The sequence below is a fragment of the Theropithecus gelada genome, chromosome 17 (assembly GCF_003255815.1).
Source record: "Theropithecus gelada isolate Dixy chromosome 17, Tgel_1.0, whole genome shotgun sequence".
Taxonomy (NCBI): Eukaryota; Metazoa; Chordata; class Mammalia; order Primates; family Cercopithecidae; genus Theropithecus; species Theropithecus gelada.
In genome coordinates, this window is record NC_037685.1 from 67584218 (window position 1) to 67656306 (window position 72089).

General features: G+C 38.7%; 2 protein-coding genes across 5 annotated transcripts in view; both read right to left on the bottom strand.

Moving 5' to 3' along the window:
• Window positions 1–6038: 6038 nt before the first annotated feature.
• Window positions 6039–52498, bottom strand: SOHLH2 (spermatogenesis and oogenesis specific basic helix-loop-helix 2). Of its 2 annotated transcripts, XM_025364333.1 has the most exons (11): window positions 52368–52498; window positions 39758–39972; window positions 31652–31713; window positions 31467–31571; window positions 29624–29723; window positions 27770–27880; window positions 12646–12793; window positions 12399–12490; window positions 11610–11728; window positions 8355–8611; window positions 6039–6880 (listed from the first exon to the last, which is right to left on the bottom strand). In XM_025364333.1, exons 1-11 carry the CDS (start codon window positions 52413–52415, stop codon window positions 6860–6862), a joined length of 1278 nt encoding a protein of 425 aa, XP_025220118.1. In that variant the 5' UTR covers window positions 52416–52498; the 3' UTR covers window positions 6039–6859. The 2 variants fall into 2 exon arrangements, with proteins under 2 accessions (XP_025220118.1, XP_025220119.1); XM_025364334.1 differs by lacking the exons at window positions 6039–6880; window positions 8355–8611; window positions 11610–11728; window positions 12399–12490; window positions 12646–12793 and adding an exon at window positions 19889–21085.
• A 16226-nt stretch (window positions 52499–68724) lies between these two features.
• CCDC169 (coiled-coil domain containing 169) overlaps window positions 68725–72089 on the bottom strand; it is a 63199-nt gene continuing 59834 nt past the window's right edge. For all 3 annotated transcript variants that reach the window (XM_025364338.1, XM_025364336.1, XM_025364335.1), the window contains one exon: window positions 68725–69231. In XM_025364338.1, coding sequence (XP_025220123.1) covers window positions 69132–69231 — 100 coding nt within the window. In that variant the 3' untranslated portion in view covers window positions 68725–69131. The remainder of the gene's footprint in view (window positions 69232–72089) is intronic.

Below are 72089 nucleotides of genomic sequence, written 5' to 3' on the forward strand. Positions count from 1 at the left end.
TCATGAAGACTTTGTAACTCCCTGGAAATGGTTCTCTTTGAAAATACTGATGCATGTTATATTCTTCCTTAAAGTGCTCACACATCCTCTCCCTGTCTCGTGCCCTTTCTCTCTGTGCAAGTACCATATCCCCTGGTATATGATTGATGCATTCAGCAAATTGGTCATTAGTAAGAATTCACTCCAAGTCATTAAAATAAAGTATGTGCTTTAAGTTATTTGTTGTCTGGAATGGTTGTAGGAATGGGATTCTCAATGGCTAACAGTGCTGGACGGATGGGGTCTTGCTGGAGTTATTGGTTTACCTGTTCTCTCTGTAGCCTTGTATGATCACATTTTTCTTTTCCATAAAGGAGAAAGAATATTCCCACAGTCATACCCCCTCCATACCCACCATTCTGAGTATGCCACTCACTAACTGCTACATCTACTTTTACCCCCCGCCCACTCCCCACACCTTACCCTCACATCTCATCCCTCTACCTACTTTGACATCAACAATTTTTTAACCACACAGGTGGAGCCCTGCATCCACTGATCCACTTTCCAGGGCCCATCACCCTCCTCACTTGTAAAGCCAAGATCCCCAGGGTCTTCCTGATCACGACTCCCTTGCATACTTATTCAACTTCCTAGCCCTTATCTTCTCTGTCAAACGTGCTTGGTGAAACCCCAGTTAAATCTCTGCTTATCCAACAGCAGCAGCCAGACAGTCAAATCTGCCTGGAGAAAATCCCAGCAGCCCCTCAGAACCAAAACCTCTCCTTGTTTAGGATGCTACAGAGCCAGGAAGAGTGGTATGAAGTGACAGTAAGAACCATGATTTTTCTTCCTCTGTGCAGATTGTGTATTAGGGAGTAGACAGGCTGCAGGAAGGGAAGGTGGCAAGATAAGAAGAGCAGCTACCATTGGGCAAGGGTCTACCACATGCCAGGAAGTTTTATAAACATGATCTTGAATCCTCAGACCCTGAATAAGTAAATAAATTTCATTACTCCCATTTTACAGAAGAGGAAACAAGTGCAAAAAGGCAAATAATTTACCCAAATATATGCAGCTAATGGGTAGTGAGCTAGGCTCTATTCACAGCATTCTGACTTCTAGTCTCGTGCTTTCTCCACGACACTCAGCTGTCTCTTCTGGGTGAGGTAATCAGTGCCCCGGCCTAAGCAGTGGGCAAGTAGTGTCTGGTCTTGCATCAGGCACTGAGGGTGTAGAAGCAGAGCTCTATTCATTACAGAGGCAAGGGCCTGAGATTTGTGAAGAGCAGTTGTAGGGACATGCTGCGGGAGGCCTGGACTGGGCATAGGAGGAGTAGAATCACCAATGACTTTGTCTTGCCTTTGTTCAAGTGGGAGCAGAATATCCAAGTGTAGACAGTGAAAAATAATTTTCAGCTGGAAACCTGCCATGACTGGCTTGGCTTTGCCAATGGGATCTGATTAGTATTCTTGAGCTTTCATTAGCATTTGAAGGAAATACCCAAATGACACAAAGCTGGTTCTAGCAGCTGAGATTTAACATTTTAACCCAATTTCTCTAATGCAGTTAACCTGTGATAAAATGCTGGTTAAGCGCCTTCTTTTCAAAAACCATTTTGAGCCTCAACAAGCAAACCATTTATACAAGCACCTTTGCACTCACCTCTGCCAAGCCAGGTCGGCGGACGTGCCTCCTTGTGTGAATTACATCATTTGCTGCTGGGGTAGAGAACTGGGAGTACTTTTCCCAGCCTTGGCTGGACCGGAGCCAAGGTTAAGTGCAAATCCCTTAACATGATCTCCCTGTAACTGCCTCTTGTGCTGACACAAGCCTGCCCTGGGGGGCAGTACTTTAGTGCATCCTTTGTTACAGGTTTTCCATTTTAGGGAGAATTGATAGTGAGACTAAGTATAAACACATCCTCTGCCAGTCAAATGCTGCGGCTAGGGTTTTTGAAAAGGATCTGGGAAGTCTGGTGGCCAGCAATAATATTTATATTGAAACTCACAGCTCTTGCTTCACAGGGTGAGGGCAATGATGGTCAAGAAAGGAATTCCCTTCCCCATATACGATGCTTCTCACATGACTCAAGAAAGCAAGGAAATATTACTTTGAGCTCAGAGTAAATCTTGTACTAGTTTCTCAGTTGCATAAGATTAAGAACCCAAGACAATGTGTTCATATTCAAATTTTTCCAAATACTATTTTCTACTTCTAAAGGAAAAAAAAAAAAAAAGGTAGCTCAATTGGTATTTTGTCTTTCTCCCTTTCTTTTAACTCTCTCAAAGGCTTAGGGGCATTTTCATCCAGTTCCTGACTCTCTAACCCTATAAAAAAGTAGAACTTCCTATTGTACTGAAAAAAAGAAAAAGCCTATAATGTTTCCTTTAGAAAGATACTTAACAACTTTATTTTACCAGTTAAATTTGACATGGTTCAATTATAATTCTCCATTCAATTATAAAAATCAGTGTTCCAACCCCATTGGCCTTCTTTCTGATTATGGTAAATAAAATCTAAAAATATTAAAGAAACAAGTAACTACCCCAGTGATGTGAGTGCTGTAAGTTTTTCACCCCTTCCTTAATGTTCTATAAACAAGAGTCAGCAGCATTAGAATACCACAACATGAGAGAACCATTTTTAGCCTAAAGCAGTAGGGAAAGTATTCAGTGAGTTTATTCTTGTTTTTGTGTGCCTATCCTAATATACACACAACTATAGGAAAGATTTTCTACTTTTCAAAAGTTTCCAGTTCAAAATTGAGTCTTATTTCAGGACCATGTGGAAAATAATCTACAGGATGCAGACAATATTGAGATCTGTTATTGAGGGTTTAAAATAACATGGAGTCCTAAGCAGAGAATTTTTAAACATTTGGCTATTATTTTGAAGGACAAAAAGAAATAGCTTGATGCAGATTGAAAGGAGGAAAAATTCAGTGTTTTATGAAATGCACCACTCCCAACACCCTTACATAGCCTTGATACTACCTGGGTAAGAAATAAGCAGAAAGGAATATCTATTTGCAAAGACTACTTGGGATACATGTTCTTCTTAGAACAATCTGTGCATTTTAGAAGTCTATTTCCCTGAAGTTTCTTCCAGTGGCACTTAAGCCCTCTTATTTTATAATCTTATGTATAGAAACCTTTGCTTTGAGCATAAATTAATATTTTTACAAGCATGATGAGTAAAATTCAACCGCATACAAGATGTGTAATATAATCGTGTGTTTGTATGTGTATCTTGTTTTCAAAAAGAACATCATTCTAGGGTGTTAAAAAAAAAAAAAAAAACCTTTTACAATACGAAGATCAGAGGTTTCTCCATTTTCCATAGGAGTGTCAGGTTTCCATGGTGATGAAAACAGCTCCTGATACCGGATTGATCAAGGTGATCTGTGGGCTTCCTGCTTCCTACTTCCATATAACAGGGAGATGCACAGAAGAAAAGGGGAAACCAGCGGCATGTGCGATAGGTGGGTAGAAAAATACCAGGAAGTTCAGGTTCAGGTCTTAAGATTTTGTTACATCAATGCCATTCAGAGAAATGACAGATCCTTTCCAAGGTTGTTTTCTGTTTGTTTGTTTGTTTTGTTTTCAAAAGTGACATTCTGTTTTTAACAATACCTTTAGAGTAACTTCACAAAATATGAAAGCTTTGATAAAAATTCAGAATCTTCATGCAGTTTCCACTGCCATCTAGATAAACCAAATGAGTGAAACCCCACATCACTTTTCTGGTTTTCACTCCTTGCGAATACCTACTCAAAATTCACGGGGTTCACTCCCGCCTTTGAGTTTCCCAGCTGTACTACCTATTCATCCTTCTAACTTACCAAAGCAGTTTCGGGAACCCATCCCAGCAAACCCTTTCTTAATCACTGTGGGAGTAATGAATGAGTCTCTCCATCACTGCCTATTGAGGAGGGCGGTGCTCCTTGTGCTCCACTCCAGCCCTTAACATGCACTTGATCAGGGTGCTGTAAGTTAACAGGGGCTCTCACACCTGGCTGTGCATCAGAATCATCCTAATCATCCTATGCAGAGTATTGGGACTCATTCCAGAGCTATGGAATCAGAATCTCTGGGAGAAAGTCCGAGAATGTACAGTTTTAATCAACCTATGAGTGCTTCTGAGGCCCTGCCAGGTTTGGAAGTCAATGACATATGGTTTTAGTTTGTATCTATTCTGTCCCCTATGGGTATCTGTGTCTCTTTATGTGAATTGGATGTGTTTAAGAGGAATAATCAAATACTAGCAAACACATTTTGTAGTGTTTAAATGCAGATTCCCAAGCACCAGGGAGTAAGGCTTACCAAATCTGACCCTGTGGGGATATGGCCTGGGAATCTGCATTTTAACAAACCTCTCCATCCTCCCTTCCCGAAATGATTTCCTTGTATAGAGAATCACTACCGCTTTTGGAACCAAACTGGAACACCTACTGGGACCGGGCACACCACTTCAATGAATGAGGCAGGCTGGGTGGGGAGGGACCAAAGGGAAGCTGATGCCCCATGGAAAGGGGGAGGCACTGCTCTGCCTCAGCAGTTCATTACTATTTTTCCAGACTAGAAATAGAGCCAGTATTGTCTATGTTTCGAATTTTTCAGAAGCTACAAGTTCAGAGCAATTTAGTTTCTTAACATTCAAAAAACAGCCAATAAACAAACAGCTGCCACCGACAACTTGTGCCCTCTGCCTTTGAGGGTTTTACCCATGTACCTTGAATCTCCGGTGATTTGCAATGCCTTGTGTCATCAGGAGCCTGGTCGAGTGACCTCTTAAAATGAATCATATAGTATGATAGAACTGTAGCGTCACAAGTTCCTACTGGGTCATCCAGGCCACTCCCACCATTTAATGTTTAATCCCCCCACTTTGGCATTCCCCTCCAGTGCTGACACCCCAAACCATGTCTCTCATCTAGATCTATTGCCTGTGCTGCAATATCTGAATGTATTTTGGCTACTTCAACTCGGATATCATTTAAATACCTCAAATGCAACATGTCCCCATATAAAATTGTCATGTTCTAGTGCCATGACTCCAAGGGTTCTTCTCCTTGCATTGTCTCAATGAACATCAATCCTGCCTCGCTAGCTGCTGAAGCCAGAAGCGTCGGTGGCATCCTTAATTCTTTGCCCTTTATCACAGCCCCTATATCAGATCATCTACTATCTTTCATTCATTCTGCTGTTACCAGCATGAAACCTACAAGCTGTCACCTTTTCTAGGCAAGCTCTTTGCATCTTCTTCATTGTGAAAATAACACTGCAACTGTCTGTTTCATAACCAGCCAACTTGATTTTACAAGGAAAATCCTGCTCTGTTTCTACAAGGTGAAACCCAACTAACCTTTCTTCCTTGGCTAAGAGTTGAGCTCACTTGGAAGAGAATAATTTATTAAAAATGAAATTCTCGTATTAGAAATGAATTTGGACACTTGCATGAAGTCCAGGATCATGGGACCCAGCCTCGGAAAGCAGAGAGCTCTAACGATCGATCTGGTAGCCTCCTCTTTATGCTGAAAGGAAAAGGGGACTGAGAGAGCAGCAAGTAGAGAGATGGCTCTAGGGGTCACACTTTTTAGGTCCTCTGTTGAAGAATTCCCAGTCACAGGCTTCTCTCATAGCCCACATGGAGATATAAAGAAACCCTGGTGCAAACCAAAAGTGCCAGCAACGATTAAGACCAGCTGGGAACACAGGCAGCAGTCCCAGTGTCCAAAATACCTCAACAGGTTCTCTTCTAATGTCAAAGCAATTATTTCTAAAGGAAAGAGAATGAAGAATCAAGCACCTGTTTTTAATAATAAGAATAAAACCTTAGTTGGAAACTTCTTGTTCCTTTTTAAAGTATGTCAAACATCTACAGATTCCATCATTTTGGTAGCCTCAAAGAAAAGCTGTACGGTTTGACATGAGAATTAGGCTATGCCTACAGTAATTTTTAAGCTTCTCAAAACTCTAGGAAATTAAATTCCCTACATAATACTACTAAAATAGAGAACAGATATTTATTAAACAAAATAAAAATGGATTACAATGTTCAGGGTGAAAACTGAGTATTTTATTTAATAATAAAATTTACGTATAAGAACAATTCAGTGAAATATAAAACAAACCTTTTTTCCCCCTTAGTTTCAACTGTCCTTTCTAATACCCATAGGGAGGAAGAGATGAAAAACAAAAGACCTGCTAGTCTGTAACTAAAGGTCCAGAAAGAAATATTTACCTATTAGCCATCGTTTCACTCAATGGATTGTGAAATGCAAAAGCACACATCAATTTATTCATTAGTAGTCAAGTAGGGAGGTAAACCCCTCTTTCAGCATCTCTCTGCGTATCTTAGTTTGGATGGTGAATGAAGAAGGAAACACTCTAAAATGTCAAATAAGGAAAAGACACCACCTAGAAATGAGTGACAGTAATTCACAGGGATACTAAAAATAAGAATCAAGTTGCAATATCTGTACTCACTGACACGAGGTATCAACACACCTTCCTAATCTTATCATTTTATCGTGTCTACATGGATCTTCCTTATAGCATGCTTTTTTCATCAATTGTGGAATATTTTTTGAGAAGAAAGAGTGTAGGTCACCGAGGCCATTTGTTCTCGTAGCTCTCTGGCTGGCGGGGATCCAAGTGTGTATGAAGATGAGTGACAGTGTGCGGCCAGCTTTTTCGCTGCTGGTCTTTCTATCTGCAGAAGCTTTGAGTGCATTTATCAGAAGCCAAACCTTGCCAACTCTTTTGATATTAGGTCTTTGGGTGGAGCTTTCAAAATCATTCTTTGTTCCACTTTTCCTAGATTGTCAAACTGCGCCCAGTAGGTGGTTGAGAGTGTGAATTTCAAACATGTGCTTTTAATATGCCCAAAATTGTTGCTGCAAAGAAGGGGGAAAAATCCACATTAATTGAATCCTCGCCCATTCTTACTCATAATGTCATGATTGTATTTTCTATATCATAAAACAATCTGAAATGATTTGCAAAACTATGTGAAATCCTCAGGTGAATAAGCTTACAGGTTTTAAAATATGTATTCTTATTAAAAGGAATTATTTTCTCACAACAATTCAACAAAACCCACACAGAGTAAGTACAGGCCAACAATTAAAAAATAATAATATTGTAATCTTTTCTTTCATTTACCCTAGCCTTCCTATTGGAATACTAATGATCATTAGCAACATTATGATATCTGTAGACACTACATATTTTAACATTTCTTCGCAATTCTCTTTAGAATATTTTTCTTACAAATATCTTTTGGAAGGTCACTATTATTCCCATTTTATAGATATCATATGGAGATTTTAACAGTATCTACCTTCAAAGGATCACTTCAGGGATTCTCATAAGATCATGCGCATTAAGTACATAGAGTAGTTGGCACTATTATTGAGTGCTCAAAACATGTTGGCTACTGTTAATATGCAAAAGTATTAGCAACTATATTAAAGTTAACAGAAGTCCCTTTTAAGTAGGCCAACCTAGTTTGAGTCTTCCTCTAGCACTAGACAGCTCTTCCAAACAATGCAGGTATGACTGTTTCTTATGCTGGTCCATCTGCCAGGACTGCTCTTGTCTCCTCACTTCCGATTCCTCACCCCTCTACCTGGCTAATTCTTAGCAGCTAGAGATTGGCATAGATGGCATTTCTCCAGGGGCGAGCAGTCGCTAACCTCGCCCACATCTAGCTGATATATACAGTGGGGCACTCCTCCTACCTGCTTCAACCATATTGTAATTTCTGCTTCTTTGTCTGCATCCCCTTAACACTAAAGCTGCATGAGGGCAGGGATCGTGTCTACCTTTGTATGCCACATTCTTAGCACAATGACAAGCTCAGTGTCAGAATATAGTGGGTGCTCAGTAAATATCTGCTGTATGAAGACACCTGGTATCTGAAACCAGCCTGGCTGGCGACTGAAAGAAAGCTTTTTGATGAGTGTGAGTGATGCTGCCCACCTGAGAGATAAGCAGCAGTTAGTGATGGGACCAGCTGAGGATGAGGGTGGTAAGGTGGGATGTGCCACTGCGGAAGCTCTGAGTAGAAGCAGGCGGGCAGAGGGGAATCAGTGCTAGGGGAGATCAGATTCCACCTGTCACTGTCAAACTAGCACAGTCCCATCCAGCTTCAGTGGTTCTGGATATTAGACACCTGCCCTGCAGCATGGGGAGCGAGAGCACGGGTCGACTGCATCTCCTTTTCACCCAGCAGGTTAGAGAGACTCAGAATCAAGCCCTTAGGTCCCAGTCTTCCAACCAGAGTCGCAACAACAAAATGGGGGTCGGGGGTTTCTGCTGGCTGGAGTGAAAGGGTCCAATCTGATCCATGGACCCCTGAAAACTTACCAGACAGTTGGGATGTGTAGTGCACGTCTGGCCCAACGCAGAAGTGCAGTGCTGAGGGAGAAGCTTTGAGACCGGGGACACGGCTGAAGGTAAATGGATTGAAATGTTCTGATTTGTTACGGCAGTTTCATCGTAGGAAGGGGTGACTTTAGAATAATATCTGACAGTATGCAAGGAATTCAGAGAGAGCGCTGCACTGGGAATGTGAGTTTTATATGGATCACCAATAGCATTCTCTGAGGTGGAGCTTGACGGAACTTTAATGAGAAAGAAAACAAATATGGGTCAGTATCCACAATTCTGTAATTCGGAACGACTGTTATTTGACATAAACTGCCCGCTGTTTCATTTCCTCGCATTACAAATCTGTGCTACCGCTACACCCGAATGCTGATGGAAAAACAAAGTGAACTTTCTAATTGTGACATTTAGAGCAATACACACACTATAAATTAGCGTTCATGTGTCATTAAAAGACAGATGTTAGAGAAGCGGAAGATCCCTGTGCCTTTTGATGTATGTGAATGTGCATGTCAATCAAAACGGAATCTGTCTGAAGCAAGGAAGAAGGTTGGAAAGAACAACTCCATTCAGCAGAATGGTTAATATCATCATACAGCTATATTCTACATGGTAACTAGAAGAAAAAATTCAATATATAATATTAACAATGTAACCTCAAATAATACCATGAATGTTTATTTTCTACTGGACATCAATAACATTGAAAGTAAAGTAATATAATGGCACGTCTACTTTAAATACAAATGTATCTGAAATGTTTGTGGAAAAATAATTTAAGCAAATATATACAGAGATTTATGAAAAAGGACAGAAAAAGGCAAGCTGATAAGGTTAAAACATGTATGTATTACAGATCGGGCTCAGCACAGAAACCTTGAGACTTCGGGTGGTCATTTAACTTCTCTAGCCTTCAATTTCCTGATGCGGGTGGTGAAAGTGAAATTTGGAAGACTTAACTGATTGAACTTCTCCGATCCTCTTTCCAAAACAACTTGGCAACATGCATTAAGAGCTATACATACATTCACGTTCTCTGTTCTCTCACTCACCCATCACACTCTTCCAGGAACCCATTATACTCTTCTAGGAATCTAGTCCAAGGAAAAGTCCAAAATATAGAAACCCTCATATATGGGAAAATATTTCCTATCACATGACATAAAAAATCACTCTCCCCTCAAACTGCAAATGCTAAATGTAGCGATTGGAAAATGGCTAAGAAAATTACTCTATAAATCACTTGATAAATAATTAAAACCATTAAAATGGTGATGAGTGATGTATAACAACAAATATACGTATGTATGACACAAAGTTAAGTAAAAAAATTCAGGAAACAAAATGGATGTCCAATGATTACTACCATAGAAAAATATACCTGGAAGAAGACTCGAAGGAAATACGTCAAAAAATGAACACAGTGATTATCTTAGCCAGGTGAGTAAAGGATCGGCACTGGTTTTCAAACACAAAAATGTATTTACATCAAATAAAAATGGGAGTTTTGACTCCTTCACCTTCAAGGCCTCCTAGGGTTTGAACATGCCACAGATCTATGGTCCTAGCATATCTCTGGCTTCCCAAGATCAGTCTCCTTAGGGGAGGTAGTGCCTCGAAATGCTGGGGCACAGAAAGGCCTGAACTCGCTGCCACAAAATGTTTCAGAGTGTCTGCAGGACATAAATAGTATTGTATGTACAAAAAAGTAACATTGACAGGCATATGCCTGTGGCCTGACCTCTATCTGATTTAATCTAGGCTGATGTAATCATTCCATATCACATTCAGCCACCGCTACTTTAAGTAGATTAACCATGGCTTATGGCAACTTTTTTTTTTTTTTCCCTCTTATCCTCTCTTCTCTTCTCTAAGTCAGGAGAAAAGTCTAAATTGACTAAAATAACACCCTGAAGCTTCTTTGGTGATATGAAGAATCAGGGCTAGGTTCTATTTGGGGGCCCCTTCTCTTTTGACTTTAGACACCATCCTGAGTACCCTTCATTTGTTCCCATGGCTTCCGCCACATCCCCGTCCACATCCCCATCTACGCACGGTGCCTCTACTGCAGCACTTACAAGACTGTCTGGGCCATATTTTCTTTTGTGACCCTTTCCACCACTAGGTTGTGAGCTTCATAAAAACAAGAACTGCCTTTCATTCATCTCTGTGTCCCCATCTTTGAGGCAGGGACATTTAAGCTGAGAACTAGGGATGGACTTGGTGCTGCCCAGGGCAGGTGAGGGAGGAAGGACATTCCTGGTACATTGGTGAGAGCAGAGCCTGTTGGAGGAAGTCGGAAGTGTCATCTAGGACTGAGAGGCTGAGGAGACAGGCAGTCCTGTCATCTAGCATCTAACATTTAGGTCAAGAGGTCCGTACCTTCCTGGTTTCTAGATGGAGAGTAACTTCACCTTCAGGAATACTGAACGTCATAAACTGCGAGCTGTGTTCTTTTCCTCTATCTTTTTCCACCTTGTTATTTCAGGTACACGGGCATGACTAGGTTTATATAGCACATATAACAAAAATGACTCCCAGTGGGAAAGCATTTGTTCCACAATGAATATTCATATAAGGAGATTTCTTGAGCCCCTCCTGTGTGTTGGTCATTGTTCTAGGTACTAGAAATACAGTAATGTATCAAACCGGCCAGAAAATTCCCTGCCTTCATGGAGGTGACATTCTAATGGAAGAAGATAGGCAACAAACAAAACACAGGAGTAAAGAACAGCAGGAGGCAGTGAGTGCTACCAAGACAAATACAGCAGAGAAAGTGGGTGAGGAGTGCCTTGCGTCATGTTTATGGTAGGGAGGAATGTGCAGTTTTATCCGGGTGGCTGAGAAGATCTCTTTGAGAGGTGACATGCAAGCAAAGGCATGAAGGAAGCAAATAAATATGTTAAATGCTCAGGACACAGTCAGTCCTGAAATAATATGAACACTTCACCTCCCCTGAGATTCTATTTATATTATAAACAAAGTCACCAGTGTGCTTATCATCTATCAACAAAATGAGCTTTCTGGTAATTACAGTCAATTTTGAGCCCAGTTTCTGACATAACACTGTTTAAATACCTGTAGCCACCTTGTGTACCTGAGGCTGACAACACCTGAAGGACTCGTCAGCTCTCCTGGATTCCCTGGTTATGGTGGTGAATGCACAGGAGCCTGGGGGTTTGCAGGGCAGTGCAGGTCCCCCTGTAAGTGGCACAGATGTTAGGTGAAGCTCACCTCTCACGGCTTCATCCAAGGAGCCCTCTGCGTCAGGAGCGGAGCACCCATTCCAGCACGTGTTAGTCAGGAATTGGAGCCCTCTCTCAGGGGAGTAAGTGCTCGTCACACTATCTTCCCTTGAAAGGACAGAAAAAATTCTTTGCATATTTTTCAAGGAAAACGATGTGAACATTGCTGAGTTCAACTGCCCTTTTATCATTCAAGTTCTAAAAACACTGATAAAGCCTCCACTGTGGATTATTTACATATGAACACAGACACAAGACCCACGATGATTTCTGAGGATGTGCAGGAATGATGTGTTTTTCTCCACACTTTCTCTCTGTTTACATATTCTCATCAACCTACGGAAGGAACTAATCAATTGGGAAGTCACATTTGGCACTAGCGACCTGCTTTAAGCACCACTAGTTGAACCAGGGCTGGACAGCTCCAGGGCCCGAGACCTCTCCGGGATGGAGGAACACCAGAAGCCATCGCGTCCCTGCTGGACCGCCACCATCCCTACACTCACAAGGGAGAAAGCCCCAATTTTAAGGATCTCAGAAATAACAAAAGGAGAAGCAAGGGTGAGTCACATGATGAAAAAACCATGGACCTGAGAATATTACCTGTGTTTATCACTGCAACGAAATGATACACATTGGCAATTAGAGAAGTTCACTGACCCTTAATATGCCCCTGCGCTTTCACTGTGGATGGGATCAGTTTTTGTCTACGTGTTTAGCATCGACATGGGAGGAAAACAGCTAGCAGACTTCAGATTCGCAAGAGCCCTCATCATACCGCTGTGCCATGACAGTGCCTGGGACAGAGAGCTGGATGGGTGTCTGTTGTTTCTTACAAAACCTCCTGTTGCTCTGAAGTGCTTCTGTAATCTAAAAAATACAGAAATATATTTAGGTAGATACTGACATTTCTACATACAAACAAAGACACATACTTTCCAATGATAAAAAATTCAAAGAAGTAAAATTGTAGTATTAAAGCGTTGTCTATAAGGATAAAATTCAAAGCTCTGGGAGTCAAATACCTGGGCCATAATGGCTGGAGAGATTTTCTCCCGGATATATTTCACATAATCAACTGTTGCCTCAAGAACTGAAGCCGCGTCATTCTTTCTCCCCTTTACATACGGCAAGAGAGTACGCAGTTGCTCGCAGCAGTATTTGATTCTTTCTCTGGACACAGAATTGCAATACATAAAGAATAATTAGTCTCATTTTCTTCCTTGTACCCAAAGACAAACCACCCTTCCTCCTGGGTATGTTTGTAAAAGAACCACCCCTCCCTACGCAGTCTCCATTTCAGAGAAAGGCGGTGTCCCTACAAGCCAGCAGCCCTCACAGCCCCTGAAATCCCAGCTTCCTGGGGTACCCACACATACCACTGCACAAAGAACCACTGCCCAAGTGCAGTGTGTGTGCTGACGGCAGCCCCAGCTCTCTCACCTCAGGCCTGCCGCAGAGCGCTGGATGCCCAGTTACTGAGGGGGGCACCCTTCCCACCCCCTGCTGCCTACGGAAACGTGCGGACCACTCTGCCCTCCCAGCAGAGAACTGTACACGATATAAAAATCCTTTTGCGATTCACACTAGAAGCCTAGAAGGCAAAGAGCAGTCAGGACCTTCATGTCACTGGGACCTAGACCACGTTTCCAACAGCAGATCAGCTAGCATCTTGTATCACATGACTTCGTGGCCTGAGCAATAAGAAAATCAGAAGGCTGCTTCCTTTACATGAGGTAGGTACAGACAGAATGAGTAGACCAAGATGCAGGTATCAGAAAGAAACTAACCTGTCTTTCGCAGCTCTGAAGGGGGATGGGAAATGTAGATCTAACTGACTTAAGCCCTTGGTGGTTTCATTTATCCATGTGTTCATTTAATAAACATTTTTAAGTCCCTGTTTTGTGCTGAATACTACCTTGACATCTACAGGGTTGAATGGTGGTTCTGCTATTACTAACTGGAACCTTAGGCAAGTTACTAAACCTCTGTAAACATCAGAATGGCAGAGCAATTATATTTAAAAACCTAGTTTGACATATGGCCAATGAGTAACTCAAATGGCGTTCTCACTGAGCTCTGAGGAACTCTGGGGTGTCTGCGCAGGCGTCTTAGGGACTATTCTGGGAAGGGAAGGCTAGAAGAGTCAACAATTTGACAATGTGTCTGAAGGGCTTTGAAACTTCTCACACCCTTTGACATGATACTTCCACTTACAAGGATCCATCCTAAGGAGTGAATCTAAAACACAGAGCACAGTGTGTATGCACAGAAACCCATCAGAGCAATATATTAGAAAAATATGGAAAACAATACTTAATATAGGAGGATGTCTTAAGTAAGCTACAGTACATTAGTTCAGTAGAATATCACCTGGCAGTGGAAGTGATATGTTACAAAGCTTATTGGGGAAAAGTAGGACACAAAACAGCATATAAAATATAATCCTAGCCACTAAACAAAGTAAAAATGAAGCCTAGGAAAAAAGACTGAAGACAAAAACATCCAGTACGGTTATTTCTGGATGGCTGGATGACGGATCTTTTTATTCCCTTTATTTTCTATATCTTCCAAATATTTTTGCCAGGCATATGTCACATTCATAATTGAAACTATTAAAATGCTATTAAAATTTTTCCAACATTAGAAAAATGTTCAAACATACAGAAAATTTGAAAGAATTATACAGTGAACACCTATACACTCACCACTTAAGAGTCTACAGTTAACATTTACTGTACAGGTTGAGTATCTCTCCACATAACGCCTGGGGAAGTGTTTAAGATTTCAGACTTTTTTTGGATTTTGGAATATTTGCATATATATAATAAGACAGCTTGGGGATGGGACCCAAGGTTTAAGACAAAACTGATTTATGTTTTATAATATATATATAGCCTGAAGGTAACTTTATACAATATTTGTACCTGAAACAAAGTTTGTACACACTGAACCATCAGAAAGAAAAGGTGTCACTATCTCATGTCACTGCTGAAAAAGTTTGATTTTGGAGCATTTCAGATTTCAGCTTTTCAGATTAGAGATGGTCAACCAGTATCTGCTTTATTATGTATGTGTCATCCCACTGTTCATACATCAACATATTTACATATGTTAAAGCAAGGTAAGTTGTAGACATAAGCATACTACACTCCTAAATGTATCAGTAGCTACAGCTCAAATTACTTTATTTTCAGGTAAACGCTACATAAAACAAAAATGCACAATGAGTCCCATTCTATGAGTTTCGACAAATACATAACAATTGTATGTATTTGAAATACATATGTAATGACAATCCTAATCACACATGAAAATCCATTATCACAACCCCAGGAAGTCCCTTATGTTTCTTCCCAGTCGATACCATCCCCTAACCCCATAAAGCAACTACAATTCTGATATTTTTTTCCATATCACATCACTTTTGCCTTTCTTCAAAAAGCATATAAATAAAATCTTACAGCATGTATTCTTTGTAAAGCTTCTTTCATTCAGTTTTAATGTTTCCGGAATTTATCTATGGGGCTAACCGTATCAGCAGTTTGTTCCTTTTCACTGAGCAACAGTATTCCATAATATGTAAATATGCCACAGCTTACTTATTCATTCTCTTATTGATGAATACTTGAGCTGTTACCAGTTTTGGGTTATTACAAATAAGGCTGCTAGAACATTCTAGATGTCTTTTTGTGAATGCATGGTTTTATTTCTCTTGGGTAATATGTAGGAATAGAAAAGATGGGCCATTTTATAAGTTTATAAAAACTGGCAGAACTTCTACCACACCAAAGTAGTACCATTTTACACTTCCACCATCAGTGTATCAGACCTCTTGTTCCAAATCTTTGATGGTATTTAATATTGTCAGTTTTCATTTTAGCATTTTGGCCTATCCATTATGCTTTAATCTGCATTTCCCTGACAGCTAATGACGTTGAGCACTTTTTCCTGTGCCTTCTGGGCACTTGTATAGCTTCCTTTGTGAAGTATCTGTGCAGACATTTTACCTACATTTTAACTGAATTGCAGGTCTTTTTAGTTTTTAGTTTTGTTAGTTCTTTAGAATATCTTGGATACCAGGATTTGTCAGATATCTGTTTGGTAAATATTTTCTCCCAGTCTGCAGTTTTCATATTTATTTTCTTAAAACTTTTTGATAGCAAAAGTTTTAAATTTTGATAAATCTAATTTATTTACTCTCTCTCTGTCATGGTTATTGCTTTCTATGTCCTGGCTAAAGAACATCTGTGTACTCTCAGCTCATGAAGCCATTCTCCTATTTTCTTGTAGAACTGTAATGTCCAATACAGTAGTCAATAGACGTGAGACTATTTAAACATAATAAATATAAATTAATATTACATATATTAAAAATTCATTTCCTAAGTTGCAATAGTCACATTTCGAATACTCAATAACCACATGTTGCTAGTGGCTACTGCATTAGATGATGAAGATATAATTTTTAACACAGCAGAAGATTCTACTGAATAGTGTCATCCTAGAAGTTCTAATTTTAGCTTTATAGTACAGCTCTGACTATGCTCTATCTTGAATTAGTTTATTATATGCTGTGAGGTAAGGGGTCAAGGTTGATTCTCTTTCTAGACTGATATCTAGCTGTTCCAGCATCATTTATTAAAAATACTTTTGTGTCCCAAAATATTTGCTTTGGTGCTTTTGTTGAAAATCAAATGACTATAAATATATGGATCCAGTGCTGGGCTATTGTGTTCCATTGATCTATTTGTTAACTTTTATGCCAGTTACCTACTGGTGATTGTAGCTTTATGGTAAGTCTTGAAGTCAAGATAGTTTAAGTTATTCTACTTTATTGTAATTTTGCAAAATTGCTTTGGATATTCTAAGTCCTTTTCATACATTGTAAAATCTTCTTGTCAACTTTTATGGAAAAAAACTTTCTGGGATTATGATTTGGATTCAAATAATGTTTCAATTTGGTGAGAACTGACATCTTAACAATGGTGAGTCTTTCATCATTATGGTATAATGCACAACTTAGTTTTTATTTAACTTTTCATAGTAACATTTTGAATGATCAATGTACAGATCATTTGGGGTTTTTTTGTGGTTGTTATTGCGTATTTTTTCCTAAGTATCCTAAAGCTATTTTATTCTACTTTAAATGTCATATTTATATTTTCACTTTATAATTACTTGCTGTTAATATATAAAATACCATTGGTTTTTGTACCTTATCTTCTGCAACCCTGTCATAGTCATTCTTTGGTTCTAGTAACTGTTTTGTAAATGATTTAGGGCTTTGACTTTATACCCAATCACGCCATCTACATATAGTAAGCCAGTTTTCCTTCTTCCTTTCTAATGTGTATGTCTATTTCTTTATCTTGCCTAATTGCAATGGCTAGGATTATTTATTTGATGAGGAACAGAAATGGTAAGAACAGGCACCCTTAGTTTGTTCCTGATCTTTTTAAGGAACAGTCAACATGTTATCACTAAGTAGAATGTTAGTTATACGCTTTTTATAGATGCCTTTTAACAAATTGAGGAAGTTGTCTTCCACATCTATTTGCTGAAAGATTTTTTAAAATGATAATGGTATATTGAACGTTGTCAAATATTTTTTCAGAATTTGTTAATCACATGGTTTTTCTCCTTTATTCTGTTAATGTGGTGAATTTCATTGGTTGATTTTTTATGTTTTGTTTCTGAGACAGAGTCTCACCCTGTCACCCAGGCTGGAGTGCAGTGGCACCATCTCAGCTCATGGCAACCTCTGCCTACGGGTTCAAGTGATTCTCATGCCTCAGCCTCAAGAGTAGCTGAGATTACAGTGTGTGCCACCAAACCTGGCTAATTTTTTTATTTTTTTAGTACAGACGAGGTTTTGCCATGTTGGCCTGGCTGGTCTTGAACTCCTGGCCTCAGGTGATCCATCTGCCTTGGCCTCCCAAAATGCTGGAATTACAGGTATGAGCCACCATGCCCAGCCCCATTGGTTGACTTCTGAATGTCACATCAGTCTTGCTTTTCTAGGATAAACCTGATGTGGTCATATTATATCTTTATATATTTCTTGATTCAATTTGCTAAAATTACGTTAAGTGTTTTTATTTTTGAGTTCATGAGGGATACTGTTCTGTAATTTTCTTTATAAATAATGTCTTTGTCAGGCTTAGGGTTATGTTGTTCCCATGAAAGGGGTTAGGAAGTATTCCCTCCCCCCATTTCTGTAAGAACATGTTTAAGATTGGTATTACTTCTTTAAATGCTTGCTGAAATTCACTGGTAAAACCACCGGAGTGTTTTCTCTTTCGTAAGGTTTTGATAGCAAGTTCAATTTTGTTAAATATAGAGCTATTCCGGCTTTCTGCTTCATCTGGTATCAGTTTTGATAAACTGTGATTTTCAAGAATTTATCCAGTATATCTAAGTTGTTGAATTTACTGGCCTAAAATTGTTCAAAGTATACTCTTTTGTATTTAAATATTTAGAGTAGCTATCATGATTATCCCTCTTTCTTTCATGATTGTGATATATTGTGTCTGTCTCTCTCCCAGCCTCCTCCCCCTTCACCGTCCCACTTATTTGGGTTTACTTTGTTTTACTTTGGCTTGCTTCCTAAGATGGAACCTTATATTACTGATTTTTAGGCCTTTTGCCTTATCTAATATAAGAATTTAAAGTCACAGTGTTTTCCCTAAACTTTGTTGTAGTTTATTTAAAAACTTTGATATATTGCATTCTCTTTTTTTAAATTGGAAGTTCCATGATACATGTGCAGTACATGCAGGTTTGTTACATAGCTAAAAGTGTGCCATGGTGGTTTGCTGATATATTCTGTTCTCAATAGATTCACTTTGAAATATTTTCTAATTTTTCTTGTGATTTTTTTTTTTTGTTTTACTCATGGATTACTTAGAATTTTTTTTTTTTTTTTTTAATTTCCATTCAAGATTCCCCTTTAAATCTTATTCTTACCGATTTCTAACTTAATTTCCTTGTGGTCAGGGAACACATCTTTTTAATTCAACTCTTTTGAATGTATTGAATGTATTGAGGCTTCTTACATTACACCCGGTATACAGTCAGTCTAAGTGACTGTACCATGTGCCACTGAGAAGGAGTCTCCTGCTGCAGCTGTTGGGAGTGTTGCTCTATAAATATTCATGAGATCGAGGTGGTGAGCAGTGTTCACATCTTCTAGAGCTTACTGATTTTTTGGTGTCTAGTTGCATAAATTGCTGAGAGAGGAGTGTTAAATCTTCAGCAATCATTTTTAAATTATCTATTTGCCCACTTAATTCTGTAAATTTCTGATCCAAATATTTTGAAGTTCTTATCACATGCTATTTGTGATTTTAATATCATTCTGAGAAGTTGACACTTCTATCATTATAAATTGCCCCTCTTTACCTCAGGTAATACTGTTTGTCTTCAAGTCTACTTTATTTAGTATTAAAACAGCCTATTTGATTTTCTTATACTTCCTGTTTCCACAATGGATATATTTCTATTAATTTATTTTTTTATATTTAAAGCTTCTCTGTTACAGACAGTGGATAGCTAGGTATTGGCTTTTGTTTGTTTTTATCTATTCTGAAAACTTCTGCCTATAAGTTGGATATAACTGGATAAAGGTCTACCATACCTTTTTTCCCCCTGTAGTCTCTTTTGCTTTTTTATTCTTCTGTTCCTCCTTTCCTTCCTTCTTTTTAAAATATTTTTAAAATTCCAATTTTAATTTACCTTTTGGCTTCACAGCAAGGCATTTTGCCTATCTCTTTAGGGTTGCTCTAGGGATTACAATATATATCTGAAGTTTTCATAGTCTAGAATTAATACTTTATGACATCACATAAAATGTATAACTGCAGAAGTTATGCAAGTGCATTTATCCCACTCATTCTTCATGTAATAGTCAAATGTACTATAGCTACATATGTTATAAACCCCATAATACATTGCTATAATTTTTGCTTATAACAGTTTTAAGTATTCTAAATAGTTTAAAATGAAAAATGTTTGTTTTTGCTTAGACATTTATCATTTCTGGTGCTATGTAGTCCTTCCAGTGATTCTCGTTTCCATTTGGTATTATTTCCCTTCAGCCTGAAGAATTTCCCTCAGCTTTCTTACCCTGCAGGTCCACTGGTGTCAAAATATATAAGTTGTCTTTTATCTGAAAATGTCTTTATCTTACATGAAGATAAAGGGAAATAATATCTGATGGAAATACGATTTGCACAAACAAGTGAAGAGTCTAAGACATGATAAATATGGTAGCATACATTAAAGGGTAGTTTTCTAACTTATTAATGTTTTAAAAACCAATAGTATGTTTATTTGACAGGCCCAGAGCAGCTGTATACTGCTAAGATTTCTGCTACAGAGGCAAGAAAAAAGTGTCCTTGTACTTTATGTCCCTTTGATGGTGGCAGCCAAGATTGAGTGCAGAAATGCAGGAGCAAAAGATGGTAATACAGGGAAATTCATGGGGAGAGAATTTTGGCAACTCAGACAAAACCTTGTATACAGTGAAGAGCCTGTTCTACTGCAAACAAGAATCTGATATTTGGGTTAAAAAGTTAAGAGTTAAGATTAAAGTCACTGAAAATTACTTATTTCTCCAACGAAGAGTCAGGGTCCATTTCCTCTCCTCTTGAATCTTCACTGGCCTGTGCCTACTTTAACCAAAAGATATCTGGAGAGTGACTCTATGAGAGCTCTGGGACCAGTATTTCAGAAGATGTAGCTTTCATACTGGTCTCATGGAATCCTAAGCCTTCATGTAAGAGGTCCTTCTAGCTTGCTGGAGATACCATGTGGAGAAGTGATGAGACCACAGGCAAGAACAGCCCATTTGAGCACAACCTGCAGCCACACCCACCAGAAGACCATATGTGTGGATGACGCTGTGCTGGAATCTCCAGACAGGCCAATTGCTGGCTGAACACATGGAGTGCCATGGTTAACACCACACAGAGAAGAATAACAGAGCCAAGCTCTGCCCAAACTGGTGGTGACTCACAAAATCATGAGATATGATACACAGTTTGTTGATTTCCACTGCCAAGTTTTAGAGTACTTTGTTGTACAATATTAGATAACTGGACAACAGCTTACCATTTAGGCAAAACTAATCACAATGCCGGGTTGATAACTGATGTGGCTTGGATGTTTTGTCCCCTCCAAATCTTATGAAATGTGATGCCCAGTGTTGGAGGTGGAACCTGGTGGGAGGTGTTAAATCATGGGGGCGCTCTAGGGTTTAGCTTAGTGCCATCCCCTTGGTGATGAGTTCTCACTCAGTTCATGCAAGATCTGGTGGTTTAAAAGAGTCTGGGGCCTCTCCTTTCTCTCTCTCTTGCTCCTCCTCTTGCTATGTGACACACTGGCTCCACTTTGCCTCCTGTCGTGATTGTGAACTTCCTGAGGCCTCACCAGAAACAGAAGCTGCTATGCTTCCTGTACATCCTACAGAATCATGAGCCAATTAAACCTCTTTTCTTTATAAATTACTCAGTCTCTGGTATTTCTTTATAGCAACACAAGAATGGACTAACACAATAACATATGTAAAAGTAAAATGTATGACAACAATAACAAAAAATGAAAGAAGGTAACTAGAAATATGCTGTTGTATTTTAAGGGCATAATACCAATTCAAGGTAGATTATCACAAGTTAAAGACGCATGTCATAATCCCTAGATCAATAAAAAAAAAATAGTTTTAGCTAAAAAGTCAATAAAAGAGATAAAAAGAAATGCTAAAGTATACTTGATAAATCCAAAGGAAGGCAGGTAAAGAGAAAAAAAGGAAAAAGAAAATACATTAGACTAATGAACACAAATAGAAAAATTGTGGACCTAAAACCGCACTTAACAGTAAGTATATGAAAACAAATAACAGAGATTGTCAGAATGAGTAAAAAATAACAACAAAATTCAACTACACGCTATTTATAAGGGAAACTCTTTAAATATAAAGACATATACAGGTTAAAAAAAACCATGCAAATACTAATCATAAGAAAGCTATATTAATATCAAAGCAGATTTTTTAAGACAGGGAGTACTAGCATAGAAAAATCAGCATTATCATTTCCTCAGGATAAGTGGGTCAATTCAGCAAGAAGACAGGCATCTAACAACAGAATCTCAAACTACATGAAGCAAAAACTCTCAAAAAGAAAGGGAAAAAGAGTTGTCACTGAAAAATTTAACCCTCAAAACACTATTGACTAATTCTACCTCATTAATATTTATAGAATACTACACCTCCAAACAGAAGAATACAGTGTTTTCAAATGCATATGGAACATTCATCAAGGGAGAACACACTTCGGGCCATAAAACAAGTTTCAGAAAATATCAAAGGACAGAAACCTTACAAAGTATGTTTTCAGATGACAACATAATTAAATTATAAATCAATACCTAGAAAGTCTCCAAACATTCAAGTTAAGTTATACACTTCTAAACCGTGAAAAGACTTACTAGTGAAAAGAAAAAAATCACAAGGGATGTGAGAAAATATTTTGAACTGAATGATAGTGGAAATATATCAAAGTTGATGAGATGCAGCTGAAGCAATGCTTAGAGAAAAACTTTCATAAAGGAAGTTTTAGTTTTAAGTGCTTATATTAGAAAAGAAGAAAAGGTTAAAATCAGTGATAGAAGTTTCTACCTACAAATACTTTTTTTTTTTTTTTTTTTTGAGACGGAGTCTCACTCTCGCCCAGACTGGAGTGCAGTGGCGCTATCTCGGCTCACTGCAAGCTCCGCCTCCCCGGTTCATGCCATTCTCCTGCCTCAGCCTCCCGAGTAGCTAGGACTACAGGCGTCCACCACCACGCCCGGTTAATTTTTTGTATTTTAGTAGAGACAGAGTTTTACCGTATTAGCCAGGATGGTCTCGATCTCCTAACCTCGTGATCTGCCTGCCTCGGCTTCCCAAAGTGTTGGGATTACAGGTGTGAGCCACTGCGCCTGGCCTACTTTTTTTTTTTTAAATACTTTAAGTTCTGGGATACATGTGCAGAACCTGCAGGTTTGTTACATAGGTATACATGTGCCATGGTGGTTTGCTGTATCCATCAACCCGTTGTCTAGGCTTTAAGCCCCGCATGCATCAGGTATTTGTCCTAATGCTCTCCCCTCCCCTTTCCCCTCGCCCCCTCGCCAGGCCCTGGTGTGTGATGTTCCCCTCCCTGTGTCCATGTGTTCTCATTGTTCAACTCCCACTTATGAGTGAGACCATGCGGTATTTGGTTTTCTGTTCCTGTGTTAGTTTGCTGAGAATGCTGGTTTCCAGTTTTATCTATGTCCCTGCAAAGGACATGAACTCATTCTTTGTTATGGCTACATAGTATTGCATGGTGTATATGTGCCACATTTTCAAAGACTTTTTTTGTTTTTAAAAGCAAAGTACAGAGGCCGGGCACAATGGCTCACGCCTGTAATCCCAGCACTTTGGGAGGCCGAGGTGGGCAGATCAAGAGGTCAGGAGTTTGAGACCAGCCTGGCCAACATGGTGAAACCCCATCTCTTCTAAAAATACAAAAATTAGCCAGGTGTGGTGGTGGACACCTGTAATTCCAGCTACTCGGGAGGCTGAGGCAGGAGAATTGCTTGAGCCCAGGAGGCAGAAGTTGCAGCGAGTCAAGATTATACCACTCTGCTCCAGCCTGGGTGACAGAGCAAGACTCTGTCTCAAAAAACAAAACAAAACAAAAAAGTATAGAAAGACAAAGAGCAGAAATCAATGAAATAAAAAAATGAGCTAATACAGAAAATCAATGAATCAAAATCTGCTTCATTGAAAAAAAAAATCAATAAAACTGATAAAACGGACAAACCTTTTTTTGCTAGACTGATCAAGAAACAAGACAGAAAACACAATTTTATCAATACCGGCAATGAAAACAGCCATCATCACAGACCTGTAGATGTTAAAATGATAATAAGATCATGTTGTTAAATGAATGTGACACTTAAGATTAAATGGACAAATTTCTTGAAAGACATAAATTAACCCAACTGACACAGAAAAAAACAACCAAAAGGAAAAAATAGGGAATTTAGTCCTATAATAATTACAGAAATCGAATATGTAATTAAAACTTTTCCATGAAGAAAATTCCAAGCCTAGTGACTTCGCTGTCAAATCCTATCAAACATATCATTTCTACACAAATTCTTTCAGAAAACAGAAGACTTTCCATTTCATAAGACCCGTCTGAGAAAAAGACATTGTAAGAAAACTTCAAACCAATATTCTTCATAAACACAGATGCAAAAATTGTTAACAAAATATTAGCAAATCTAATCCAGCAATAAATAAAAATTATCTATACCTTAAGACAAAGTGAAGTTTGCATTTAAAAAAATTGGTCATAATCACCACATTAACAAACAAGAGGAGAAATAATCACCTTACTAGATAGAGAAGAAAAGACCGACAACATTTTACACCCAGTCATGATAAAATCCTAAACTAGGACTAGAAGGGAACTTTTTTTTAGGCTGATAAAAAAGCATGCACAAAAGCCTACAGCTTACATTACATGTGACAGTAAAAGACAACATTTTCCGTCTAAGATTGGAAACAAGGCACGGATGTCTACTTGGGGCTCTCCTCTGCACAAATGTATCTCAAGCAAACGAGGAGTCACAGGGAAAGATATCTGGGCCAGATACAACTTGAAACCCTCCAAGAACTGCCTTTCTTGAATTTTTAAGACTTGTCTAGTCCTGGAAAAGTCTTCATTTGTGGGACACTATGGCAAAGCTCAATGTTTCCCTTCTTTTCAAGTGAATGAACACCCCCAAAATTATTAAACCATTATCACGTCAGACTCATGGGTACACAAAAATGTGATGACATCATTTGGAGAATACATACTTTACAAGAAAAAAACATGTTTATGTATTTATAAATATATAATGAATGGGATTTCTCCAAGAATGTAACAATTTGCTAATTTTGATTAATATGTTCTACTAAGAAGAATGCAAGTGTCAGAGAAAAAAACTTGCCAAGTGCAAAAATATTGGCCAGAACCATCATTTCCTTAACATTAGCAAACATCATGTTGCCCTACTGCTTAAAAACAAACAAAAACCCAAAACCATATGTAAAACCGGTGAGGGGAAGAGGAGGAGGAAGAAAGGAAACAGACTAGAAGCAACCATTTCAGATTCACAGACATAGTCAGAAAGGTTAAGAGGGAAAGGCAAAAACTAATCAGGGATGATGTTTACCTCATGGTAGCTCCCAGGCAAATCTCTAAAGAGAAAGGGGGAGGTCCTTGTCACAGCTCTTCTTGAGAAACAAAGATTTCTAGTCCTTCTAATAATGCCACAGATGTGAACAACCCCAAAGCATCATTTCAGTCTACTAGATGAGTAGTTTTAGATTTTAATTTTCATCAACCATTAAAATTTTTAAAAGAAAACTATGACATAACTTTGGGGGACCAATAAAGGATTCCCAACATTAGATCTGGACATGAAAAATAATGAAAAAACAAGGAATAAATGTTTCCTCATATCATTTCATTATAATCATTTGCTAATATCAACATTATTTTAACACCTAATAAAGTAAGGAGAATACAATCTTAGGATATCAATTGTATAATATGTAGCTTTAAAAATACCCAGTGCACTGTATTTTTCTCATTTTGCTTTGGATGAGTGAGATCTATGGGACAGCACTGGCCAGCGGGCCCTACGTCTTGACCTGGCCAAGGCAGCAGTCATGGGAATGAAGCCCTTTAGAGCCAGAGTAGCCTATCCACCATCCCATCCCATCAAGCCCAAACCCCATCATCCTCCCACTAATCTTCAGCAGATGGAGGGGGACCATTCAGCAAAGAACTTGCTCAACTTCCTTCCTGATCTGGCCCCATCGAAAAACTCATGTGAATTCACATTGAGCCTAAACTCCTCCTCTCCATTTTCCATGGAAGATATTCTTCCACCTGGTTCTGGATTCCCTTGCCTTCTGCCTCCTCAGGGATGCTCACTTCATCACCAACACCCCCTCACCAGCTGCGGGGGATTAAAATTATATGACATTCCTCCCGCTGACAGGTGAGGTCTAGGTTCCTCCCCTTGGATCTGGGAGGACCCTGTGATGACTCTGACCACTAGCATATGGTAGAAGTGGCACTGGGCCTATTCCTGGACACAGGCCTGAAGAGACTGGCAGAGCCCCCTTCCTGTCTCTTGAAACACTCTCTCCAGGAGCCCTGAGCCACCATGAAAGAAGTCCAATGACCCTAAAACTACTCAATGGGGGAGGCTTCAGTTGACAGCCCCCACTGAGCTCAGCCTTCCAACCATGCCGGCAAAAGGTCCAGATATGCAACGTCTTGGACCCTCCTGACTACATCCACCAGCTGAACACTATGAGTACCTCAGTTAATGTCATGTAGGCAGAAGAATTGCTTGGCTGAGCCCTGCTGGAACTGTTAACCCATAAAAACACAGTTACAATAAAATGGTGGTTGTTTCAAGCCAATAAATCTTGTTTTCATTTTTATGCAACCACAGATAACTAGAACATGAGGATCTTCAAGACTTCTTTCTCTCTCTCAGTTGTTTCTTTTGTAACATAAGCATATTAAAGTCTGGTCTCTTATCAAAATCCCGTACTTTACCCTCAGTCCCTTTGCAAATACTTCACACCTTAATTTCATCTGTGTTCCCGTCTTTCTTTCTGCAATGGTGCTTCTTCTGTAACCATACGAATGAAATGATTTTTGCCAAGATCAATGACATCTAGGTCTGGCTCAATACAAATAGTCAATTACCAGCTCTTAACCTTACTTGATCTCTCTGCATCACATGATACTCCTGAGCACCTGTTCCTTTAGGAAATGCCTCTCCCTTGGTCTGCTCAATACCACTCCCGCTTGGTATTCTCCTTATCTCCTTAGTAACTCTTTGTGTTCCCCATGGATTCCTTCTCTGCTGCCTGTACCTTAATTACTGAGAATCTTTTTAAGGTTCTTTTCTCCACTAGTCCCTTCCCTACGTGCTTCCCACAATCATCCTATATCCATTCCTATGTCCACTGCTTCAAAGAAATGCCGTGTCCTCATTCCTCTGAGCCTAGACCTTTCTCTAGAATCAAAGGGCCAACTCTGCACTCCATTTAAACCTACAGGTATTCATGCTCAACAAGATTAAAAATAAAAATACATTTACCTCACACTGCCATTCTATTGTCTTTCTTCGTCAGCGGATGGTGTCACCATCCACTTGGGAGTTACACCTCACTTATCCTTAGCCATGCTCATGCTGATTCTTCCTAGTTAATACATCTAGAATTGGCTTATTCCTCTCTATCTCATTGCTAACACCATAGCTCAGGAAATCATCATTTCTTATTACAGACTCCTTCTGGCCTCCAGATGTAATTCACTGTGTGACATCTATTACAGTGTTCATTCTAAGGTGTAAATTTCATCATATCACTCCTTCACTAAAATCCTTTCACAACTGCCCAACAGACCAGGTTACAATTTGAATTTCATAGCATGAAATACCCAGCCCCTACCTACTACCTCTCATCTTTTGCCTCCTCCCCTTTGTGACCTGATGGCCAACCATACGGACATACATGCAGTTCCATAAATTCACTGTACTCTCTAAGGCTGCCAACCTCTGTACCTATTATTCTCTCCATGTAAAATACCCTTCCCTGACTTCCAAACCAAATTAATTGCAACGTGTCAAAAGCTCAATTTAGCTATTGCCATCTCAAGAAAAATTTTGCTGTCCCCTTATTCTGTCTTAGAAAACTTTCCACGTGTCTTTACTTTGTGTTCTCATCATGACATGTATTAAAAAGCATCATTTTCTAGTTAATAGCCTATTTAAAAGTCTGTCTGAGCACTAGACTCAGAACACCTTTGAAGGCAGGGACTTATTTTTTATCTCAGTTCTCCAATGCTTCTTTGGCATGCACTGCAGACTCAAAACTGTTTATTGAATGACTACAAGGCTGAATGAGTGAATGGCATCCATTTGTTTGCTAAATTTACTAGTTTCACTTATACTTTTAACAATATTACAAAAAAATTATAAAATTCATTAATTTCTCCCTACAAAAGAATAATGCTTAAAAAGTGCTATATTAAAATTCACCTTCTTAGTTTTTCCTTGCTTGAATGAAGAAGCGAAATCTTTTTGTTTTTCTCGAACTCTGACAACGAAGCATTTAATTCAAGCCCATTGCCATTCCTTAAAGATTCAGGGCTAGAAACAAGAGAAAATCATACCATACATTAAAGGGGAAAATAGTTGGGCAAAATTAAACAATATGCACCAATACACTAAACAAAGGATGCTTCTTTAAGTCTCTTGCTTCATACAAAGGGGCAATAAGTGTCAAAACGCCTTATCTTAGACACTTGGCACAGAATGTTTATTTCAAAATTTCAAAAGAATATATTATCAAAATCATCCTAAAATCAATGACTGATCAAAATTCTAAAATACATTGGTAACAATAGATACAAGCAGGATTAAAACATTCTGACCACATCAATTATGACTACACCATATTATATGACTTTATCCACCCTTCAGAAGGAAAGGTACATTACAGGAAAAAAGCATAAAGGATTAGAACGACAAGATACACCCTAGTCCAGGCCGACCAGCAAAGCACAGGTTCCCTCCATTTTAAAATGTCATTTAATGAACATTTTCTGCCTCTACTATTTTTGCAGAACTTCTTCAGGCATTCTGATTGATTTAAAAATATATTAATCTAAGAAACTTGCAAACTAATCCTATTTCCTCTATCCTTAGAGATATAACTGGATTTCAAAATTGTATTTACAGTGGTAGGATACTGAGGGAAGACAGAAGGATTCAAGATGAGTAGAGATCAAAAAAAACATGCATACCATGTAGTCATAAAAACTTTTTAAAAAAGAAAAGCAGTTGCAAGTAATATAAGAAAATTCAGACCTTCCAAAACCTTTCCCAACCCTATATCCTAGATAGGGGTTAATATAGCAAGTCTCTTTGAGATTAAAATGTTAAATAAGACCAAGAAAATTGTTGATATCTCTGTGCTACCAAAGTCAGCTTTGGTTTAACCACACTTACTGACTGCCAAGTCCCTTTCTTGTTCAAAACAGTAGATGGCCACATTCTACAAATTCTGGAAGTAACTAACTTAAAATTCTCACCATCATCAGTACACATGCCCTCAGCAGTTATGTCCATTCTTTGTATCCCTAGGCTCCACTTAAAACCTCCTTGGAAATCAGCTTAAAGTGAAGAGAAGAAATTCACAAAAATTTAATTTTATAAGCATACTAGCATTGGAAGGCTCTGATCCCCAGTTCAACTGCCTACCCAATCCAGGTTTGAATGCCAGTTCTAACATCTATGAGAGAGAGAGAGACAGAGAAACACAAGGAGACACAGAGACACACACTAAAACTTGCCTTGTATACCAAACAAGAAGATTCTAAAAGCTACATGAGGTATGTAAATGATACCAAATCCTTTTTAAAGGGTGATTTGGGGGTGATCAGTAACTTGGGGGATAGGTTCATGAGTTCAAGAAAGACAACAGGAAGAAGCTGAATAGTAGGTATATAACAGGTGAGGCTGCTCTTTTCTGTTTAAATATTGGGGTTCCAAGTAAAATTTTTGTTTGAGGAATTTCACTGTTTTTACGAAGTTTAAATACCACTGCTGCTATTTAACTTTGCTTAGTGACAACACAGACTCTAACACTGATCACATTCCCCAATGACGGGGAACTCACTACCTTACAATTTGACCTGCTCACCTGTTGTCAAATGTAATTATTTATGAAGTATTTCCTTATATTAAGTTGAATACTTCTGTAATGTGTACCCATGGTGCCAGCTCAGGATTCTTAAGTACAGCAAATGCTGCACCCCTCTTCCACAAAATAGCCACAATCAGTAAGTTCTCTAAAAATATTGCTATTATGAAAAAGAACAAAAAACTAACCAGGCAAATAGATCAGTAGGAAAATATCCCACGTGTTCACTGTAAGACCTCTGCAGGGGCAATCCAGGTTCTTCAGGCCCAGCAGCATTTTCAATCTTAACTGAAAGTTTTGAGAGGGGGACTATTTATTTCTAAAGTCACTTAAGGAGATAATGCTAATCAAATATACAAGCCCCAATCCTTAATGCAGTTGTCGTCTTTTACTCAATAGATTTCACAAAGCAGTATTTTTAAAACTGAAAGCAATTTATAGATTTTTGTGAAATATAAAACCACCTAGGTTAGAAAGCAAAAACTAAAATGCTCTATATTATTTACCCCGGGATACCTTTAAGCCAGATTCTAAAGTCACTTAGTGACAGGTGTGCTTAAAACACATTCAACTGAGTTTACTTATCAAGTTCCTATTTATAGGTAAATGTCAGGAGACAAAAAACATGCATGAGTCTTCAATAAGCAGCTGCACTGTCAAAATATAGCATCTGAAAAAAATTTTTTCCTTTTTTACAGCTGCTCATCCTCGGAGCAAAGACGAGACAACTGGAAGCCGACAGGGTCATGACCAGCAGAAGGGTGTGGGCAGGTGATGAGCAGCTGCTCTATTTCACCGAGAACCAAATAAGAAGAGGTTGCAAAAGCCCTCGGTCACCAAAGTTAGCCATTTCCAGGAAGAACCACAAGGGCTGGGAGCCACTGGAATGTCACAAACAGACGCACTCATCTGAGTATTAAAAAAGAACATTAAAAAAGGACTGTTACACTGAATCTCGTATAATCATTATCAGGATAATCCAGAAAGTGTCTTTCAGGACCATTTTAAGAAAAAAAAATCTTAATTTTATTAAAAAAAAATTCCCAGCTTTATTAAAGTATAATTGACAATTCAAAACTGTACATACTTAAGGTGTACAACTTGAGTTGATAATATACGTATATATTGTGAAATAATCACCACACACAAGTTAATTGACATATCCGTCACATCACATCGTTACCTTTTCTGGTGATGAGCACACATAAGATCTACCCTCTTAGCAAATTTCAAGTAGACAATACAGTATTGTTAACTATAGTCACACAGTGGTATCCCAGGCCCCCAGAATTTGTTCATCTTACATAAACAAAACCTTGTACCCCCTGACCAACAACAGTCCCAATTTAACATCATCTTAATTTTAAAAGATTTCGTATTTAGTATCCCAGGCCTAGAAAGACCAAAAATAGTCACTGACCAATAATGATTCCAGTAGAATGTAATTTCCGTAATTGGAGTCTGTCCTTTCACAAGCCAAATGAAAGCTAATTTAATTAGTTTAAGTGTTTAGATACTGGTGATATGCATAACATAATAGACAAAGAGTTTAGAAATGTGAGGTCTAATTGAAGCATTGACATTAATCCTCTGCATCTAAAATCTAAAACAGAAAGGGCAACCACCTTATTAACTTTAAGAAGCAAAATAATTTATATGCAAGTGTTTTGCAAAGTAGAAAGTACAATACAATTGTAGGTTAGTGCCCCTGGCTTTTAGATAATCACACAATGACACAGCACAGTTAATTCCATTTTAATGAGTAAGAAATTATGGTAGCTAGGCTACCAAAAAAGAAAAAAAAATAGTGACACAATGCTGCTACCAACCCCCCGCCCAAAACCCTGTGCCTACCGCCGCACTGTATTTGCCCTTGGGCAACACATTCTAAACCTCTGAAGATGTAGTTTTTTTCTTTCCAGGTAAAGAATATATATTTCTCCCTTTATGATTGTTTTTGTCAGAATACATAAGCATAGTTTTCAAAGATTTTAATTCAAATTTTCAAACCTTTGGAAATTTTTTACTCACCTGTGTTTGAGAGACATGTTTTCCAGTATTTTACCACATTACTCATTTTTTCCATTGTCAGTGGTTCAGTTAAAGCAATATCAGTTCCATGCCCTGAAATACAACCTAAGAATCTTTACATTAAATACTGACCTTATAGTTTCCATTTAGAGAAAAAACAAATACTGTATTTAGCAGGTACATACCTTTAAAATTTTCAGGGATTATAAAAACAAACAGTGAATGTGTATTTTTCTTTTTGCCAAATCTGAGAGAGGAAAGAAAATGTTAAAATGAAGCAAAATCATTATTCAAAAAATTGGGATTCAGGAGTTTAGCTTATTAGGAACTAACTACAGTGATTTTCTTCATTTCTTTAGAATTTAAAATAATATTAACATGGAAATTTAGTAACAGTAGCATCTCAAATCAGTGAGGAAAGAGATGAATCACTTTTTCTTAAAAACAAACAAAAAAAAGCCTAAACCTCATCCAAATTTTTGATCAGATCAGCAGTTTACAAGAAATTTGTGGAAAAAAAGAAACATTTTAAAGAACATTATGGGAATGAAATAAGCAGAATCTAGAATAGGGGGAATTCTGTAAGACAAATGACTCCTTTAAATATACATATAATTAAAGAACAAGACAAAAAAAAAGAGGAAAGGGAAAGTTGAATCCTGATTTGTATAAACTCACAGTTTTAAAAAAAAATCATAAGCAGGGAAATTTGAATGCTGATGGGATATTTGACAATACTAAGAAGTGATTATTAATTTTCAGGTATAATACGAGTTTTGTGGTTATTCTCTGAGTCCTCACCTTAGAGAGGTACCAATTAAAGTATTTATGGATGAAATAAAACGGTATTTTAGATTTGCCTTAAAATAATCCACTGGTGGGCAGGGGTGGGAAGGTAGGGAGAAGCATGATGAGCCAGATGTGGGTAACTGCTGAGGCTATATTATGGGTGTATTATTATACTCTCTCCCCTTTTATTTCTTGAAATTTTTCAAATAAAACTTTTTTCTTAAAGTGGCATTATAATTCACTAAACTCAGTACAGTAAGTCTGGAATTCAATAAATGGATGGATACTGAGCCTTGGTATTAGCCAAAATGAAATGATTTTCAGGGAGAATGTGACTGTGAAAGAGACTTCAAAGAGAACAGTTTAAAACAACCTAAGAAAAGCAAACTATTCTCAAGTACTTAAAAGCATCATTTATTAGCATGTGGTTATATATGGTTGTTATTTATTCACTAAAATGAGAACTGGGAGCACCCCCACTGTATAACATTGTTAGCTTATCTTACATAAGCATTTGGAAGTAAGTATACATTCTATATTTCAAATTGCATTATATATTAATATCATTTCTATATCTGAGTCATGTATATTGAGAACCTCTTATGTACCAGCCCTGTGCTAGGCTCTGGGGGATATCATGGTAAACAGACAGACAAGGTTCCTGCTCTCACACAGCTGGCGGTCTTGGGGCGGAAAGACATTAAACAAATCACTATAGATAATTTTGTGGCTGAAAATGTGTCCAACGCTAGGAAGAAAAACCAAAGGGGCCAATAGGAGTCCATGCCTGGGCACCAACCTGCCTCAGCAGCCTTGGGAGAGGCTTTCAGGCCGACAACCCTCAGTGCTGGCTAGACACAGAAAAGGCTGGGGAGAGGGGGAGGGCAGAAAGCAGATGGGCAGCACAGAACATTCTGGGTAAAAGGCACAGCATATGCAGGAGCCCTGGGATGGTCAAGAACAAGGTGAGTTGGAGGAGGTACAAGATGTCCAGGAGAGCTCTGGCACAGGGCATCTGAGAAAGAAAAGCATAAGTGGAGACCAAAGAGTGAGGGATGGCTGGGCTCTGCTCGCAGAACGCCTGTTAGGCCACAGGAAAGGTTTGGTATTGAAGAAAAATGGGCAACGGAAAGCTATGAAGCTCAGCAGCAACCAACACAATGATCCTTGCGTTTTAGAAAGACCACTCTGCCTATGATGGGATGCACTGATGGGGTCACACAGGTGGACTGGAGAGACCCTAGGCCAGTGATCCAGGCAAGAGCTGATGGTAAGGAAAGCGGGCACACCTGTGAACCTTTGGTAACGTTAAATATTTCAGAGTATTTACTAAATTAATTACTTCAGACTAGCAGGATTAGTAAGAAAATGTGACACCCCATTGAGGTCTATTCGGACTTGATTCTGTGCTATGAATTCTGGGGAGTTTAGGCTGAGAGAGAAGAAAGGGAAGAATATACGGTTTCTATGAGGAAATGAGAAACTCAGGCAGAAATATTATCATCAAAATAGGCATATGCAGGAGGGAGGATAGAGTTTGCCTGGCCAACCAAATGTGGAGGTAAGAAAGGCACTTCCTACACCGGTGTAGGTGGCGTGGTGACACAGAGGGAATACGGGGATCAGAATGATGCCTGCCAGTATGTCAGCATTTCATATGTATATGAAACTAAATATATGCATTTTAGAAAGACGGAAAGAGAGAAAGATAGAAAGAGATAAATAGATAGATTTATTTTATTTTATTTTATTTTTTGAGACAGGGTCTTGCTTTGTCACTCAGGTGGGAGTGCAGTGGTGGCATGGTCAAGGCTCACTGCAGCCTCACTGTCCCAAGCTCAAGCGATCCTGTACCTCAGCCTCCCAGGTAGCTGGGATTACAGGTGTGTGCCATTACACCTGGCTGGTTTTTTTTGTATTTTTAGTAGAGATGGGTTCTCACTATGTTGCCCAGGCTGGTCTCAAACTCCTGGCCTCAAGAAATCTTCTGGCTTCAGCCACCCAAGTACTGAGATTATAGGCAAGAGCCACTGTGTCTAGCCTTGTATATATATTTTTAAGTGATGAGAAAGTGTGGATTATAATGGAGGTATGGACAACAGAATGAGGAAAGAGAGGTGAAAGGGAATAATGGACTGAGCAGACGGGACCACTGAAAGAAAATTATCGGGTAGTTTAAATGTCGAAATAAAAAATACTGCATAGTGGATTCAAAAAAGTAAATTATCCTAAGTTAAATACAGTTAAATGATTTTTAAAAAACAGCCTGTTTGCTTTTAGAAATCTTCCTATGTCCATTTTTGAAAACCCGATATTTCAAAAATTTGAAAATTGATTTTACTGACACAAAAATATGTAAGATATGGCTATATGGATTTATATGCCCTGATGACTTTCAAATTTCAAGCTTTACATCAGACAAAGGCGGGATTCTTGGACTTTTGTTATTAGCACAGAATCAATTACCAAACACACACTCCCCTAGCCGTACAGGGACTCCTGCAACCAGTAAGAGTTCCCAGAATCCAATCCTCTGGTCTTAAGCTCAGCTGCTCATTCACATTCCCTACAAATCAATAAGCTAAAAGAGTTTCTAGTTTCTAGGATCAACCAGAAAATGTTCTCTTTTTTGTGAATGAATATTCCTGGAAATAAAACTAAGCAATGCAAAAACAAACCAAAATAAAAATCACTTTTATCCACACCAATTGATACTACTTCCTCTTCTATATACCAAAATCAAATTGTAGGCTCTGAGACCTTCTCAATTAATGTCTCTTTTGTTTTGCAATTTATTTGGGGACAATTCATTTTCCCTCATGTTTCACGATTATGCTGTTTAAGTGTCATGATGTTTCCGGAGGCTACACCTCACTTTTGAGATTGGATACTGATATTCTCGGTTCCATTCCTATGCCTGCCTGCAGTGCCCTCTAGAACTGGAGTCAGCATCAGCTCAGTCAGCAACAGTAACCACCCGCTGTCTTGCCCCCATCCCTGGATCTGTCTCTGGTAGCTGAAAAAACAAAGATCATATACAAGGGTTTTGAGCTGAGTTGTATACTCTGCTGATCAAAGGGTCTCAGGAAAGCCCTGGCCTCTGCAATCTATCATGTGAGAGGGCCAAAGAGGTGTTATAAGTCCCTGTGAAGCCTGTGGAAATTTCTACCTTTACTTCTCTTAGAGCCATAAGGATTTCCAGAGACAAAAGCCAGTATCATCTTTGGGTTGTGGTTTTCTTGAGTACAGTTACCCATTATTCTGTCCGTGGGGTACATGCAGCCAAACTAACCTGGTATGACCTACATGGGACTTGTAACAAATATTGTTCTCTGTTAATTAATTAATTAAGCTCTGATAGTTTATTTTGGCTATATAATTTGGCTATATAGTTTATTCTGGTGGTGTGCCCTGTTCCCACTCAGCTCTCCCACAGAGTTCCTGCTGCAACACTCCCCATGTGACATGGTGCTAGAAGTTATAAAGACCTAGAGTTGTCCTCAGTTCCTACTCACTTCCTCCACCAATTTGTAGGAAAAAAGTTTTAGTAAAGCTACTTAGGTGTTTTGCTGTTACTGTGTTTATTGTCGAATATTCAGAGGAGTAGGCCATGCAAACTACCTAGTAAGATTTAATGATTTACATTGTCAAGTCAAAGATGTCTTGGAGACATAAAAGGACAACTTGTTAGATCTCTGTGGCTCACAAGATTGGGTTTTCTTAGTGATCAGTTAGCTGGTCAGACAATTAAAGCTACACGGGGAAGAAATGAAATCAGATTCAAACTTGATTTGTTGACGGAGCAGATGGAGCCACATCCTGCATTCCTTTTTTGTTGCTAAACTGCTCTGAGCTCATGAGAATCATGGAATTTTAACTGCAGAACCATTTCATGGAGAAGAAAACTATGACTCCCTATATACTGACGAGTTTAAAACATATTTAAACTTTCTGTACCTGTCTTTGGAAGGTAAGTATCAGGATGTGTCTGAATTATCAAGTATCTGCCCTTTGAGTATGGCTCAATTTTGAGAACTTATCTAAGCCAAGAGTGAAATATCCCTGGAATTCTGGAGCTAAGCATATGAATCCTAAGATGATCTTAAAATATGTTACCACTGGGTAGTGTTTGAGTTCATCTGCTCAATAAAAACACACTCTTTCAATACATTCTTGAGATGAAAACAAATTAGGCAGTACTATTAGGAATGTTAACCTACAAGTGAGATGTGCCATAAGTCTTGAGTCTGTTAAGTACTGATATTTTATGAATGATTAAAGTCAATGAATGATTAGCACCAAGCTTAAAACATAGTTTTGTAAGATTAAATTTAAGAATCTTTTAAGGACGCTGCTTTCATTTTATTCTAAAATAAATATAATATTATAGCTAACAGGCTAAACTTCATCCTTATTTTCAATAAAAATCCATATGTCTTACAGATACATAGATTTGTGATCCTGTGCTCCAATACTGAACACATATACGGCCACTTTCATTCTATCATCAATTCCTCATTCATTGGCAGGAGACATAAAGCACCCAGAGAAACAAGAGTAAGGTAAGTAGATGTACATTTTCCTAGACCTACATAGCTTTTGAGATATTACAAGAGGACAACAAAGATCTAAAGAGAAAAATTTAAAATATAGCAGAAGAAAAGTAGAGCCAGGCTTTTCATTTTGGTTTAGTCATTAAATATTAGCCCAAACTCAAAAGATGTAGTGCTTACAAATGTGGCGGTACGTGTACAGGGTTCATTACCATAAGAAAAACTATAGGTTGAAAATTGGAAACATCCTCTACAGGGGTTTAAACAATTCAACAAATCATAAACTCATAACGATTCTGAAGGCAGGAAAGGGAACTTCAAAGACATTCATAGCCTCTGAGGACAGCACCAAGAAAGCAAAGCTTACACACACACACACACACACACACACACACCCCCAAAAAACCAAACAACTCTGTCCCTTTGTGGAGAGGAGCAAAAAAGCGAGGAGGCACTGCCTGCCTAGGACGGCACTTCTCCCACTCATCCATACAGTCATTCACTGGAGCTACAGCAAGGTAGATAACACCTGCTGGCAGTCAAGACCTTCACTGGGTGTTGGGAACAGTGCAACAGTAGACTAACAAGGAATACAAATCCAGGTGTATTCCACAAATTATTTGTTTCCTTTCAAACCAATGATTTATTTTAAGGCAAAATAACAGAACTACCATTTGCATAGCTATACACTTAATACCTTAATCTACTTTCTTTTCTCTGCTAAGAAATCTTAAATTATGTTACTCAGGGCAATAAAAGCTGCTGAGGTGAGTATCAGACAAGAAATTCTCTCCTCTAACCTTCTAGGTTTTAATATCTGCAACTAAACATAAAGCTGGTTCTTAACAGAAATTCATTCTTATCTTGTTCAAAAGGCAGCTCTGACAGGAAGCAAATGCAAAGCTTTACTCCATTCTGACAGGCATAGCTAGGGTCCTAGTCTTGGAATGGAGAGACCAGCCATATTGAATTGTCCGGGGCTCTTTCAAAACCATATCTATGTTTGATGTACACCCAGCTTGGCGCATACTGAACCTCAGAGATGAAAAAGAGGTGGTTTCAATACAAAAGTCAATTAATGACAGACTTCTAGAAAGAAAATGAAGGGAAGAGTAGAGTTCTAATCTAGTTTTGTAAAACTAGTCTGAGTTTTGTAAAAATGAGCCATGTGGTCTTAGGCAAGTCACTTCAGGCTCAGTTTTCTCATCTGTCAAGTAGGGACAATAAAATCCTGCTCCACCTGCCTCATGTAGCTGTGTAAAAAAATTTTAAATATGATATAAATGAGATATTATGATGAGTCCACAGCCAAGGGAACTCTATTTTTTTAAGGTTTGTAATAAAATAAGCATATTCTCAGAAGGAGGATAGTATACAGCAGGTTTTAGAAGTGGAATTTACTTTGACATAGATAGTTTGCCTGGTGTGACTAGAGTTCATATACCTCATAGAAAGCCAAAAGAAATGCAGACCAGTTGTTCTAAGAAACCCCAAGAGTAGTATCTGTCTGTCTGTCTCTCCAATAAGTAACTCGATGGCTTGGGCTTCTCATTTCAACCTTTCTTTTCCCTTAACATAATTTGCTTGCCCTTTTATTCAAGGATCAAAATATTGTCTCTGAATGTTTTAGCCAAAAAAAGAGGCCTGTCTTGTAATTCTGACAAGCTCTCATATGTTCCAATGTAACTGACAATTCCACTTTATCTATTAAGTATTTCATGGAAGGAGAACAAATTTGTTCTGATCTAACCCTATCTAAATACATCTTAAGTGGCAGGGAAGAATCTGACTCTCCCACCACTGGACTCCAATTTTCTAGAGCTGGAGTGGGTTAAAAAGAAGCAGAACTTGACCAGGGCGGTGGCTCACCCCTGTAATCCCAGCACTTTGGGAGGCCGCGGTGGGCAGATCATGAGGTCAGGAGTTTGAGACCAGCCTAACCAACATGGTAAAACCCCATCTCTACTAAAAATACAAAAATGAGCCAGGCGTGGTGGCACGTGCCTGTCATCTCAGTTACTCAGGAGGCTGAGGCAGGAGAATTGCTTGAACCCGGGAAGTGGAGGTTGCAGTGAGCCGAGATGGCGCCACTGTACTCCAGCCTGGGCAACAGAGTGAGACTCCATCTCAAACAAAAAAAAAAAAAAAAGAAAAGAAAAGAAGCAGAACTTATATGGAACTGCAAGACGAAACAAGAACACTGGAGGTGGCGGTTTCTGGACCCAGTGAATCCAGAGGGCTCCGTGGCCCCAGGAGACACCTCAGTCCCCAGCTAACAGGACAGAGCGCTGAGAGTGCTCACTTCCTTTAGTGTCTGCCGCTACAATTAATGAACCCTGAATAGATGCACCATTTTAATCATACAGTTACTAAAAAGGAGTATGTATGGGAATAACATAAGCATTGCATACTAAATAAATTTCTATGACAAACTGATTCTTACATTCTAATCCATACCTATTTTCAAGTTAAAATAATTCTTATAATAAAATACCACAAACTGGAAATAAAAACAACATGTACATAGAATCTCTCCATGAAAATATCCCTCATTTTTTTTTTAGAAATAGCATCTCACTCTGCTGTCCAGGTTAGAGTGCCATGACATGATCATAGCTCATTGCAGCCTCAAACTCCTGAGCAATCCTCCCATCTCAGTCCTCCGAGTAACTGGAACTATAGGTGCACACCATCAGGCCCGGCTAATTTTTAAAATTTTTTTTGTAGAGACAGAGGTCTCACTATGTTGCCCAGGCAGGTCTTGAACTCCTGGGTTAAAGCAATCATCCCACTTCGGCCTCTCAAAGTGCCAGGATTACAGGCATGAGCCACGCCCTGGCCCCTCAATTTAAAAAGTAAAATAGAAATATATATTTTTAGGATGTTTTAAAAAATGAGTTTTTAAAAAAATGATTCTAAAAATACAGCATCAAGGCTTTTGAAGTTTACCTAATTAACTTGATGGCTTCCAGCTCCTCAGCACTTAGTGAAGAAGGCATCTTCAAGAAAACCATGTTGAATGTGCAATCATCCAAAAGTGCTACTGCCTCCTTCATGTCACTGATGGTGATGGTGACTTCTGCTATGTTTGCAAACAGTTTCTGTACAGTATCAGCCAGGTAGCCCACAGTGACATCTCCAACTAATAAGACGTCTATTTTTGCCTGAAAGAGAAGGAAGCAGAGGTGTCACATAATTATTACCTAGGCATAGTGAAAATGTCATGTATGAGAGGATAAGATAAATAAAGCTCACAAATAACACAATGATTGACTCCATATCTAGTCTGACTGGCTAGATGGTCAACTGTAAGCAGCTCAAGGACAGGAACTATTAATTTCACATCTTCAGTAACTAGAGTAGTGAATAGATCTGAAGGTCATGCTGTTTTTAAACATTTTGCCTACCAATGCTATTTTACTTCAGTTTTTCTGCAAATTTCTCTCTTATCCTATTAAATGATAGAGTTCTTATGACTCAGTTTCCCAAAAGTCTTTCCTGCTGGAAAATCTATTTATTGCTGAAAGGATCAAAGTCGTAACTCTCCCACGTGATTTATTTTGGTGAAACACACATTTCAGGGAACAGAGAAAGATTTAAATTCCTAAATCATAAGAAACACTGAAATAGTCCTTTCAATTGAATGTATGTGCTATTCAAACCTCAATATTAGGAACCAAAAAGACTATTTGCATTTGGAGATATTTTCAAGTATATTCAATTAGGAAAAAGAGCATTCCCTTCTTCACCTTTTATTTCTCTCTGTTTTATTCTCTACACCTAATGAACGCAACCCACTGAAAATGCCAAAGAATGGGGATGCTTAAATTAATGGAAATAGAAGACAATTGGAAATGCCAGGCCATAGACATCTGTATGAGAAAACAGATTTGGGAGGTGATTAGAGTTGAAGCTAAAAGAGTGAGTGAAGGGGCTGGAAATACTTGTACAAAGAGAAAGGCAGCTTGGCAAAGAAGCAACTCCACAGGGCAGGATGCTGGTGTAAGTGGCCACCGTGGGGCTTCCTTCTCTTTTCAGCCTGGTTTCCTGAGGGTTGCAGGAAAGAACAGGTGAGGTGCAAGAAACTAGGCAAGAGTCAAGTAAGCAAAGCTCGGGCACTTCTACCTGCTCACCTAATTTTCTTCCTTCTTTTTATAAAAAAGTCAATCTTCCTTTACCATCTCTCATATCCTAATTCAATCCCTTCTCTGAAAGCAATTGCTGTCAAGAGTTTGGTGTCTATCCATCCAGACAATTTTTGTGTCAAACATATAAGTACAATACACACATACGTAGCTTTTCATAAATGGGCTGTTACTATTTTTTGAAGTGAGTTGCTTTTTACATTTAACAATATAGTTCAACAATTCCTCAAAATTTCTGATTCACTGGGAACATTCTCATTTTCCAGGTGGTTATAGATTTATTCTCATAAGAGTATGTTTTCTATTATTTGTTGGGGTCAGGGGTCAATGTGCTCATCTGTCATCTTGATCCAGTCTTCCTTATTTTCGCTGATGACAATTGATTGAGACATTCTCCCAGTGTTCGGTTTTGATGTTATTACGGTGCCATGACGAACACATTTATAAATACATCTTTGTGCAAATAAGCATATATCCTAGAATCAAAACTAGAAAATCAGAAAGTAAATTTTCACTTGTTTTGCATACTCCAAAGGATACAAAAATTTATATCCCCATAAGCAGTACATACGAGTACTCATTTCCCCAAACCCTTAATAAGACCGATTGTTCTTAACCTTTAAAAAAATTTTGTCAATATTGTGAGCAAAAAATCTTATCTTTTTTATTGGCATTTTTTGAATGCATAGAGTATCTGTTCATTTTAGTGGCAATTTGCATTTTATTATCACATATTTATTAAGCATGCCCATTTACTCCCTTTGTTCACCTATTTGTGGTTTGTATTTTTCTTATTGCTTTGTGGGAGTATATAAAGTCTGGATATTAGTCAACTACTTTTTTTTTCTAGTCTGTCATTCTGCCTTTAATTATTTTCTTTCTTATTTTTTGAGAAGGAATCTTACTGTGTCGCCCAGGCTGGAGAGCAGTGGCGCGATCTCGGTTCACTGTAACCTCTGCCTCCCGGATTCAAGCGATTCTCCTGCCTCAGCCTCCTGAGTTGCTGGGATTACAGGTGCCCACCACCACACCTGGCTAAGTTGTGTATTTTTAGTAGAGATGATGTTTCACCATATTGGCCAGGCTAGTCTCGAACTCCTGACCTCAGGTGATCCGCCCACCCCGGCCTCCCAAAGTACTAGGATTACAGGCATGAGCCACCGTGCCCAGCCCTTTAATTCTGATTAAAAGGTCTTTTGTCACTAATAAGTATTTAATATTTAGTAACAAATCTACTGTTTCCTTTATGGCTTTAGTGAATTTTATCTTGCTTTCAAAGCCATCTCTGTTTATGTCAAAAAATGCTTTGGTAGAGTATTCTAATACTGTTAAGGGTTTATTTTTGCATTTAGCTTTTTATCCCAGCTGGAGTTTATTTGGTCATTAATATGAGGTAGGTACCTGCTTTCAGTTTTCTTTTTTAAATGCAGAACTAATTGACCTAACAGGATTACTGAACAGACTAACCTTCTCTCAGTGTTTTCAGGAGCGAAGTTTTCACAATGCCAGGTAGGGGTGTGTGTGTGTGTGTGTGTGAAGTTTTCACAATGCCAGGTAGGGGTGTGTGTGTGTTTCTGGACTTCATTCTGATCCACTGATCTATTTGCCTATTTCTGGTTAATACCACACTGCTTAATTACTAGCTCTTTATAGTGTGTTTTGATATTTGATAGAGCATGTTTCACTCCTTGTTATTTTTCAATTCGGTTATTATATATTTTCCAACAATTTCTCTTCCAACAGAAATTGGCATCAGTTTGTCAAGGAACCTTGTTAAAGTTTTAATTATGGTTGCCTCTATTTTAACAGTTAATTAGAAAATATGCTTGCTATATTAAATCACCATATTTAGGAAGTATGTATCTTAGAGAATTTGAGTCTTCCATTATGTTCTTCAGTTTTATGGACTTTCATAATGATTTTGCATGTGTCCTAGTATGTATTCCCAGATATGTCTTACGTATTCCCAGATATTTCAACATTTGGAGGTCACTGTGAAGGGGATCTCTTTTCTTACTCACTACATTTTTGATTGATTACAGTTGACATATAGAAGTGCTATTGATTTCTGTATAAGGAACTTGCTTCGAGTAATGCACTTTATAGTACTCTCTGTTCAGTTCCAATATATTTCCATAGATTCTGCCTAGGTAGGCAATCTACCGCCTTCAAAAAATGACACTTTTGTCTGTTTCCAGAACGTATGCCTTTTATTTGACTTTAAAGCATTAGCTAGAACATCCAAAATAAGGGTGAGTAACAGGAGTGATAGTAGGTGTTCCTGTCTTGTTCCTGACTTTAGTGGGAATATTTCAAATGTTTTTACTACTAAATATGATACTTACTGAAGATTTCTGATCAATATCCTTTATCAGTTAAAAAAGTTTCTATTTGGAAGCTAAGAATTTTACATCACAAAAGGGTGTTGATATCTATTAAATGCTTTTTCAGTATAACATGATCATATTATGTTTTATTCTTTGATCTGTTAGGCAGAGGCAGTGAATTACATTAATAGATTTCCTAATGTCAAGCCATCACGGTATTGCTGGGATAAACCTATTCATAATGTGTAATGAATTCAACTCCTTCACCTTTAGATTTTTGTATCTGTGCTCATAAGTGAATCTTGATATAACTTTGTTTTATTGTATTGCTTTATCTTGTTTAGGTATCAGGGTTATGCCAGCCTTGAAGAATAAAATATTGTTTTATGGTCTTGAATAGTTTATAAAACACAAATTATCTGCATCTTAAGTTTAGGTAAAACATGTCTAGAAAACTGGTTCTGAAGACATTTATAGAGCTGGATCTTACATTTCATTTTATAGTTCCTTATTGATTAATGGTAAATTCAAGTTTTCCATCTTCTCTTAAATGAATTTTGGTCATATACATTTTACAAATCCATTTCATATGGATTTATGTTTAATGTTTTAATTTTATATATATATAAAATTAATAATGTTTAATTTTTTCTTTTTCTGGTAATGCTTTATTGAGAATATAGAACTGTGTGGTCCAATACAGTAGCCACATGTGGCTATTTAAACTTATATTAATTAAAATTAATTAAAGTTTGAAATTCAGTTCAGTTGCACTAGCCATATTTCACGTGCTCAACATCCTCATGTGGTAAGTGTGGATTATCAGATGGTATAATTACACAACATTTTCATCATTGTGGAAAGTTCTACTAGGCAGCAAAGTAGAGGGTCTAAATTTTCCTCCTAGTGGCATTTTGTTGTACTCCACAAATTTTTATATATAGTGAGTTCATGTTCATTCATTGCTAGTTTATAATTTCAGTTGATAGTTCCATTTTAATCTAAAGATTTTTATTAAATACACCTATATAAACGTGTTTATGATTTTCAAGGGGATAGTGTGTTTGGTTTTTTATTTTTTTGGCTATTTGTTAGTTGCTCATTTCTTATTTCAGTGCACTGTCAACAATGAATGTGTCCTGCATGATGTCTACTTTTTAAAATTTGTTGACATTTTCTTCATAGCCTAATAAACAGTTTTTGTTAATCGTCCATGGGTACTTGAAAACAATGCCTATTTTCTCTTGTGCAAAAAGTTCTATATATCTTTTAGAGCAAAACTGTTAATTCTTTCTTTGCTTATATTAGGTCTACTTGATCTCCTTAATTACGGTTTTGTCAATTCATCAATTTTTCTAACCATAGGTTATATTTATAATTATGGGTTAAGTACATAAAGGTTCATGATAGTGATATTATATAAATATATATCTATAATATTTAACAATATATATGTGATCTATGTTTATATAGTATGTTGTTAAATAGTGTATATATATAGACGATTCTATATAGAGAATACTACTATGTAAAATATACCTCTTTGCCCTTTAATGCTTTTCATCTCAAATTTTATTTTTCTGATATACAGCTTCATTCTTCATATCCCCTCATTTTGAACTTTTCTTTATCATCTTTATTTTCTGTGACTTTTGTAAATCGCTTTTAATTGAATTTACATGGTTTTTACAATCTGACCTTTCAATTTTTCATGTATGAATTTAAGTAATTACATTACTGACATTAACTAGTATACATTAACTTCATTAATGTACTGTAATGAATTAGCTAATATTAATTACTTGTGAACATTTACAATTTAATGTGAAATGACCTTATTCCCTTTCATTTGTTATTTCAGGCTTCCTATTTACTGTAATTTTTTTCTTTTTTTCCCATAGCTACTCCTAGGCTGATCAAATTTTCCTTTTTCCATCCTGTTGCTCCTATAATGCTTTGGGACTGAAATCCCTAATTTTTGTGCTTAAGTGCTTAATTGTCTTTTTATCTGGAATTAATTTTAGATTTACAGAAGAGTTGCAGAGAGGGTATGGTGAGTTCTCATAAACACCTGACTCAGCTTCCCCACATATTAACATCTTACAATCACAGTATGTTTATCCAAACTAAGAAATTGTGAGGGTTTTTTTTTTAACCATAAGAAAGATAACCCTAAGAAATGAATATTAGCATAGTCCTATTGGCTAAACTACGGACTTTATTTGAACTTCACCAATTTTTCCACTAATAGCCTTTTTCTGTCCCAGGATCTCATCTGGATAACAGATTGTACTTAGTCCTCGTGTCTCCTAGTTTCTTCTAATATGCAATGGTTTCTCAGTTTTTACTGGCTTTTGAGGAGTGCTGGTCAGGTATTTTGTAGAATGTCCCACTACTTGGATTTGCCTGACATCTTCTCATAATTAGACTGGGACTACAGATTTTGGGTAGAATACCATGGACACGAGCACCTCACCTCCTTCTTATGGTGTCATAAATCAGTGAGAGATTGCCAGGGAGGTTCACCTTGGTCACTTGGTTAAGATGGTGTCTGTAAGGTTTCTCCACTGTTAAGTCCCTTGTTTATCCTTTGCACATTCTTGTTTTCAGAAGGGAGTCACTAAGTCCAGACACACTCAACGGAAAGGGACTAAAGTACCACCTCTTGAAGGGAGGAATATCAAACAATTGTGGATGTACGTTAAAAACCACACAGTCATTGATAAATATGTTAGTGGAGATGGTTTGAGGCTTTGCAAATATCCCATTTCTCCTTAAAGTTATACCCTCTGTTCCTGCCCTTCATTTGTGGATCTCGCCTGTAGCAATTACTACTATGACATTCAATTGGTGTTTTTCTATTTCCTTCCATCTACATTTATGATTTGGAAATCTTATGTAAGGAGAATATGTTCCTTCTCCCTCATTTATTTATTTAGTCAACTGTTTATTTAAATCAGTAAGGACTTTTGGATATTTATTTTATTATTTGGGTTATAATCCAATACTATCATTTACTTTGTTACTCAAATTACTCCACTTTGGCCACTAAAATTTCAAAAATACTTAATTTTTAGTAAGTATATGTAGCAATTTTTAATTAAGATGTAGGGCTAATCTAAATCTACAGCCTCTCTCCAAACATGGCAGCATCCTTAACACAGCTCCCTCCACCCCATATACTTCTCATGCTATGACTACCTGGAATTTTAGTTCCAATCATTATTATTTACATTTATTAACATTTACACTTAATTTTTTGTTTCTCTGATTCTTACAGTCTCTTGTATCTCGTATTTGCTTCTTTCTTGGATTCATTTTATTGAATTACAGTACAGGGACTCAGAAAATTCTTTTAAAGACTGTCTGATAGCATCAGAGTCCTAGCATGTCTGAAAACATCTTCACCGTGTTCTCACAATTCAGTGCAAGTTTTGCCCAGCAAATACTTATAAGGTCAAAATTACTTTGTCTCTGAATTTTCCTTCTGGAATCCAAAGTTGCTAATGAAAAGAATAAGCTGCTTTGTTCTTCTTTAGATGCTTGTCTCCTGTTTTTCCTCTGGGTTCTGATCATTTCTAGGCTGTGTTTGAATATAGACCTTATTCATCCTACTTGGCACCCAGTGGATCTTTAGCTCTGAAAATTTTCTTCTATTATTTATTTGATTACTTCCTTCTTTCTGTTGTCTTTGTCTCTCCTCATAAATCTTCTATGAGATGCTGGATGTCTTAAATTGATCCTACATGCCTTGACTTCTCTCTCAGAGATTTCCTTATTTTCCAGATCACTGGCTTAGTCTTCAGTCCTTCTAAGTATTATTCTAAGTATTACAATTTCAATCCATTTAATGTAAATTACTAATTTCTAAGATTTTTTGGTAATTTTTCATTACCTGCTATTTCTAGGATGTGATATTCTCTCCACAGACACAAATTCAAATTTTAGAAGTTTTTTTTTTTCCCCCTATTCCTTTACATCCTAGTTTATTCAAGCTGCTATAACAAAAGACTATAAACTGGGTGGCTTATAAACAACAGAAATGTATTTCTCAGCTTGGAGGTTGAGGAAGTCCAAGATCACAGCACTGGCAGATTAAATGTCTGGTGATGGCACAATTTCTGGTTCACAGATGGCAATTTATTTGTGTTCTCATGTGGTGGAGAAGCAAGGGATCTTTCTTGGGCCTCTTTTATAAGGCACTAATCCCATTCACGAGGGCTCCTCCCTCATGACCTAATCATCTCCCAAAGACCCCATCTGCTAATGCCATCCCCTTAGCAGTTAGGATTTCAACATATGAATTTGGTGGAGGGCACAAACATTCAGTCTATAGCACCTTAAAAATCTGTCTCTTTAATTGTTCGATCTGTGCATTTGTCTAGTTCTGTTAATGTCTGGCAATCCTTGGTTTCCAAACGTAAAGATGAATCAAGAACTAAGTGGATGTGAACAGGCAATTTCTCCTGCAGTTGGGGTGGTGGTTCCTCAGTGCGGGCCCCCTTTAATGGGACAACTGACTATGGGTTTGGTGTGAGTGCGCAGGATGAGCGAAAGCAACAGCCGAAGAGCAGAGATCTTGGCACCAGCTAATTGTCAAAATCAAGGTGGGCTTTACTCTGAAGACCAAGTATTTTAGTTTATTTTCCTCCTAGGAAGAACTGCCTTTCCTTTCCTCTTTCAGTTACAGGGGTCTGGAAATTACTGATACCAGGAGTCCTCATCCCATGTATGGTTCATTTTCTTTAGAGAAGAGTTCCTGAGTTTTATCTTTCAGTTAAAGGCACCATTGCTCCTGCTTTAGTAGGAGTGAGTTGGGAGAGTCCACAGGGTAAATCCAGGGGGCCAACCTGGCCCGGTGTTCTGTACCCAGCTAATTCAAACCAGGTGAGCACGCTTTGGGCTACTTTCATCTTTGTTTCTGTCAACATGGAGCCTGAACTATCACTAAAATTGTTTTATCACTGCATTTCTTCTCTTTGTGTCTTTTAAGCTGTGGATTTTCTACTTTTGTTTTAGGTGCAATTGGACCCCATCTGCTTTCTAAATGTCACATTTTTCAGTGGATTTTTTTTTTTTTTTTTTTTAACATTCAGAGAGAAGTTGCTTTGTTCAAACCAAGATCCCATTAAGAACTATGCATTGCATTTGGTTGTTATAGCGCCTTGATCTTTTAATTTGGAATACTTGTCTTCTTTTTCCATGTTATTTACTTAAAGGAATCATCACATTTTGAAGACATCTGCTCTGGAGTTTGGGGTAGACGGGGAGGTTGACCTGTGTGCTCAATCATCATGTGCCAATCTCCTTCACCTGCACTACCCTACACTAAACAGGATACAAATTTAAACTCCTTAGCACGGTGTTTCATAGCCTGCTACCAACCTACTTCACCAACTTATTTCCTTCTACTTCCCTCAATGCTCTAGATTCCAAGAACACAGCACAACACTTTTAAATGAGTTTTGAAATATGGAATTTCTACAGTAGAGAGTGTTGGGACCCTACTAGTGTGTTTCCTTTTCATTTTATAAATACTTCTCATTTCCAGCCACACTTTAGGAGCAGCATGGGACTCTAAGCCTTTGTGATGCCTATGAGTGCAGACTGTTTGCGAATCTCCACTACAGCACATGATTTCTTCTATACAAATATATTCTTTGTGAACCCAAAACCAAACAATGAAACACTCATTAACAAGTGATCACAACAGAAGCAATTATAGTTTTGTTTTTTAATTAACCTGATTAATGGAAGCAAATATGAATGCCCAAAAATAACCTATCTAGTACAATTAGGGTGTATGACCATATAATTGATCTTCCAAACTGAGGCACTTTTGAGAATGAATTATTAATAATTACACTAAAATAACACATATAAACTAGGGTGTCCTGGGATATAGTTTGTAAAACTTTATATTAGTAAGGTTTATTTTTTCTTTTAAAATATCCTGCCACTTTATGTATCTGCTTAAATATGCTTGATGTTTATTCTCTCCATAGATATTTATTGAGCCCTTACTATAGGGCAGACACAGGGCTGGGTCCTAGGAACACAAGGTGAACAAACAAGACAAGGCAAGGTCCTTGCCCTCATGGGGCTTACATTCTAACAGCCCTCTTCTCTGCTAAGAAAGCATGGCGTTCAATCCTTGGAATATAGGAAGAATGGAGTATGACCAGTTCTACTAAGGGTGTTACTAATCCTTTTTCAACAGCTTGATGCAGTGGGAAGGGAGCAAAGCCATTTGAGGCAGACAGACCAGAGTCTTGTCACTTAGTTCAACTATTTACCAGTGGCTTTGAATAAGACACGTAAGCGATCCTCGTCTGAAGGATCAAAATACTTACGTTGCAAGATTGTTATGAGAAGTGTTTGTACAGTGCCCTGCAGGTGGTAGTTATTGCCGTGTTTTTGCAAGTAATATCGAACCTGAGCACAAAGAACACAGAAAACGTCAAATCAACCTAGCAGGGGAGGGACCAGAGGAGAGGGGAAAACCTGTCCATGCTGGGCTCTGCACTGTTTGAATCACAGTGCTCAGGAAACGGCCTCCTGCAGAGCATAAAGTCTAGAATAACAGAAATCAACTGCCTAGCTTGAGCCTTTCCCTAGCTAGCACATGGCATTCTGACTGCATGATACCCCTCAGAGGCTCAGTTCCCAGTGTCCCCAGAATCTCTCGGCCTTTTGGGGAAAAAAAGTCAAGAAAGAGTTATGAAGGGCAGAACATGCATAGTGGGAAGTAGGAAGAAATCTAAGGGTAGCTAGGCAGACGATCTGGAAAGGGATGAGGAGAAAGAAGCACCGCTAACCCACCATTCTGTGCAGGAGTCTGAAGTTTTTGCATAGTGTCTTGCACCATGGCACAGAGGGGTATGACATAAAGCAGCTCCGGAAAGAACTGATGTGCTGTCTTGCCAAATGCTTCTTTCCCTGCCTTACAAAATCAGGGCCATAGCACACTTGGAATGTTAATGGACAAATCAGAACACTGCTCAAGTCCACTATCCCAATTCCAGTTAACTCAAATTAAGGGAATAGTTTATAACCAACACAAATCTGAATATTTATTTAGTTAAAAATATCTTGTTGACAATGTAATATGAACACAGGCGATGAAAAAGATCTACTGATAAAAAGAAAAATAAATGTTTCTAGTATATTCTGCTCGGAAAACTGCCTTTGAGTACATCTAAGATTTTCACCTGCGAGCAATAATTTGAACCAATGCTAGGCTTCGTTTGATGAAATATCTTTTTCTGTTTGAATTGCTTACTACACCTTTGTAAACAAAAGTAACATGTATTCATTGGGAAATACTAAAAAAAATCAAAAAAAGAAAACTAATTCCACCACTCAGGGTAAGCCCTATTAACCTTGGTACATACCCTTTAAGTGTGGGCGGTTTTAATAACACGACATCATTGTCACCAAGACACTTCATCCACTGTTTCATTTCTGTGATCACAGTAACATGCAGGGCACTCTAGTCTCTACAATTTTTAAGACACTGGATTTCCATTTGCAATCTGTGGCAGGCTAAACCCTTAATTAGTAACAGCAGGTGCTGAAGTGCTTAAAGCAAATCACTCCTATATTTTAGTGAGTTGTTATTTATGTCACTCTTATCACCAGGAGCAGAGCAGCCCACAATCAGCAGCAGCTGCAGGGCTGAGGCTCTCATGGGGCAATTGTGGGCCTTCAGTTTCCCCAGGAGTCAAGGGATTTAAACAGCTCTATCTGGAGAAACTGAGCAAGCGGCTCTTCTCACAAAGGCACACAAAGGGGTCAGTTGGGGCTTCACACTCTCTTAAGGGGAGGAAACCACAATTATTTATGTTCTTCTAGATAATCAGATATTTCATTCAGAATTCGTTTTGTGCAGCTTTGCCTAATCCTGCACCATAAAATACTATTTTTCCTTAGAGTTTAAATAGGTTCTTCCATCTTGAAAAATTAAGAAAACCTGTTAAACGGGTCCACTTCAGAGGGATCCTAATTCCATTTCAGAAAGCCTGCTCTTAAGGAGAGGAAATTAAGTTTGCAGAGTGTTGTAAGAGGTAACAAGACTACACTCAGCACGAAAGGTTGCCCTCTCCTATTTATCAAGATGCGGAAAATAGGAAGATGAAAGCCCCTCTCCCCAGCTGGCCTTGCTTTCTGGCCTGGGGAGGTTTGTCTATGCTTTCCTCCTAGTGGGGTAATCACCTTTCACTTTTATCGAAAACAGTTACAGAAGTGATTTTGTGCTTTGCTAAAGGGGCTGAAAAATTAAGGTGCTTTCAAAAGAGGCCAGTGGGCTTTTTTATTTCCATGCAGGTGGTAACTGCGTGCAGAGCAGGTCCCCTTCCCACCACGGCTTTGGTTCCACACAAAGCTGCCTATTTGGGTGGAAGCTCCACGAAGGACACTTTGGGATGCCACGCCAGTGCGCAAACTGAAAATAAGCCTGCCCAGCTGCGCAGAGACCGGACTGCAGGGAAACAGCACGCCTAAACTTTCTTATATTAAGAATAAAAATCATTCATTTTAGTCCAGTCACCAGCCCCAGAGTGCCTACAAAATCGTGTTTCTAGGTAGCTAACTCTACAAGTGGCCTTCTGCTCGAAAACTAAGTTGGGCAAACGTCAAGGGCTAAGACGGTTTTTTTTTTTTTTTCAGTTGGATAATTCACATTTATTGAGTAACTGATGTGATGCAATCTGGAATTTTTTGGATTCCATTAAGTTTCACTGTGAACATTTCATCTGTTACTAGGTTTTCTTTATAACACGATTCAGTTCTCTTTCTTCCTTGGCCTCCTCTCCTGAGATAAATCAGCCCCGTCCCCCGACCTCAGGCCCAAAGGGCCTGGTGGCACCCAGGGGCACCCTCAGAAGCCGGGTCCGCGCTTCCCCAGCTCAGGGCGCCCGGGGATAGTGGACTCGCGCCCTGGAAGGGGCCCTTCCTGCTACCCGCTCCTCGCGGTTCCCCGAGAATGAGAGCTCCCCGGGCCGGGCTTTGAGGGCCGCGGGGGCCACCGGCCCAGGACCCGCCCGCGAGGTTATAAACGCAGCTGCCTCCCCTTCCTCAGCCTCTTACCTGGCCCGAGATCTGGCCGTGCTCCTGGCAGATAATTGAGGAAGCCATGGCCGCTGCGCACGTGCTGGGTCCTGGGGCAGCCTTCCAGCAGGAGGAGCTCCACAGCCGCTGCGTCCCGGGCCCGCCCCCTGCACTAATGGCTCCTGGCCGCAGCTGAGGGCGAGCACGCCCCGGGCGCGCTTAAAGTGGCCTTGTCGCCTGTTCTGGCGCCTGGGGGAGAGGCAGGCCACTCTGAGGGTTCCCCGCGGAACCCGGGTCGGGGGCCTGCCCTTGGGGGCTACTCAAGCTGTCCTGGGGGCCCTTAGAAGACCGCGTCATTAGCAGACTGCGCACTCCAAGTCCCCTTCCCAGGGCAGCTCTCACGACACTAAGCCCCGCGTAGTCACTCCCACTGCGCCGCCTGGGGAGGGGGGAGGCAAGGCGTCACCTCAAGATGGTCTAAACATTTTAAGAAGTCTTTCTTATGGGCAGTCTTTCCAGTTTAAATGTTAGGAATTAGCAAACACTTGGGTTTGTTTTGCTCTTTTCTAAACAAACATAAACAGAGGACAGGGAAGGCAAGTACTTTTACGGTGCTTTCTTTCCAAGCCACTAAGAAATTTAAAATGTTAGGCCGGGTGCAGTGGCTCACGCCAGTAATCCTAGCACTTTGGGAGGCCGAGGCGGGTGGATCGCTTGAGATCAGGAGTTCGAGACCAGCCTGGCCAACATGGTGAAAACCCGTCTCTACTAAAAACACAAAAATTAGCCGGGTGTGGTGACGGGCACCTGTAATCCCATCTATCTGGGAGGCTGAGGCACAAGAATCGCTTGAACCCGGAAGACGGAGGTTGCAGTGAGCTAAGATCACCCATAGCACTCCAGCCTGGGCGACAGAGAGAGATTCCGTCTCAAAAGAAAAAAAAAAAATTAAAAGTATTGAAACACTTCATTTTTGTGCTGTGATTTAACAAATACTGTCCCTATTTTGTCAACGGAAACAATGAGGCGATAAAATTTTCTCGTGGCTGCTGCTATGTAAACCCCTCTACTCAACCTTCACTGAACATTTTACTGAGACCTATTGGGCGTCAGGACACGCGAAGGATCCTTCCGCAGATTAGTCTTGACTACTGTACCATGATTTTTCCATTGCTGTAAGTGCGGTGGTTATTGTGGATGAGTGCAGACTGGATCTCACTAGAGCATATAACACAGGGGAGCTCTACGGGAACCATCGCTGCAGGCAGTCCCTGGGCAAAGTCTCCTGGTTCCTGAGCACCTGGTGCTGTGTCCTGGGGGCCTGATTTAGATCCCGGGGGCATGCAAAAATACTGCTGTGGTACTCTACAATTCTGATGGGAAGAAAAGGAGCAGATACACTTCTGATGGGATCATTCTGCATTACTTTTGGAAGTGTACACGTCTTAATAGAGTGTATTAAGTGAAATTAAATAAATTTCACTGCTATTGCTTTTCCAATTAGGAACTGACAGTATCCAGATCAATGTCTGTGCGGGAAGTGGTTTGCTCACCAATATAAGACAAAGGTGAAGTCCTGCCCAGGCATTGGTGTAGGGTGTGAATTGAGGCAGCTTTGAGCATTTCGTGCTCAATGAGCAAGCACCAGATTTCCATTGCTCCACAGGTCTAGACTAGCAAGTCCAATTCTAATAGACAAAGACAATGCTGAGAGGGAAACGGACGCATTGCTTTTAAAAAGTAAAAAATGCCCCTAAGATTATGTGAGAGGAAGTCATCACTACTGTGTTGAAGAAAAAAAAAAGATAATAAACTTCTCCTGTATTTAGAATATGAGTCCAAGCTTCCTAAGAATTAACTTAGATATATTTGTTTCCAATCTCCTTTAAAAAAACAAACAAACAAACAAAACGGCCAGATGTAGTGGTGGCTCATGTCCATATTTCCAGCACTTTGGGAGGCTGAGGTGAGATCACTTGAGGTCACCAGTTCCTGAGAGACATAAGGACACCCCAGTCTCTACAAAAACTAAAAAAAATTAGCCTGGTGTGGTGGCACACACCTGTGGTCCCAGCTACTCCAGAGGCTGTGGTGTGAGGATTACTTGAGCTTGGGAGTTTGAGGCTGCAATGAGCTGTGACTGTACCACTGCTCTCCAGGCTGGGGAACAGAGGGAGACCCTGTCTCACAAAACAAACAAAAAACTTTATTTGTAAATGAACAGACATCTACTCTAAAACAATGTCTCTTCCCAGAGAAGACTTTGCCCTCCAAGGGATATTTGGCAATGTCTGAAGACATTTTTCATTGTTATCACTGGTGGTGCACTAGCTTCTTGCCAGTAGAGTTCAGGGATGCTGCTGAACATCCTACAATGCCCAGGACAGCGCTCTACAACAGAGAATTATCTGGCCCAAAATGGCATTCGTGCTGAGGTTGAGAAACCCTACTATTAAGATAAACCCTCCAAATTATAACACAGAGTGTAAGCCATTTAATTTCTCTGGCACCTTTCACGTTCTTGAATCTTGTGTAGTGGAAAAGAAAAGATGAAGTTTGGAGGAAAGGAAAAAATATTACACACACTAAAATGGCAAACTCAGTATTTCAAAGCCGGAACTGGTGTAAATTGTGTTGGTGGTTGCATGGGGAAAAGAAAAGGTCAGTTTTAATCCTGTCCTTTCCCTATTTAAAAATGTACAAGGGTTTCTCCGCTGATTACAATTAAGTCCCATTCCTCAGTGTGGCATTAGGGCCACATTACCTTGTCCCATTCTGGCTTTCTAGACTTAGCTTCAAATCAAGTGACTAGATTAGTTTCTATTCCTTAATAGTGTCCTGAGGTCCCCCCAAGAGTCCCCAGTGTAAGATTTGCACAAGCAGATAGAGTAACTTATTTCTTTGGAATTGTAGCATTGATAGGATAAGTCACCTGAAGCCTAGAGGAGCCCCAAGCTGCCTTAAAAGATAGCACTTGCCATCACAACACTGTGAGCACAGTTCATTGGTTTGCAAACTGCCCTGAATATATCTTCTGATCCTTGTCAGCTGCTAATTCACTTATTCTTTGATTCTGCGCTCTGCCTGAAAAACATTTCCTGTCCCATTATCCCTGCATCAAAGAGGCTTCCACCCCTGCTGCGTGCATGCCTTCTTTCTGCCTCTCCCTCAGTCCTCCTAACCTGAAAGTACAGTTCTGACAGCTGCGTTGTCTGAGGTTTAGCACACCTACTTACTCCTGAATGTTACACTTTGCTTGCTTGGGTTTCTCCCACACAACAGGCTGACTCACACTTTTGTTTTGTGGTTAGTCTGAGAAGACAGTGGAAAATTTTCAAAGTAGTACTAATTCCATCTGCTAAAGATTTAATATTGATGTCCCCCCAAAATTCATATTTGAAATCTAACCCCCAGGTAATAGTATTAAGTGGTGGGATCTTTGGAAGGTAATTGGGTCATGGGGGAGGAGCCCTCATAAACTGGATTAGTGCCCTTGTAAAAGAAGCCCACGAGAGATCCCTCACCCCTTCTACCACGTGAGGACACAGTGAGAAGATGCCATCTATGAACCAGGAAGTGGGCCCTCCCCAGATATTGAACCTGCTGCTGCCTCGATCTTGGACTTCAGAGCCTCCAGAACTGTGAGAATAAATTTCTGCTGTTTATAAATCACCCAGTATGTATTTTGTTATAGCATTTCAAATAGACTAACACCATCTCACACCTCTGCTCAACAATTATGACTTGATTTTAGCAGCATGGTAAGGCAGAGACTGTTTATTAGATTTCATATCCTAGTATTTAGTATACATACAGAAGATGATAATAAATACATGTTTTTCCCCGATGAGTTAAGAACCATCGCCCTTAGGCAGTAACAAAGGCCAAAGAATAGTACCAACTTCTAATGATGCCCTGCATTAGATTGCAATAAGACTTGACAGTTTTCTCATCATTCAGTATATTAATTCACTTTTTAAAACAGGATTTAGTTCTACTAAATCTGCCTCATTTTAACCACAAGTCTTTGCTAGGAAATGTAGAGCTAAACCAAAGTAACACTATAACTATGGAGGACGGGCTGTGTCACACCAAGTCCACAGTGGGCCTGTGCGATTCCAGAATGATTCATTTTGAGTGCATCCCCCCAGGGTAGTCATTGCTTATAGCTCTATGGTCTGAGGAGATCACAAAGTTACAAATGAACTCACTTTCCTTTAGTCACAGTGACAGCCAACTGTGGCTGTATGAAGTCATGAGGAATTTCTTTAGCACAAAAATGTCAGGCCACCTTAAAGGAGAGAAGTTTCTTGTTTGTAAAGGTGAAGGATAAGGGGGAGTAGAAAAAATGTCATTCGCACTTTACTTGTGAATATGTCGATGTATACTAATATGGTTTAAAAGTCAGCTGAGAGGCCTGGTGTAGGAGGCTCACACTTGTAATCCAAACACTTTGGGAGTCCAAGCCAGGAGGAATGCTTGAGGCCAGGAGTTCAAGACTAGCCTGGGCAACATGGCAAAATGTCATTTCTACCAAAAAAAAAAAAAAATTAGGTGTGATGGCACACACCCGAGAGGCTGAGCCCATGAATTTGAGGCTGCAGTGAGCTATGATCATGCAACTGCACTCAATCCTGGGAAACAGAGTAAGACCTTGTCTAAAAAAAAAAAAGTTATCTGAAGTAATTTTAATTTTTTTATTTTGAAAATTTCATACATACTTGAGCATATTACATATGTATTATTTAAAGTATAATAATATGGATGTGTATGTAGCTACCACTCAGTCTAACAGATACTATCAATAATTTTAAAATACCTTATGTGTGTCTCTCATTCACATTTCCCCCTCTGTCCCCAGATAGAATTTTGTTATTTATTTATTTTTACTTCTTTTCACTGCTGAAACCAGAATGGATTGTGATGTGTGAGAGAAAGAAACCTTTGTGTTAAGCCTCTAAAGTCTCAAGAGTTATTTTTTATAGTCATAATAGAGAGATTAATCACTTGAATTTAGGTGCTGCATTAACAAACTACTAGTATGTGTGGCATTAACTTAGCAGGTCTGCAGTGAGCGGCACAGAAACAAATATGGGAGTTTGGAAGCCTGGGATCCCTGTTATGCCATAGCAGACCAAGTGCTTACTAAGACTGTAGGTCACAGGAAGGACGTCGGGAAAACAACTAATAATAATGTGTTAATATGGATTGGTTATGTCCCAACCCAAATCTCATCTTGAATTGTAGTTCCCATAATCCCCACATGTCTGGGAGGGACCTGGTGGGAGGTAATTGAATCATGGGGGAGGTTACCCCCATGCTGCTTTTCTCATGATAGTGAGTGAGTTCTCATGAGATCTGATGGTTTTATAAAAGCGCTTTTCCCACTTTTGCTTGGCACTTTTCTTTCTTGCTGCCATGTGAAGCAAGACACATTTGCTTCCCCTTCTGCCATGATTTTAAGTTTTCAGAGGCCTCCCCAGCCATGCTGGAACTGTGAGTGAATTAAACCTCTTTCCTTGATAAATTACCCAGTCTCAGGTATGTCTTTATTAGCAGCAAGAGAATGGACTAATATGTGTAAATTAGGACACATATGTGTACTAAATGTTACTGACTGCCTTTGGTAAGAGAGAAGAAACTGATGAGCTTGCAATATAGTTAACCAGTTTGTAAGGAGAAATAGAAGGGAATAGAGAGAGTCTAGGAAAGAATCTAGAAATTCGGGGCATCGAAGGGCATTAAAGAGTTGGACAGGCCAACTATTTCTAGATCCCAAAAAGAAAGAGATAAGGCTGAGAAAAGTCTTGAGCCACAAAAGGCCACTAATACTCAGCCTTGTGGCAAGGATCAGATTATGGATAGGTGTTAACTTCACATCACCTTAATCAATTAGTTAAATATCTGCATGGTAGCTGCCATTAGGCAGAGAGAGGTATGGGTCAAAGAAACAAATCATGCTCTGAAATTATATTATACATAGAACTGACTACTATTTTGATGGAATTTATATAAACTAAGACTAAAAAGCCTTTGAACAGTAAAATCACCTTTAGACACCCAATTTTGTTGAAACAGAGTATGAGCTCTGAAAGCTGTGCATCCCCAATAGAGGGCATAATCTCATCATCCACTTTGAATGTGGGCAAGAAGATGAAAAAGGAAGAAACTCCCACAGACTGGAGCCAGAGGCTACTGAGAAAAAATGGACAAGAACATTCCTCCCAAGAGCAGAGTCAGAGCCTAAGAAAGGCACCATCCCCATTCCCAGTGAAGAGGGCTTTCACCATATCTTCCCAATGGGATTTTATAAATGCCGTGGATGAGTGATGCTGTGTATTCTTCCTCATCTGAGCAAAAGTTATTATGGGCATCCTTCCACGCTCACGCACTGACTGCTACATTCCACAGTTGTTTGGGCCCAGCTCGTATTTGCCTATCAGATTTTACAGCATTTGTACTAAGGCTTAAAAGAACAGCATCCTAGAAAGACATCGATGGAAATGCAAAAAGATTGTTTAGTTAAAAGAAATCATTGTTTTAGTTATGTTCAGCAGACTTGAAAACATACCAAGTTAGAATCAATTTTAAAATATCAATCGAGATGCAAGAACATGATTCAGTGATGCAGCAGGCCAGGGGCCATCACCATCAATGAATAGCTGAATTTCTCTCTCATGTGGTTGCAAAGAAAGATATTATCTACTGAAGAAAACCTAAATACCTGTAAGTCTTACTAAAAATATTGTTTGATACAAGTGAGCATTGGCTGACCGCTTCAACCAGTAAAACCTAAATCTCAGTGTCTTAACACACACAGAAAAATACAAAAGGATTTCCTTTTCCCTCACATAAAAATCAAATGAGGATTAGCAAAGTGAGAGGAATGGATGTGCTAGATGAAGTGATTCAGGGACCCAATTTTCTTCTACCTTGTGGATCTGCTATCCCCGAGGCCTTGGAATTTGCTTTTAGACCCTCCATATCCACCCATAACACAATTTTTTTTTTTAAAGCACAAACAAGAAGGATCACCTGGGAGGTTTTAATGGGCTAGTCTCAGAAATGACATATATCACTTATGTCTAGGTTATATCGGCCTGAAGTCAGTCGCAGGGTCACACCTAGGTGCACACAGTGTGTTTCACAACCCATCTCTAAACACAGTAGCATACATATCACACACTACTAAACAGTGTTTCATGCATATATCACTAAGCAAAGAAGTATGTGTGCACCATCACACGCTGGCAAAGTGTTTAACACATACAAAATGTAGCCTAGTTCTGTGTCCCATAGAAAAAGAAAACAGTTTGGTGAGTGTACAGCAACAGTCTTTGCCGCAGACCATCAGTTTGATCACCAAATAAATACTTTTGCTCTTTCTTCCCAGAATATACTTACCACCTCGCCAAGGTAAGACCAAGCCCCATCCAGTCATTTTATCCAGTGCAAATTTCAGTGATTAAGGTGAGAAAAACACATTTAGGTGATAACATAAAAAAATGTTACAGATGCATAGCAAAATGGATTTTTATATTAGATTTTAAAATATTTTCTTTGCTTTCATTTTAATGCTTTATCCTTTACTTCTGGCATTGAGAGTAACGGGAAAGATTTAGCTTCTTACTGTGAAGAAACAGAAAAGTAGACAAAAATATATGAAACAACTGCAGATATTGACATGCACCTTAAGACTATGACCCCTGAGAGGAATGACTTGAGGCCTATCCATCGTTCTAGATTTCTACCTGCAGGTACAGACCTCAGAGCAGGGTAGGGGATCCCAAACAAAGCATGGTGGTTTCATGTAGCGGAGAAGACAGAGGCTGGAGTTCAGGGAGGCTGAAGTGGCTGAAGCTGTAGAGCACAGTACCAGAGGGCAAACAGACATGTAAAAACAGAACTCCAGAAATCTGCTTAGGGGCCCCTTGAGAGTCGGCTGGATATTGAGACACGTAAGCCTAGAGTAAAACTCTACGAGGTCAAGCAGAGTGCCACACAAGCCTGTGAGGCATCTGAGGTCCAACCAGCAAGAGCTGAGTGTCCCAGCTGATCACTCACAGAATTTACTAGCGATCGCACAATAGCTATGGCTTAGAAATGGTGCTAAACTCTCTCTAGGGCAAAGGTCACTCTATACTTACCCTGAAAAAGACTTGAAAAGAAGAAACGGAACTGCAAGTCATTTAACTGCCTATAAGAATAAATCTATAACCAACTATGTGAAATCATCAATGCCTAGCATCTAATATAAAATTAGTAGATATTACAAGAAGCGGAAAATGAGACCTAAAACCAGGAGAAAAAATCAGTCACCAGAAACAGACTGAGAAATGAAAAAGATACTGTAATTAGCAAATAAGTATGCTAAAATAGTCATTATATGCCTCTCCAATTATTTAATGGAAAACATAAATACAGCGACAGAAGATATAAAAAAAGAACCAAAAAGAACAATATCAAGCGGTTTACAACAGGCTGTAATTAAAGGCCCAGGAGGACAGGAAAGGGCAGAAAAATAATACAAAAATGGCCCCAAATTTTCCACATTTGATGAAAACTACAGATATAAGAAGCTCATTGAACACCATGCAATATAAACACAAAACCACCTTAATAAAACTGATTTTGTTAGTTATTAGCTAATGGCAAAACATTTTTGAAAGCTTATATTTACAGTCTATATGTATATAACCTATATGGTGTAATCAACATATATTTTAGGGAGTTATTTTTGTCTCACGTTTTGTTGAGTGATATATGAACAGGGAATCACAGAATCTTAGTATCAGAAGGCACATTGACAGCAACCAACTACACACCTCCACCACTGCAGGAATCCTTCCTATAGTATCTCTGAGGAATGGTCACTTAATCTCTGCTTAAACAATTCTAACGATGATAAACTTACGATTGGGTAGTTCTCCAGATAGTAATGTTTTCTGTATTTCTGTAGCTGAGTTGGCAAATTGCTTTAATAAAGTTAAATGAACTCTATAAATTCAAGATTTTTCTAATTCATAGTAAGATTAATTGAATGTTAACCTGTAAAAATAATGTCCTACTGTCAAATATATGATATGATCTCATATTTATGTAGTGCTTTATTATTTTAAAGGTACTTTTTCATATCTCAATTATGTTTAGTGATTTTAATGCCAGTTTTTAATATTCTGGTATACTCTGCCTTTTTAAATACCAAAATCCTAGCACTGTTGTTACAATTTGGTTATTCTGATATTTGAAATCAACAATCTAAATTTTTTACATATTAAATTAGTATCTATAACTCAATTACTTAATTTATGAACAAAATTAATACAATACACATAGTATAGAAGTCTAGACAGGTCCTCACTTGGGCACACAGCAAAAAGCAATCAAATAGTGTTACTGATAAGCTTCTGTTGCAAGAATAATTCTTAGTCCCAAATAAGTAATTTCTTATCCAGTAAAATATGAATATAATAGTACTAAAACTGATATAGGTAATTCTGCTTTGGAATCTCCTATACATGATAAAACTAATTAAGATAATGAAAAGGTAGAAATAATTTATTAGAAATCAACACTATATAGCTCTTTATACATTTTTTAAAAATCCATCCCCAGTCAAAAATCAAAAGGTGTTTTATAAATATTCTCTACAAGGTCATTAAGTAAAAAAATTGGATTATTTAAAGTTAAACAAGTCAAAGGAAAATATTGGGAATTAGCATATAATGCTCTTATCATTATTGTTTTGACATCTTGGTTGGAAAATTCTCCCAAAAATAGCTCTTTCTATTCAACATAGTACTGGAAGAGATAGCCGGAGCAATCAGACAAGAGAAAGAAAAAAAAAAAAAACCATCTACGTAGGAAAAGAAGTCAACCTATCTCTCTTCAAGGATAATATGGCCCTATACATAGAAAGCCCTACAGACTCTGCCAAAAGGCTCCTGGAATTGATAAACAACGTCAGCAAAGTTTCAGGATACAAAATCAGTGTACAAAAAATCAGTAGCATTTCTATACACCAATAACATTCAAACTAAAAGCCAAATCAAGAATGCAATCCAATAAATAGCCACATACACAAAGACATATACAAAAACCCCTAGGAATACATCTAACCAAGGAGGTGAAAGATCTCTACAAGGAGAACTATAAACCACCTCCAAAAGAAATCAGATGACATAAACAAATGGAAAAACATTCCATGTTCATGGATTGGAAGAATCAATATTGTTAAAATAGCCATACTGCCCAAAGCAATCTACAGATTCAATACTATTCCTGTCAAAATACTAACATTTTTCACAGAACTAGAAAAACTATTTTAAAATTCATGTGAAAGCAAAAAAGAGCCCGAATAGCCAAAGTAATCTTAATCAAAAAGGAAAAAGCCACAGGCAACACTTTACCAGACTTCAAACTATATGTAAAGCTACAGTAATCAAAACAGCATGGTACTGGCACAAAAACAGACACATAGACCAATGGAACAGAATAAAGAACCCAGAAGAAAAAGCCACATACCTACAGCCATCTGATCTTCAACAAAGTCAACAAAATTAGGCAATAAGGACAGGACTCTCTATTCAACAAATGGTGCTGGGATAACTGGCTAGCCGTATACAGAAGGATGAAACTCGACCCCAACCTTTCACCATATGCAAAAATTACCTCAAAATGAATTAAAGATTTAAATGTAAGTCCTCAAACTATAAGAATCCTAGAAGAAAACCTAGGAAACCTTTTTTTTTTTTTGAGACAGGGTTTCATTCTGTCGCCTAGCCTGGAGTGTAGTGGCATGATCACAGCTCACTGCAGCCTTGACTTGCCAGGCTCAAGTGATCTTCCCACCTCAGCCTCCCAAGCAGCTGAGACCACAAGCGTGCACCACCATGCCTGGCTAACTTTTTACTTTTTGTAGAGATGGCAGTCTCACTATGTTGCCCAGGCTGGTCTCAAACTCCTGGGTTCAAGCAATCCTCCTGCCTTGGCCTTCCAAAGTGTTGGGATTACAGGCATGAGCTACTAGGCCTGGCCCCTGGAAACACCATTCTGGATATCGGCCTTGTGAAAGAATTTATGACTAAGTCTCAAAAGCAATTGCAACCAAAACAAAAACTGTCAAATGGGACCTAATTAAAGAGCTTATGCACAACAAAAGAAACTATCAACAGAGTAAACAGAAAACCTACAGAATGGGAGAAAATATCCATGAACTATGCATCTGACAAATGTCTAATATCCAGAACCTATAAGAAACTGAAACAACTCAGCAAGCAAAAAATAACCCCATTAAAAAAAAATGGGCAAAAGACATGAACAGACACTTCTCAAAAGAAGACATACAAGTGGCCAACAAACATGAAAAAAATGCTCCACATCACTAATCATCAGAGAAATGCAAATCAAAACCACCATAAGACACCATCTAACACCAGTCTGAATGGCTATTAATGAAAAGTCAAAAAGCAACAGATGCTGGTGAGGCTATGGAGAAAAGGGAACACTTAGACACTGTTGGTGGAAATGTGAATTAGTTTAGCCACTGTGGAAAGCAGTCTGAAGATTTCTTAAAGAACTTAAAACACCATTTGACCCAGCAATCTTATTACTGGGTATATATATCCAAAAGAAAACAAATCTTTCTACTAAAAGGACAGGTGCACTTGCATGCTCATCGCAGCACTATTCACAATAGTAAAGACATAGAATCAGCCTAGGTACCCATCAACAGTGGATTGAATAAGGAAAACGTGCTACATATACACCAGTGGTTCCCAACCCTTTTGACTCCAAGGACTGGTTTCATGGAAAACAATTTTTCCACAGACTGCATTGTTGGGAGGAGATGGTTTTGGGATGAGAATGTTCTACCTCAGATTAGTCGTTAGTTAAATTCTCATCGGGCATTAGATTCTTATAAGAAGTGTGCAACCTAGATCCTTCACATGCACAGTTCACAACAGGGTTCGTGCTCCTATGAGGATTTAATGCTGCTGCTGATCTGATAGGAGGTGGAGTTTGGGTGGTAATGCTTGCTCACCTGCAGCTCACCTCCTGCTGGGCAGCCCAGTTCCTAACAGGCCATGGACAGGTAACAGTCCACAGCCAGAGACTAGGGACTCCTGATATACACCATTGAATACTATACAGTCATAAAAGAAATGAAATCATGTCCTTTGTAACAATATGGATGCAGCTAGAGACTATTTTCCTAGGCAAATTAATACAGGAACAGGAAACCAAATACTGCATGTTCTTGCTTACAGGTGATAGCCAAACACTGGTCACATGGACATAAAGATAGCAACAATAGACACTGGGGAACACTAGAGGGTGGAGGAAGAAAGGAGAGCAAACATTGACAAACAACTGGTGGCTACTATGCTCAGTCCCTGGGTGATAGGATTATTTGTGCCCCATATCTCACCGTTACACAATATACCAGGGTAGCAAACCTGCACGGCTACCCCCGAATCTAAAATAAAAATTGAAATAAATAACAACAAAGAAAAAATAAAATCCTTATCTCTCACTGTAAAAAAGTAAAAATAAAAAGACCAAGGTGAAGTCAGCTTGAGGAGAGTTGGAAGAAGTGTCATTCAGTTTGAGAGATGGAGCCACACTGAACCAGCAGAGTGGGTCCCAATCTTTTCTGCACAATTTCCTGGGGGGAGGCTTAAAGAAATACATGTGAGATCACAATCCTGGGGGTGGTGCACATGTCTGAGTATTTTACTTTAAGCTCTTCAGGTGAGTCTGACACACAGCCAAGGTTGAGGACCCATGTAAGCAGGCGGGCCAGAGAGCTTTTTTTTTTTTTTTTGAGAGGGAGTCTTGCTCTGTTGCCTAGGCTGGAGTGCAGTGGCACATCTCAGCTCACTGCAAGCTCTGCCTTCTGGGTTCACGCCATTCTCCTGCCTCAGCCTCCCGAGTAGCTGGGACTACAGGTGCCCGCCACCACGCCTGGCTAATTTTTTTGTATTTTTAGTAGAGAAGGGGTTTCACCATGTTAGCCAGGATGGTCTCGATCTCCTGACCTCGTGATCCGCCCACCTCGGCCTGTCAAAGTGCTGGGATTACAGACATGAGCCACCATGCCCGGCCGCCAGAGAGCTTTTTTTCCAACGCATGTCCTGTTCTCTGGTCCAGCCACACCAGCAGCACTGAAACCCAATGTCTCCAAGCAGCTGACCTCTAAAGGGTCCAATTCTTTTAAGAGGGGACCGTTTGAAGAGATGTGAATAGAACATGAATAAGGGCAGAGAAGGTACAAATATGCTAACAAAGCAGATGTTCCAACTAGTTTATTGTGTTTTTACACACGCACACATACACATACACACACAAATAAATAAAAAGTAAGCTCTATACCCAGTAATAGCACTAGTGATAATGCATTTTTGTATTTTTAGGATCATATTTTTGAGAAAGATCAAATATTTCATTAACATTTATTTACTAATTAATATTAAAATAACTTATATTTAACATTTTTACAACAACCTTACTGAGGTATAAATCACAAAACATACCATTAACCCATTTAAAGTATACAATAGTTTTCATTACTTTCACAGAGTTGTGCAACTGTCACTGCAATCAATTTTAGAGCATTTTCATCACCCCAAAAAGGAATCCTGTACCCATCAGCAGTCATTCTCCATCACCGACCCTTCTGCCAACCCTCAGCAACTACCGATCTATTTTCTGTCTCTATGGATTTGCCTATTTTTTGACATTTCATATAAATGGAATTATGCAATATATGGTCTTTTGTTATTCCATTATTTCACTTAGGATAATGTTTCCAAGGTTTACCCATGTTGTAGCATATATCAGCATTTCATTCCTTTCTACTGCCAAATAATATCCATTGCTGGAATATACTGCATTTTATTTACCCAACCATCAGCTGATGAACATTTGGGTTGTTTCCACTGCTTGGCTATTTGAATAATGGTGCCACAAACCTTCCTGTACATGTTTTTATGTGGACATAGGTTTCCATTTTTCTTGGGCATATACCAAAGAGACTTGCTGTGTCATATAGTAACTCCATGTTTAACCTTTTGAGAAACTGACAGTTTTCCAAAGTGGCTGTATCACTTTGCATCCCCACCAGCAACATATGAGGGTTCCAGGTTCTTCACACTCATGTCAATACTCATGATCTGTCTTTTTTATTATGGCAATATTTTTTTTCTTTTTCTTTGAGACAGGGTCTTACTCTGTTGCCCAGGCTGGAGTACAGTGGCTCATTGCAGCCTCAACCTCCTGGGCTGGCTCAAGTGATCCTCCCACCTCAGCCTTCTGAGTACTAGGCTACAGGCATGTGTCACCACAACTGGTTAATTTTTGTATTTTTTGTAGAGATGGGGTTTTGCCATGTTGCTCAGGCTGGTCTGGAACTCCTGGGCTCAAGCAATTCACCTGCCTCACCCTCCCAAAGTGACAGGAGGTGTGAGCCACCATGCCCGGCCAGTAATTGCATTTTCTTTATGACAAAATTATTTTCAGAGCTTAGAATTAGATAAAACTTCTTCTCTACTTGTATATTCCTTCTACAGAGGAAAGCAGTCATTGCTTCTTTGCACTGACTGGTAGAAAGCTTAAAACTAAAACTTTTCTTGGTTGGAAATTCTTGCTAAATTTTAATTTTTATTTTCATCTTTTATCTTGTAGGTATTTTTTGATACCTCTATATTAGTAAAAGCTAACTCACATCCCTTCTAGTGGGAAAGAGGCTATAAAGAAGTAAAGAAATAAATACATGGTAAGTACCCTTTATCTGCACAGCAATCTCAAGGCAGTAATTATAAAGGATAAAACTGAAGATATGAAAAGTTATTTACCAAAGTCAGAAACTTATAAGTGGCAAAACTGTATTAGAATATAGATCTTGCAGTCCCTCATTTCAGTTCTTTATACTCTCTCAACATTCCATCATTCTGTTTAATACAGACATTTTATGGCATCTGAAAAGTATCCCAAAGTAGCTCTTGCAGAACCAACACTTAAATGTAATAGAGTCCCTGTGATAAGATGTTCAACTAATATTTTATCCCAGTGATTGAGATAACTTTAAATGTTCCTCAATAGTCCCTACAATAGCTTAGCTCTGTATGAAAGGAAAAAATGTGTTTATTTTTCATTGATAATTATAATTATTATAATAATGATTTTTTTTTTTGAAACAGAGTCTTGCTCTGTCTCCCAAGCTGGAGTGCAGTGGCATGATCTCAGTTCACTGCAACCTCTGCCTCCCGGGTTCAAGTGATTCTCGTGCCTCAGCCTCCCGAGTAGCTGGGATTACAGGCGTGCACAACCACTCCAGGCTAATTGTATTTTTTCTATTTTTAGTAGAGATAAGTTTTGCCATGTTGGCCAGGCTGTTCTCAAACTCCTGGACTCAAGTGATCTGCCTGCCTTGGCCTTTCAAAGTACTAGGATTATAGGTGTGAGCCACCACACCCGTCCTATAATTATTATTTTAATTATTAATATTCTACTAATGCTGAGAAAGATGGTATAAGACATAAAAATCTAGTATTTGTCTAATGATATGGGTCAAGGCACCTAATATCAATAGTTAGCTAAATAATAGGGGAAAATATTTATGAATAATTCCAATGTAGAATGATTTATAGAAAGTTATATTTTTCCACATTACATTTTAAAGTAACTTAAAATATTTTTGGCTATATGAAATTTATATATTCTTCCTTAAAGAAAGAAAATAAACTTTTATAGAAGTAGTTACAGAAATGCATTTGGTATTCATTCCTGGTGATACAGAATTGAATTTAGGTTTAGTGCCAGATACAGGATGAGAACACCATTAGCTGGAAACTATACTTACCTCTAGGTGATTTCTATAAATTTGAAGTCCAATGATTTCACTTATTAAAGTGGACAAACAAGTTACATGTTCCGGACCTAGGTGACAGTTACAAAAACTATCTAAAAGGCAAAAACACTCTAACCACGAATGAGAGGATTCAATACATTTTATAAATGCCTCAAAAGAACTCTTTTCTTATTCTCATTCTATCTCCATGTCTGGACTTGAGTATTGTGAACAATTGCAGTTTGGTCTAAAGATTTAGTCCATCACTATGAATTACCACACGTCACAAAATGACTTAAATCACTAGTGCTAAGTAAGTGGTAGGACCTTATGATTGAATAAATACTGGTTTTCTAGAATTGTAAAAAACCTCAGAAAGTGTATAGTTTTGCCTCAGTCATTTTACAGGTGTGGGAAATAAACAAGAGGTGAAGGGACTTGCCCAAGATCTCCTAAGTTCATGGCAGAGCGGCAAGTTTATTTGTGATCTAAGGTTGTTCTACAATACCATGAGTTCAAGTCAAAACTTAAAATGGACTTGATTTTCGACTTTGTTTAAACCTGAAATTTAAAAAACTGAGCAAGATCCAGCCCAAAATAGCAAAAAGGTTTTATGAATACACACTTTTCGCTGACAGTCAACTAGAAACCAAATAGAATAGAAATGTTTCTATCAGAGAGATCATGGGTGTATCATGAAAAGTAAATGTAACGATGCCAGCCTTCAGATTCCCTAGGATATTTTAAAACTCTCAAGCACTTCATCGTTTAGGGTCACTGGAGAAAATTACTTTTATGCAAACAAAGGAACACACATCTGGAAAAGGAGCTAAAGAAAAATTTGGCAGTTCTTATCTATTTTATTCCCTGAAGAAATGTGCTGACCATTAACTTCATAAGTTGAATATTATAAATGGAAAAAGGAAGAAATAGAAATCCACCCAGTTCTGGAATCATGGATGGAGTTCTGGAAGATGATTTGATCTTGTAATCTTTTTTACTGGTCCTCTCTTGGCACTCACTGTCTTCTGCTTAGCTGGATTATATCTTCCACTGAAATAAATAAGTGTTCATCATAATTTTTCAGTCACCATTATGTACAACAAAAACATTATAGGCCACACAGGGAGAAATGTATATTGTACCTTGTTCCCCACCCCCCAACCCAATAGACCCTCACATGGAAACCTTCCTGTGAATAGTTTCTGCTTACAGGGCAAATCTTAGGCAGCCTTCTGTTATAGCATATCATCTCCACAGCTACAGAGGCATACAGCTTGCGGGTAGATAATTCAAAGGCTGGGAAGCAGCGTGTCAGGTGCCCTAATGTGGAAAGTTCTGTCTAATGAGGGATAAGACAGATCCATGGATTCCTTTTCTTAGATTTCCATGAGATCCTTTTTCCATTAATGACTTATGTGGCATTAAAAAGCCAACCTACCTTACACTCTGACTTGAGAGAGTAAAAGGCCACTTCAATTTCCTAAAAACTTTCTTAGTTAGGGGGTGATGCAGTAAAATGATGAGTAAGAACCTGTCATTTTCTCCTCATTAAAATGAAGGATAAAATTCTCTTCTGCATAAAAGTGATGACAAATTGGCAAATATGGTTAGAAGCAACTTTATCAAAACTCTGGAAATTAACGAAAGTGTTGCAACAATCCTGGAGAATTTATAAAATAACAACAACAGAAACAAATGGCTGAAACTTCGAACACTGAGCTTTGCAGCATTTTAACTTGCCCTATGCCTATCCACTGTTCCCCCGGCTCTCATCCCCAGCTCCATGGCAGCCTTGAAAACCAAGAGTGCACAATTGCAGTGAAAACCCAGTAGCCTGGCAGACACCATAAGGGGCAGAATGGGGCTGGAGCTCCTTTTTTTTTTTTTTTTTTTTTTTTTGAGGAGTTTCATTATTTAAATAGTCTGGTGATTACTTGAAACACCACTTACAAAGCTATCTTTATTTGACCTAACTTGGAGATGGTCCAGTGTAAGTAGCCTTTTCCCTAGGGGCATGGAACAATAAGAAACCATTGTTTAATTTCAGAGCTGCAGGGAGTTAGTAGATAACAATTGAGGAAAAAAATAGGCTTACCAGGAAGCTTAAAAGGAAAAGCTGAGAGGCCAGGCTCAGTGACTCTCACTTGTAATCCCAGCACTTTGGGAGGCTAAGGGAGGCAAGTGGATCACTTGAGGCCAGGAGTATGAGACCAGCCTGGCCAGTATGACGAAACCCCACCTGTACTAAGAATACAAAAAAAAAAAAAAAAAAAAAATTAGCCAGGCGTGGTGCTGCATGCCTGTAATCTCAGCCACTTGGGAGGATGAGACATGAGAATCACTTGAGCCTAAGGCAGAGGTTGCAGTGAGCTGAGATCATGCCTAGGCAACAGAGAGAGACTCTGTCTCTTAAAAAAAGGAACAGCTGCGAAATGAGTGTTAATAAGCTCCATTATATTTCTTGGAATCTAGAAGAGCATACACATGTGTAACTGTGGGGATAAATAGGACTGTGTGCATACTCAGGAAAGGCCTGAAAAGTCCCTAAGCTTTTGCCTCTGGCTGACCTTGAGGCTCTGCACAAGCAGGAAGTAAAGAATAAGGTAGAGTTGTAATTTGCCTGACCAGCTGTTGAAGGCATGCTCCAACACACACACACAGAGCCCATCAGCAAAGGCTAGGAGATTTATTGATTCTAGGCATTTAAAGAAATCTGTTCAATTATTAGCTGACCCCTAAGCTAACTCAGCAGAGACTTCAGTGTCCACCCCAACAAAGAATACAGATTTTACATAATTATTTCAGAAAAGTCACTAAACAAGCAGCCGCAAAAACAGTGACAACAACAAACCCTGGGGAGGGGAAAGAAACTAATATACAGAGTGGCCACGTTATATTTTTTAAAACATCCAGTTTTCAAAAAAAAAATTACAATATATGAGACGAGACAAAAAAAATGGCTCTTATACAAGAAAAAAGGCAACTAATAAACACTTTACCTGAGGAAGTCCAGATGTTAGACTTAATAGAGAAAGACTTTAAATCTACTATTTAAATATGTTTAAAGAACTAAAGGAAATCATATCTATAGAGGAAATTATAAGAATGATGTCTCACCAAATCAAGAATACTAATAAGAGAAAGGAATTATTTAAAAAGAACCAAATAGGCATTCTGGAGTTGAAAAAGAAAATAACTGAAATGAAGAATTCACTAGAAGAGCTCAACAGCAGATTGGGGCAGGCACAAGATTCAGTGAAGTTAAAGATTTGTCAACTAAGATCGTCTGGTTTGAGCAACAGATAACAAAGAATAAAGTGAAGGAAATTAAAATATTTTCCCCCAAAATATAGTTCTTTGACATATTTTGAAATGTCAGTCTCTTGGCCAGCAGGCAGAAATGGCCTTACAAAGCTGTCTTAAGTGGGGAACATTTGCATTAATGTGGAGAATCTCCACTAATGCAGCTGTGCCACTTCCCCTTTCTATGCTTTTCCCCAGATCTAGGAGAGATTGAAAGTCTGACACATTTAAAAGTCTGAGAAGAAACATTTACCATCTATTCTCTTTGATGGTGGCTTCATCTACATAAAAAGTCCACCTTTGTTTGCTAAACCTCTTCTCCCTGCTCCTATAACCTTTTTTAAAATCAGAATCTAAGCCCCTACTCTTTCTGTAACTTCAAAATGGTATATAAGTTTCTATAACTCATTGGGAAGTAGGGTCTTCATTCTGAAGCATGTATACATATTAAATAAATTTGTGTGCCTTTTCTCCTATTAATAAATCTGATTCATGTCTGTGATTTTTAGTAAACTTTAGGGGCAAGAGCCTATGGCCCCCACTAAAGAAAACTGAACAGTCTCAGAGACCTGTAAAACACCATCAACTATACCAACATATGTATA

Excerpts from the sequence above, each read along its gene's own strand:
- SOHLH2 (XM_025364333.1), bottom strand. The coding sequence starts at position 52,415 with ATGGCTTCCTCAATTATCTGCCAGGAGCACGGCCAGATCTCGGGCCAG. Across the intron at positions 31,714-39,757 it reads GAAGCCATCAAGTTAATTAG|ATTTGGCAAAAAGAAAAATA; the intron begins GTAAACTTCAAA and ends TTCCTCTCTCAG. Across the intron at positions 11,729-12,398 it reads GGCACTGTCATGGCACAGCG|GGAAGATAGTGTGACGAGCA; the intron begins GTATGATGAGGG and ends TGTCCTTTCAAG.